The 72,089-nt window shown below is 41.0% G+C and overlaps 2 protein-coding genes across 2 annotated transcripts; both read left to right on the top strand.

Annotated features, from left to right (window-relative positions):
• Positions 1-34,102: 34,102 nt before the first annotated feature.
• On the top strand, positions 34,103-48,056 carry tfr1b (transferrin receptor 1b). Its single transcript, XM_080489907.1, has 19 exons — positions 34,103-34,136; positions 38,044-38,092; positions 38,491-38,686; positions 39,383-39,572; positions 40,774-40,911; positions 41,465-41,549; positions 42,420-42,542; positions 42,837-42,932; positions 43,017-43,156; positions 43,502-43,665; positions 43,744-43,863; positions 44,061-44,146; positions 44,248-44,311; positions 44,398-44,465; positions 44,575-44,639; positions 45,146-45,236; positions 45,372-45,599; positions 45,696-45,845; positions 46,117-48,056. Exons 2-19 carry the CDS (start codon positions 38,057-38,059, stop codon positions 46,327-46,329), a joined length of 2,253 nt encoding a protein of 750 aa, XP_080346033.1. The 5' UTR covers positions 34,103-34,136; positions 38,044-38,056; the 3' UTR covers positions 46,330-48,056.
• Positions 48,057-54,834: 6,778 nt separating this feature from the next.
• On the top strand, positions 54,835-68,313 carry tnk2a (tyrosine kinase, non-receptor, 2a; the record flags this gene model as incomplete). The annotated part of the gene is made up of 19 exons (XM_080489525.1): positions 54,835-54,936; positions 56,002-56,164; positions 56,312-56,382; positions 56,807-57,013; positions 57,708-57,857; positions 59,291-59,386; positions 59,501-59,682; positions 59,794-59,920; positions 60,063-60,209; positions 60,856-60,950; positions 61,673-61,867; positions 62,073-62,164; positions 62,316-62,360; positions 62,448-62,683; positions 64,731-64,934; positions 65,014-65,651; positions 66,166-66,304; positions 66,879-66,974; positions 68,182-68,313. The coding sequence occupies 19 exons, from the start codon at positions 54,835-54,837 to the stop codon at positions 68,311-68,313; spliced, it is 3,117 nt and encodes a 1,038-aa protein (XP_080345651.1).
• Positions 68,314-72,089: the final 3,776 nt, after the last annotated feature.

Raw genomic sequence — 72,089 nt, 5'->3', positions numbered from 1 at the left:
CTGTAACCTTCTATTTGCAAGAACTAGTTAAATGACTCTTCTACGTTTTCATTTTCTTGTCATTTATTTGACAATGTTTTACAATCTGAGGTATTTACAAGACAATAATGAGATGATTCCTCACTATAAAGACTTTTTTTTTCGCATTCCATGTCCGACTGCAATAGGCAAAATCTAGCTTTAATTCCAATTGTATTCTTTCTCCTCCTCCACCAACCCTCCTCCAAGCAGGGGAGGGCAGATGCACAGCCAACAGGACACAGCCACAGATTTGCCTGGAGCGCTGACCTCCTCCGATGACAACCATATGCTCCTTTATTAAATATGTATGGCTGTGGGAAGAACCAAGTGAAACTAAATCTGGTCCAAAACGCTGAAGAAGTCAGAGCAGCGAAGCCTTGTGCTCCCATGTGGTCGTACGTAAATGTCAGCACTTCCACATACCCATACAGGGTTGAAACACCCACAACTTATTGCACATTACAACAGGGTTATACCCTCTTTTGATTTGGTTGCTTCACAAGTCAGTTTTTCCTAAGTAGCTTTTTAAAAAAAAAAAAAAAAAAAAAAAAAAAGGCTGCTATATTCTAGTTACTTTTTTGAGGATGTTTTTCAGATTTTATTTTTCTTCCTTTCAGAAAAAAAGAAAAAAGAAACTGTCCAATGATTAAATTCTTTCAAGGTCGATGCAAAGTTTGAAGTGGTGAACGCACGGTGAAAAAAAGAGTCAAAGTCAAGACGTGGTTGAGATCTATGAGTGCAGGGAGGAAAGTTTGCCGACTGCAAAGCAACAAATTGTTCCCTCATGTAGAGACTTCAAGTGTTGATCTTGTCAGTGGGAACGTCAAGTCGCCACTGCTGCATAAAGACGTGGCTCTACAGATGCCGCAGTGTCATCGGCACAAGGTGAAAGACATTTCATATCAGGTTTTCTGTGTAATTAGTATAACCTTTGCATGCTCGTGATTTACAACTCACTGGATCAAAGAACGATGGCAGTCAGCCTGGTACACAATGCATTGTTACTATTTAGCGTTCAGTATTGGTTCTGGTATGTTATACAAGTATAGAGTGTCTGGCACCACCTCTACTACTCAGTTGGACCTAAATTCAACCAATATGAAGGTTGGAACTGGTGAAAAATAAAACACGAAAGACTTTTTTCATCGGGCCAATATTAAAACGTGATGACACTCGTGTCATTAATTGGGTCGTATCAAGCTCTTTATGGTACTTTAATGTCAACACTGTTTCGCATCTGCTGCTCAAAGTTTACTGAACCAGAAAGTATTTTTGGTTAGTAGTTGAATAAGTTCTAACACAAAAGTGGTTTGATGAAGGAATCCAAATAAATCCGCTCTCGTCTTCTACTCCGATATTGACATTCTTCTTGTCATGGCTCTTCTTTTCATTGCATTGTTTCTGTCGTAGTGCTTCGACCACCAAAAGGTTGTACGAAATCGTCCCCTCTGGCTCCAGTTGCTCTGTTGGGACTCTACTGCTCCATATCAGCACCATCAGATGTTGCATCAGATAATGTTCGGCTCTTTGTTTATAGGTTTCACTGGTGTACATGTTTAACTCACTGTGGCTGGGTCTGTTACTCGTTCAGAATTGTGGAAATGTAGTTTTTCTGGGAGATTCGGATTTTCAAGCAGTTTTATTTACCTGCAAAAAATACAACCCAACTTGATAAGAGAATGTACCTATGACGGTAAATTTTAAAAACTTAGATATGGCCAACGTTTTTTGTGGGGGAACTACCAGTTATGTTAGCCGTCTTCATAAATTGGTAATTGAAAGTGCACAGAATTGCTTAAAATGGTAGATTGAGTGTAAATTAGAGGGAGGCGATACACCATCGAAAAGAGAATTAAGCCCCATTTACTGGACGTTTAAAGTGAAAATGCATAATTTTTCCGTTTTTGTTTCCGAAAGATTTCACTTTTACACGGCAACATTTTGAAAAGGGAAACAGCAGAAACACTGAGGACAATGTAGTTTTTCATGTTGGGCCACTAGTGGGTGCTGTTGTTTGTTTTTTTGAATAAAACCACACACTTGCGCACAGAGACCAATACGCAACAAACTTTACAAATGGACGGTCATTCGTATGGACAGACGCAAGGCTAATTACGTTACACAAGGACACTTTGGCACCCGGGGAGACGAAGGTGAGTCAGACAATCACGAGGACAAACTACTTTAAGAGCTGAGTCGTAGCCGCCACATAACCTTTATAGATATTGAGCCTTCATGGAAGTCAAGATACATGTGCATTTGACAAGTTATATATTCAATAGAGTTTTAGCTTTATACATGTAAGAGACGGAAAGGCATGACAAGTTGAATGAGTTGCATCGATTTGATAACTGTTTCCCACCGCTGCTGCTCAGCAAAATGTGTGTTTGTGTCCGAAGGGTTGAAACTCTTCACTCCTAATGTTCGCACGGTGACTACACGGTCTGTGACGTCATGTTGCTGTAATGCACCTTCGGGGGTCTCGGGTTACGGCAATTTTCAGATCCAGTATCAGGTCATTAGTGCGCCCATCAGAGGTGTAATCATCCAATAGAAACCCACTCAGTGATATCACCCTGTCGGTACAGCACTCCGAGGACAGCACGGATCTATACAGTGTACTCGCAGAAACACGATCTCTCAGTGGGGAGGGGAGTTACAGTCAATTACACGTGTTTCATGAAGAAATCTCAAATGTCAAGTCCGTCACACCTTGTTTTTCTTTCTTGGGGAACACATGAGCAGCAGCTGATGACTGATCTTGTATATTACTGTGATAAATTATATGTAAGATTGAGTTAAGATTGCCAATTTATCATCAGAAGCCCAAAAATCCAGAGTGATGGGCCATCACTTGTTTTTTCCTTTGAATTTCCAATCTTTTGCTGACATTTTCAGCTGATTTCTTTCTCTTTGCCAGCTTTGAGGTTTTTTTTTTTTTCAAGTTAAAAGAGCAAAGACAAAGAAGAAAGAAAAAAAAAATCAATAACTTCAAAGAAAAGAAAAAAAACAAGCATTTTTCAGAACAAAATAATAGCAGTGGAAGAACGCATGCAATAATAATAATAGTGTTGTTTATGGGGCTATTATAGAACAAAACTAACTTGTGCAAGTGTGTGGAGAGTTGTGTGTATGCATAATGATATTTGTGTGTTTGTGAAGCGATTGACAAATGCATGCTTGGATTTGCTCTTACACAGCTACTTCCAAAAGATGTGTATGGGTACACAGATTTGCATTTATATAATCACAAAATGACTGAATTTGTAACGCAGAGCTTGGGCTGTGATTACAGTGTTGCTTCGCCCTCAGTGTAGTCTGGCAGATTGCATTTTCTCTCATTAGCTATTCCATCTCGTCAACACTAAGCGGCACTGTATAGTTTCCATCATAACACAGCAGCAGAAGGATCGGCTTTGGTCTGATGAAAGTGAATCTGCAAGTCAACACTGAGGGCAGAAAAAACCCACAGTGAGAGATGAACTGGGGCCTCATTTCTAAAACGTTGCATAGGATTCCTGCGTGCCCAAGAGCAGAAAAAGGCGCGCCAAAAAATTTGGATTTATAAAACAGTGCGTACGCATATCTGCACGCTCTTTCCTTTTATAGATCTCAGTCTACCTGGAAAGTTGCGCCGCTCATATCCCTCCTCAACACACCCACTTTCCGCCATAAATGGTCAAAGTGCCTCGTCAGTGGACTTTGTGTTTTATCCTCAGTCACCAGAAAGTTGGAGGCGGAGGGTGACGAGGAGGTCGTCTGTCTCCAGCAGCAGTGCTGCACGAGCGCGTGACCAAGAACAGCTTTTAACAGGATTTACAGCCATAACGTAAAAATACACCAAACTGTATTCCGTATAACGTATGTATGATGATAAATTAAGCAATATAAAATCTATAATTTCTTTATTTTCCATGTAACCCATTGGTATATCATCTCAATTGCAGTTTTATTTTGCATGAGACTTTCCCAGAGACTCACTTTAGTTGTTACCATGTACATACAGTTTAGTATATTTGTACTTTATAGCTGTAAATCCTAATAAAAGCAGCTGGAACAGACAGAACTGACGTCCCCATCGGCAGACAGTCAGTGTGCACCGACGCATCCACACTGCAGCTTTACTCACGGCTGTCACCTCGCCATTTATGTGTTTACTCTGAAATTAGACTGATTGTTACACACTTTGGCACAATTGATAATCAATCAGTTCTATCCACCGCTCTGTATCATTTGAAGATGAACGTTTGACATTGTGCTGCTGATTCAGTAGAAATGTTCCACTAAAGAAACATCTATACCACTGCAGCTTGGCTGTTTATGATTACATGGATCTATAAGTCCGATTTTTGAAGATAATAAACGTATGAGGTGAATCTGGCTATATTTCTGTTATATTTCTATATTTAGATTCCCCCTGTCTCCAAAATGTGCGTACGCATCTTTCAGGGCCTGTTTTGTGCGCAAGCAACCTTTACAAATGAGGCCCCTGGTGATGAAGAAGAGCTAAGGCAGAGGCTAAGACAGAAACATTTACAAGTCCTTGTACTGGACTAATCTCGGTATGCAAACACCGAAAATACACGTGCAAATTGTATTATGCACGCAGAAATATAATTACGCACACATTTTCTACAAATTTGTGCACACACAAATGTACGCATGCACTCCCAAATCTCATTAAAGACACACAAAGACCATTATTCAGACAAATATCTTTACACATACACACACATAGAAATGTTTGGCATTTACAGTGGCTGTGTGATTTGAGATGCACTTATTCTTGGTGGATTAAAAACAACAACACACACACACGGTGACGTCAGTACGAGCTGCATGGGGACAGGTGTTAAAAGAGCGTTGAGTAAAGAATCGAAGAAGAAAAAAAACAGGAAGAGTAGCTACTGTAGGAGGAGAGCGGCTGTGTTCCAGGGCGGGCTGTGACAAACACACACTCCGACACGCCGGACTCAACAGAAATGCACAGAGATGGTGGGAAACGCAAAGAAGCCACATTTCCGTCAAGCAATCAATAAAACACCTTAAAAATAAGAAACTTTACACAAGCCTGCAAATCTCCCGGGGCGTCGCTCGGGAAGTCCACAGCTTAATTCTTTCCTCCAGGAACAAATGGGAATGAAGGCGTCTTAAACTCTTTGCCTCCTGGAAAACACAATGTCTCGTTGCTCAGGCCACGACGGAGGATAATGGAGAGGTGAAGGTCAGAGTACCGGCACATATTAAAGCAGCGCCGCGATGAGTTTGACCCTTTCGCCACTTCGACCTCGTCCAAATACCAAAACACTTATGTTAACCACGGCGACACCTGGACTTCGCTGCCTTTCATTTACCTTAATAAAATGCATTAAAGCTGCTGCAGATGCGCGAACCGGTGTACAGTACAGGCAGACGGGATGTGCATTCAGATGTATCTGAACCAGAGATTGAATCTCTCTCTCTCACACTGTGGATTGGTAGATTGTAATGCTGTCAAACAAACCACAGGAATTTCATGTGACTGCTCTGAAATATATCTCAGTTATATTGGAAAATAAAGTGAACCGTATTCAGCTTTCATTGTGAAAGTGTGATAAAAATAAGGAAGCCATCTCTCCCGCTACGTCCATGAAATATATGACCCGAACAAATAGAACGAGAACAAATAATCTACTCACAGCTGAAGAGATTCTTGAAACAATAATCTCTGACGTGTGAGTGTTGGACTACAGTAGAACTAAAACGATCTGATTATCAGGTTATTTAACAGTCAGGATGAACCTTATTTACTTTAAAACTGCCACGAGAAGTAAAGATGAATGCAACGGCGAAGTTTATGCGATAGAATCTCAGTTTTTTTGCTTCACATTTCAGCGACTTTCAGGTTGTATTTTTACGTTCTGAGGCAAACGACTGGGCGCAATTAGTTATATAAGATGTGATCGGGCAGTTTCAAATGTTCTGATACCCTGGATTTAGCAACACCACCTGCCCAAATGATTAAGGAAAGGTTTTGATGTTACTGCTCCGGCTCCGTTTACCAAGTTCGGTTTAACTAAAGCTGACTTTTATGAAAATATGTGACACTCAGGATCCAAGTACAACATTGTTGTTCTAACATGTGTCATCTAACTACTTTCTCTAATTACTCTGCAGACCATCAAGTAAACTTATTGTTCCGAATCCTAATTATACAATTGAATTAACTTAGTGTTGGAGTATTTTGAGGCCAGGTGAGTATCCCGTTTTCTGCCGATTCATTGTTATATCACACTGGACATTAAAAAGTCTTAATTTCAATGTATCCAAAACTATTTCACAGTCAGGCCGGGTTAAACACATAATACAGCAGAGCTCCAAATTGTCACACCATTTAGAAAATCTCGGTTGATATCAGACTTCCAAAAAATATTCTAAAAAACATTAGGTTGGATTTAATATGAACTATTGGAGGTATGGAAGTTTGAAAATGAGTCAGGTGTGTATGTACAGGTGCAATTGTCAATACCTGTTGCACCTCTTGTATTGCAAAAAACAAAAAATGTTTTATAAAAAGAAAATAGTCAAATTTCACTAAGTTTTTTTCATGTTTACCTACAACAAAATAAAAAGACCTGAAATAAGACATGCTGAGAAAAGGAACATAACCACCCTTCATTAAATGGGAAAAAAACTAAAATGAAAATGAATTCTCCAGCTTACAAAGCTTTGTGAAGGTTAATTTGTATTTGAGGTGGTGGCCTTGACGGGAACGATTTCAACCAGAAGGCAGATCAGTTTCCAGGAATGCCACATATCTCACAATCATCACTCCTCCGTGACTAAACTCACCCCACACGGCCAGCGCAGTAAGAGTTATCCTGCCAGTCAGAGCAGCAGCGGGGTGTGCTGTTTGTGTTGCTTGTAGGATGCGAAAATGTGCAGTTGGGACCGTCGGTGTCGCCGTTTCGGGGATAACCACATAGATCAGGTCAACACGCTGGCTGTCCAGGAGCCTCCCCTATGTTTTTCTCAATGATGCTTGTAGCCGTTGAAGAGTAAACCTCACAGCCTACACCGAGATCCAGAGTACTCTGAAAACTGCTCTCCCTCGGGAACGCTCTCGACTTGTCTTCATCCGTCTTTCTGTGTGCGACTCGCCTCTCAGTACCTGCGGCGGAAAAACATCCCAACAGTAATAAATGTTTTTCAAGGACAATTGATAGCAGCAGGATGCCACCTTGGCTCCTGGTGAGCTCTGAAAGAATACCATAATTCACTGAGAAAAGATTCATTCTACCTGCTCGTTTTCAAGATCTTTAAGAGTGAGGACAGGCAAGCTGTTGTTGATGACGCTATTTAAAGTCTCTAATTTGATGAATCACAGTGTTTCGCAAGAGAAAATAGTTGCACATACGGACATATGTGCCCTATAACGAGGTAAGCATTGTTTCTTAAATCACAGCGGGACACATTATTCAGTCAAGAGAAGAGAGAGAGAAATAATCAACAACAACAATCCCCCTCCCATTTAAAGGCTTATTTTCCCGTCACTGCCCGTTGTTGTCTCAGTTGACGGGATGTGATATTTGGAGCGATCGGCGGTGATTGTCTGCTGAGTCACCACAACAGGAGCTCGGAAAGAGGCCCATGAGTCACCGGCAGGAAAAGGTCAGCTTGGATGGACATTTAGCGAGAGGAGAGGAGAGGAGAGGAGAGGAGAGGAGAGGAGAGGAGAGGAGAGGAGAGGATTGCGGGATCTTCACTTTAAAAACTCGCCCTGTTCAAATGGCGAGCTGCTCCCGTGTGATGATTCACTTGACTTGAAAAGAGAAGCAAAGCCACATGCTGGGAATGTCAGCTGATGAGCAGCATTGTCAAGATTCAACTCTGATGCAATAAATATTGGTTGGATTGACAAACGATAACATGAAAACAGCGATAACATGAATGCTCCACTGTGTGAAGGCCACCAAGCAGACTCGAACCGGGGTTACTCTTGATGTGAGGCGAAATGCCTGTTTGTGCAACAATATCTTCAAGTGAAAATTGAAAACTTTAAAATCTTGTGAACTCTGCTACTGCCTTATGCACATGCGCTAACAATAACAACAATGGCGGCCTCCAGAGAGTCATGACTCCAAGTCCGTATTCTCCGGGGATTTTCTTCTTTTTTTTTCCTTTTTTTTTTTGGAGTGACCTGAAATAGCAATGGAACTTTGTCCATATGAATGTCTGTGTACTTGCCATTGTTAACGTTTATAGTGCATCGTTCACTCTCCACCTGTGTGTGGTTTCATTACAAAAACAGCACCAACTTGTGGCCCAACATGAAAACCACGTGGTTTTCAGTGTCTCTCCCATCGTTTTCAAAACGTTGCCGTTTAAAGGTGAAACTTTCCTGATGCAAAAACGCTGCGCTTTCACCTGATGTGTTGTCGTGTAAACCGGGTCTGAAGCACGTATGAACTATTAAACCAACCGTGTCCTCTCCAAGTGAGAGTCGCAATATTCAAATGATGAATGTGAGATTAACGGAGTCGTCCACGGCGAAAGAGAAATTAAACTTCAAACACGCCACTTCTTGCTTTCATGGTAAACCCCACAGCAATTAGTTTGGTAATCTGCAGCGTTCATTCATTTTATGGCATTGTTTGTTTGGTGGATATGTTGATTTTATGATGGTGTTTACTTCGGTTAAGTGGATGTCCAACAGCTCACGACAAACACCACTTCAGTCCATATGGTAGAAACTGTCTCCTTTTTTTTTTTTTAAGAATAAATCCCCCTGGGTAGTGAAAGCTGTTTTGCTTCCCCGCAGTCTGTCTGTTATGTTTATCTGCAGCAGCAAATCTCTTTGGTTTTTATAGTCTTTGTTTCTCCTTAGGATGTGTTTATGCCTGGCTGGGCCCGGCACTTTTAAAATGATGAAGGGGAGCGCAAAGTGTCTGGGACGGCAATCTTTTATTTGTATGATGTGTTTATGGTTATTGTTTCCATTTGTTATCAGCTCTCAGCAGCCGGACACAGATGTGTGAGGAGAATTAGGAAGAGAGCGACAAGTAAGCGCGTGGTCTGACTGATTCGTTCGCCACATGCAGAGATATGTGCTATGTGACTGACATCAGGCGAATGCTGCACAGAGTCCTCCGATGAATGATAATGGATAAAAAGAGAGCAGGAGCTAAGTAAAAAAAAAAAAAAAAAAACAAGCAAAAAAAAATAAATCAATACATTAATATTAGAAAGTAAACTTAGAGATTGGCTTGTAAGCGGTTTAATGGCGTATATTGCTGAGAACATAATGTGAAAATTTTGAATTATGTCTGTTATTGAACGTGAGAATAATATAACCTTTATATTTCAAGCCTCTAGCGTGCAATACTTTTCATAACTACAACCCCTAGACCATTTATGACATCTACAAAACTGAAAAACTACTAAAAAGCGGAGGAATAGAGCTCAGGGCCCATATAATTCTAGTCGTCTTCAGAAAACTAATCACAGACAAGATTCACCAGCTCGCCGTACATTTGTAGCGTGAGCTTATCAGAAACATTCAGTAAAATTAAATTACTGCCAGGTTTTGAAAGTCGTAGTTATCATGGACAGAGGGGCAAAAAACACATTATTTTTTAACAGGATCCACTGGCAATAAAAAGTAATCTATTCCTCAATAGAGGCTTTCATTTTAGAAAATGGACGTTTTGTCGACAACTGTCTATAACTGTTACACTTATGGTTATGTAACTTAGCTTATTTGATCACACTAATAAAGAATTCCGTTCTGGAAATATATGTCTGAGGCGCTGTTTTCTGACTCCATTGCCATGGAAACAGAGGAAAATGCAACTTTATGAAAACGCTCCGTTTCCATGTACACAGGGAATGGCGCTACTTTTCTGAATCCCTGCTACTGCACATGCACACCACAGCCATACTAGATAGTTTTTCTGCAAACGCGCGAGCAGATGGACAATAACAACAATGTTTTGCTCCAGTGTCATGACTCCCAGTCCGTATTCTTCTTTTTAATGTTTACAGCATATTAATCTCGGCGTGTGTGTGTGTGTGGTTGTGTGTGTGTGTGTGTGTCTGTGTGTGTGTGTGTGTGTGTGTGTGTGTGTGTGTGTGTGTGTGTGTGTGTGTGTGTGTGTGTGTGTGTGTGTGTGTGTGTGTGATTTCATTACCAACCAACAGAGTTTACAGTATTTCCAAACACACGTATAAACACGAAACTTTTATGAAACGAAAACGCAGGATCGACGCAATCTCACTTGAATAGTTGGGGCCTTCATAAAAACAAGTATAGAATCACCCAAATTTCTTTTCAGTTATTTTTTTTTAAAAACATGCTGGGAAAAGGTGTCCCCCTTTCAAGGAAACTAAGTAGGCCAAGGGAAAATCAATTCATGGTATAAGTATGAAAAGTTCTTGATTTATTTTCCACTTTAACTTCAATCAATGTGGCGCCTACTGGCACCCATTTCTCCATGAGGTATCCATGGTTGGCACATTATTGAGGTATTAATTATATATACTGTATCTTTGCTTCTTCTTAAAGGGTCATTTATATAGTTTCTGATACCAATGATCAATACTGCACAGTCCACATTTTACATAATAATCTCTTCCACTTTGGCCTGTCATATCTTAACAACATAAAACTTCTCCTGTCCGCTCTTCTGGCGTGAACTCTGCCAGAGTGAGGGGAATTTAATCAGATGCTTCCCTGTAAATGAAACCTCTCATTACACCCACTCAGAGGAAGGTGGAGTATTGATACGGGCAGCAGTCAGTCGCTCCCCTCAAGTGCTGTTATAATTAAATTCACCTTTAATACCTTTTATCATCAGTTGTTGTCATGGCGTCCACGCTCTTCGCCAGCTTCACTCGAGGCGGTTACACCTCGGAAACCCTTTGTTACTGGAAATAGAAATAATCATGTTTGTATAATAGGAGCTTAAGTGATCCGCCGACGCTGAGAGACTTTATACTTCCAGCGAAAGCGGCATGTTTGTATTTGTGATTAGCACTTCATGTAGAAACCTTGTGGATTCACAGAGAAATCTAACTTTGTGTTTATGTTGTTTTCTCTTCCCTAGAAGGACGTTGTGCCAGTGAGCTGTTGTCGTCCTGACGTGTGTGGGCTTTGTGCTGATGACACAAGCTCACACCTCTTTTTTTATTCCAGATCAGCACTGACACACTTGGACACACTTAAAGACGTCTTTGTATGAGCAAACACGGGAAGACTGAGTCCTTTGTGTTAACCCAATTATCAACACCCCGCCACCCCCCCACCGAATAAAGTTATGTTAAATATTAAACTGTTGTTGTGCAAAAGCGAAAACTCACTTTTAACACCCTCATGTCGTGAGAGTGGCTCATTTTGGCTTTTCTTTTCTTTATTTAGTCTTTTGCACTTATTACACAATTGCATGGCTGAGCTGGCACAAATCATTTGGCATATATTTTCATTCATTCATCAGCCATTGTTTGAGGGTTGAGTTTGAGGGGAGAGGTTTTTTTTACCTTTCATAGAGCACTTATTGAAATATTTTGAGGTTTAAAGGCTTGAATTTATGAAGGGATAATTAGGTTGTTTAATCTATCTATCTATCTATCTATCTATCTATCTATCTATCTATCTATCTATCTATCTATCTATCTATCTATCTATCTATCTATCTATCTATCTATCTATCTATCTATCTATCTATCTATCTATCTATCTATCTATCTATCTATCTATCTATCTATCTATCTATCTATCTATCCATCTTTAGTAGCAAAACGTTGTGTTTTCCCCAGTTGAAACAGATATGGAGAAAGTTCCACCTTGGAGCCATTTTTCAAAAAGTTGCATTTTTGGTGGCTCGGAACACTTTTGTAAACGGACACCGAAAACACAACAAAAGTTCTGTGTTTTCTCTTGAAAACATTGTCGCTTCTGAAGTTGCTTGTTCTCTATCATCATTTGCTCAAACTTTAAAAATCATGTTCCTCTTTTGTTGTCACCTCTTTGTTAATTCATGTTCCTGCTTCACGTTACTGTCTAGATAGAGCTGCTCAGGCTGGTTAATCTAAGAAATCATTTTACTGTCTAGATAGAGCAGCTCAGGCTGGTTTAATCCAAAAACAGTTGGAAAATATTTGGATCAGTGTGATAACTGCAAATAATATATGTAGCACAACAAGGATATTGTATGTTATCCCCCTCCCCCCTCCTCCCTCAACCTTTTTCTCTCTTTTCTCTTCTCTCTCTCTTTGAGCGTTCCCCCCGGTCGTGTACGGCAGCCATGCCATCTTCTGACGGAGAAGGCAACAGGAGGAGACTCCAGGTCTCTCCCTGTTGCAAGACCAAAATCTGTTCTGACTCCGAAGGCTCTCAATCACATCATATTGTTGGCCCAAGCTGCCGAACAGGACAAGGGCAAGAAAAAAAAAAAAAGAAAACATTGTCATGTACACAACGCTTGTCATGTACACAACGCCTCCTGATAGACTAGTATAGTAAAAGCCTCTGATTTTACAGCTATCAACACATTTTTATTGAAATAAATGTATTAAAGAATCTGCTTTAAAAAAAAAAAAAAAACTACTCTCTGTGAGGTAAACAGTTAGGTTTACAAAAATATATACATTTGATATGATTTATCTGCGAGATACAGTTAAAAAGAAAAACAATTCAAATGTGCCCTGCCTGTGTGAAACATTCTTTCTGTCATTTCTTGATTTCTTTCCATGAAAATAACTGAACTGTGTTGCATTAAATGACAAGCTTTCTATTCACTGTAAAAGTTTCCAATTTGTTTTGTAAAACAGATCCTGCAATGGTAAAATCCTCTGATGGGACAATAGAGCTCAGTTCACCTCATCCTACGAACAAATATTCTTGATCCTTTTGTTTTGGGAAATATCTTAAAATAATGCAATGCAATGCAAAGTCTTATGAAAACATGTTTGTGTGCGTCCTCCCGTCATATGAGGCTTGTCAGACCTAAATTAAAGCAGGTTACTGGAGAGTATCTAAGCTGTCAAATCCATCTGAGTGTCCTAAAAAAAAAAAACCCTCCCTGGGCCAGAAAGAGCAAAGCAGGGCTTTATCGGCTGGCTGAGACCACGAATGAACTCTCCAAACAAGAGAAATGAAGAATATGACAATTCTGCATCTGGAGGATTATGCCTTAATGTCCAAAGTCAGGCAAAGGTTTCCGTGGACTTTAATCCCCGTCTGATCTGAAATCTGTTTATGTGAAGACTCTTGCTTTCTTTTCCCCTCACAGCTCCCAACCACCCCTATATTCCCCCCGGAGCTGCCCCTGATGGTGTTTTGAAGAGTGAGGACTAAAATCTCATCAAGTCTTCTGGGGGAGATTATGAGTAACACTTGGGGGTTGACAGCTGATCCCTGAACAGGCCGCAGGGTGGACGCCAGCGAATCTGCAATCTGTGTCATTAGGACAAACGCAGCCGCGTAGCCTGACTTCACCTCCGCATTTGAGCGGAAAACGCAGCGCATTTGCCCCCGTGGCACCACTTTGCCTCGCTGAATCTCACGTTTGACTTGATCTTATTTGGCTTCGCTGCTTATCAGAGAGGATATTTCACTTTTTTGTTGGGATTTTATTTTTTTTCCTCATTAAAAAGGGTCCACCAAATTGATTTCTGATAAAAGCGAGAACACAATCAACCCCTGAGATATAATTGGCCGTTCCAGGACTGAAAACTCATGCACAGATTAGCAATTGTCTAAGCAACAACAGCTGACACGGTGGTGAGTTCACCCGTTTTTAACAAGGTCTGCCGAACAAATACCCGCAGCAGGCTTACAGCACATTTCAGAGGAGTCAGAACAGCAGTTAGCACATGAAAACAAAGAACTTAAAACCCACAGACGACTCCTACACACAGTGAAGTATTTCTCCTCTGCCCTCCCTGCCTCTCTCTCTCTCTCTCTCTCTCTCTCTCTCTACACACACACACAAATACACACACACACACACACACACACACACACACACACACACACACACACACACACACACACACACGTGTTTGTTCAGCCCCGGGGAAGCATAAATCAAAGTCAGAGTCTAAATGCGCCATGCTAAGTGAGGAGAAGACTAATTTCAATCTTCTCAATGAGGCTAACCTGTAGCTTTGTTTTCTCTCTCTCTGCTTAATTCCCATGTGCAGCAGTTTGGGGGGGGGGGGGGGGGGGGGGGGTAAAAAAAGAAAATCACAAAAACGGTGAAAGGAAAGCTTAACAGCCAGAAACTTGGCTGCCGCTCACACGAGAGACTGACATCCGTTTGCAGCGCGGAGACAAGTGATGTGTCTTGTAATTGAATTGCTGTCAGATTTGCTTAATGTGCTGGCTGTCAGCTTGTCAAGACGTTGTCATCAGCGTATCCTCCAAAACTTTCATTCTGCCTGTTGGTGTGCCCACACACTTGTGCCCACATGGAGGGAAAAGACACAGTTGTGCACACATACATATGCACACCCACCAATCATGTAAAGCCCCCCCCCCCCAGTTTCTCTCCCAGTTGCAGTTTCAACCCCAAACCGTCCGTCTCCTGCCACGGTGGCCTTTATTGGAAACTGTGTTTGACGGCTGGTAGTTACAGTGTCATCCAACTTCCTGGTGAATCACTCCGGGACCACAGATGGACGCAGCCCCGGCTGGCTTTTTCACAATTTGCAAACTCCCTATACCGCCCAGAAGATTTAAGCGCCGCGTCCTCCTTATAAGGCAAAAGAAAGGCTCTGCAGAGGCGGTGAGGGGAGGGTAAGAAAGCAACAGGTTTTTTTTTTAATGTTGTTTTTTTTCTTTATTTTTTATTTTTTGTCTGCCGCCATCCTGTCAGTAGCCCCGGTGCCAAACAGAGAATGGGCCGACTGCAGTGTGCATCTGCAGGCGCTGGCACCTTTTGATGTGTGGCAAGCAGAGAGCGCGAGCACATTAAAGGAGACATTCTGGTTGGCGGGGGGTGGGGGGGGGAATCAAAAAGCCACACAAATTGCTATTTGGGACAAACAGAAAGGGATTTTATCCTCTCGTCCTTTCATGTGTGCTGTGATTTGGTTAAATTGGCCTGCCGTGGTGTTCATTTGCGTTCTGTCCCTTCTCCAAAACGCCCGCTCTCACCCCTGGCGTGCGGACTAATCGCATGTATAAATCAACAACGCCTGTGTGCCTCTTCAGGTGTCGGGAGACGAAACAAAATAAAACATAAAAAGGGAACTTTATGAGAGCTCTTTTGTGGAGTCACACATAAGCCCCCAAACGTGATCACGCGCTCGCGTTGTTAGCAAGCCGAGCATGGGCAGCGAGCGGGGAGAGTAATAAGAGCAGCACTGCAGCCTCTGTGGCCCGCCGACTGATGGGCCGGGGGAACTCACTGCATTAGGGAGAGGAGGACAGTGTAACAGTCACCGCACACACACACACACACACACACACACACACACACACACACACACACACACACCCGCGGAAAAGCATCCCACAAACACAAATTACCTGCCAGCATCAATACCGGCTCCTGTTTGTCACATTTATGTGAAAGGTTAAACAGAAACAAATGGCTGATTTGGCGTGGAGCTGAAGCTTGACAGGGGACAGACTCTAAGTCACCGGAGGATCCCGGGACAGGGGTGACCTCAGTCTGTTGGAGGGGGGGACACAACACTCAGCTTATGTTTGAGTGCTGATTTTCAGAACAAATGCATATCTGTGGCTGTCCTGCAGATGAGCGGAGTTGTGAAGTCATTTTGTTCAGTGTGACACAGCTGATGCGTCTTCATGCCGATTTTGAGGAGAGGCGCCTCCAGGGTGTTTGAAGAATGTTCATCATACAAGCAGGAACAAAAAAAAACAAAAAAACTTAACAAATCAATCTCACTTTGAGGAAACAATCATTATAGCTGTTTGGAAAAGAAATTTATTGGAACTCTTCAAGCACTCCCACCTGACGAGGAGGTTTGAGTCCGGATTCAGCCAAAGAACTTTTTGAGTGGAGTTTGAATCTATGCGAGGTTCTTTTGGATACTCGACTTGGCATCGAACCACAGTTCAAAAACAAGCAGTTCAGACTAATTACTGACTCTAAATTGCCCGTGAGAGGAAACATCTTTTGCCCAGCGATGGAATGGCGACCTGAGCTGGATGTGTCCTGCTTACTGTTGCTGGAGTTGCGTCTACTGGTACGAAAGAGTGATGGATTGATAGACGCTATAAAAAAAAATTGTGAAATTGACTCGGGAAACAGACTATTATTCCCTCTTTCAGGCCACTTTTGAAAAAAAAAAAAAAAAAAAGAAATATTTTTAATTTAGGGAACCTCAAAGGTACAGTAGATTTAAAGACTATTAGAAAAAGAACTTACTCACTTTGGTGTTTTAAAACCAGAGCACGAGATGTGAACAAAACCACAAGTTGGACAAGCTGAGTATATATATTCTCTAAAATGCCAGCACTTCTACAAGAAAGCTCTATGCTGGACAAAAGGATAGGAACTTACAAACATCTTATAAAGTACATAAAGGTGTTAAAACTGCATCTTGCAAATGCGAAAAAAAATACATCTGTATGAGATTTCAATGTGTGATAGCAAGTGATTTTCAGAAGTGAATTTAGATTATAATAATGATATAATAATATAATATAGAAACGTCATAAAACATGAAGACATTCTGAATAGAATTGAATACAATGAAGAACTACGCTTAATAAAATAACAAGGCAATCTGGTTCACTTCTTCAAAGTTTTGTCCAACTTCAGATTCAACTTTCCTCCCCCTCAAATAGGTCATCTCTATTGCGATCACGTTTCCATGTGGCTTTTCTATTCATGTTGTACTTTTTGCCTTTTGGTGGTTCTTCTGGATGACGTTGCTGAACACCTTTTGTTTCGTCTGTTTTGAGTCTAAACCGCTGACAGTTCGAGTAAATTCACAAGTTGATCAAAACCTCTTCCGATGAGTTTGGTGTACGCTTCAGGTTTGAGGTGGAAACATTCACACGCCTACACACTGACAACACTAAAGCAACAATCGTATTTGGGTTTATTGTTACTGGACCAAACGTGACAAGTGTGAACACACCCTTGTTTGGTCTTAAGGGTGTGTGTGTGTGTGTGTGTGTGTGTGTGTGTGTGTGTGTGTGTGTGTGTGTGTGTGTGTGTGTGTGTGTGTGTGTGTGTGTGTGTGTGTGTGTGTGTGTGTGTGTGTGTGTGTGTGTGTGTGTGTGTGTGTGTCACTCTGTGTTAGCCCTGTGATGGACTGCTGATCTGTACATGGTGTACTCTGCCTCTTCCCACAATAACAGCTTGGATTGGCTCCAGTCTCCGCAAAGCTCGCAAGGCTCGCCACAGGATAAATAAATAAATGTAGATACAAGTTTCTCCTCTTAAATCTGAAAGAATACAAGATTTGTAGAAGAATCTAAAAGTTTGATGGATACTGGAGTTGGTAGGGCGGTTCTTCCTCCCGTCTCCAGTCTCGTCCTGTCCGTACCTCAAAGTGTCCATGGGTGATGATCACGTGAGCCGATGGATGAATGTGACTGACTTGTGTGAAGCGAGTTCAGACCGCTGCAGCGTCATACAGTAACCGGAATAGTCCAATAGTCGGCCTCTGTTTGGATTGTGATTCCACACACTGAACCACTGCTGTTATTTATATAATTAGATTTGACATGCTGCATCATCTGTTATAATACGTTAAAAACAATTGTTTCTTGGACGCCTTTGTCTTTCAAAATTTCTTATGTCATCTTTGGCCATCAAATTCTGAGTCTATATTTTCCTTATTTACATTTTAAAAAGCATCCCTTTTTATTGGAGAAAACGGCTGTTTCACAAAGAGCTGGTCTTTTTTTTTTTTATGGCTTAAAAGAAAAAAAAAACTATTGTGTTGCTCACATTACACAGAAAATGAGAGGAGAGGGGTTTTAGCCTGGCATCAACACTAGAAACAGGACAGGAGCAGCTTTTGTTTTTGTGCAGAGGAAACAAACAAGCTGCTTACACTTTTAGATGTGTCGTCGGGCAGATTTCAGTCGGAGCGAGTCAGGTTCGCAGAGCATTTTGAACACTCTGTGACACAGGTCTGTAGGAGTTACATGCGTAATGCGCCCTATGGCAAGGAGGCTACGCATCGTGACCTCCGTGACTCCGCTGCACCTTCGAGCCCTTTTTGTTAAGATGCACTCATGCTTCACTGTTATTATGAACATTTGTTCCGAACGTTATTATGCACTTCTTATTCGCAAACGAACATGCTGGAGTTTTTATCCTCCTGGATTCTGCAGGCAAATGTGTTTTCAGCATATGTTGTCCCACGTGCCGATTCGACAGCACTTCTCTCGAAGGCTCAGCTGGTGCTGAAGTCTTGCAGCGGGGTTGGATGGACGTGGCGGCATAGAAATGGAAATGAATCCCCCTGAGAGGTCAGTGAGAGGATGAGTGGGCACTGCTGCTGGGTCTGTTCTACTTTATCCCTCTCAGACGCTGCGCCTCACCTCCTACGGCTTCTAGTGAAACAACTACTACTGGAGCTTCAGAAATGCCGACGTTACTGCTGTTCATACTGAAACTATAGCTGCCAATGTTAAAAGGCTTCCAAACGTCCCGGGGTTTGGTTCATATGTTTTAAGTAATGTAGGACACACGTTTTTGACTTTTTTCTAATATATTGATCTTGATCTGGACCTTCCAAATCCTAAAATATCTTTGAAAATAGAGATCAATCAACGAGCATTGTCCTTTCATGAACCGAAAATGGAATCGGCTCACATGACACATAAGTCAATTGAATTTCTGTCTTAAGGAATAAATATGCTTCCTTTGAGCACATAGATTGCGGCTTGCAGTTCAGACATTGTCATGCCTCGATGCCTTCATTCTCCCATGCATCTCTTATTCCTTGCCGGGGTTGTTAATCAATACATCCAGTAGAGGGACGTGCGCGTCGTTGGTTTCATGTGGGACATTCGTTCCTAAACGAAACATTGATGAAACAGGGTTAAGACTTCGAAATGAGAATGGACCTGAACGGCCATTTGAAACTAAATCTTTTAATTCAGTCCAACATCAACATTTTCTCTTTCAGATTACACTTGATCTTAGAGGTAATGGTGGGACTTTCGCATTCATTGTGTGATTCTTGGCAGCTCTCATTTACTTAGATGTTAGAAATGATTTAATTGGTTTGTGTGCTTCGCTTGAGAAATGGAAAAGAGAGAAAGAGGTAATGATTTTATCCCCATTGTGATCACAATAGACCCGAGCGATGGTGGATCCCATCACCCCTCTGTATGTGTGTCAATGGTGAACAAATTAATAGTTGTATGTACATTTTTTCCATCAGACTAAAATACAGCTAATACAGCTCATTCTAAATGCATGTTTTTAGTACTTCACTCTTTGACTGTTTTCAAAATGAACTGCAGGAATGTCCCTTGTCATTACTGTTGCCTTTTACTACCCCTTTTTTTTCCAGTTGTAAAAGTCCTGAATTCCATCAAGCAGTGATATCAGATATGGTTGTAGCCGTGTTTTTAAAGCCACTAACACAATACATCACTGGCGTGGAGCCTGTTTCCAGGGAAGGTGATTGATTGATTTCCCACCGAGAACCTGCAATAATCAAATCAGTCAGGCAAATTGAACTTTCTGCCTCCACAGATGCAGGAACAGGTTGGCAGTCCCAGTCCTGGCGCATTTCCTTCAGCTCTGCTTTTTCTTTTCCTTTTTTCATTTGCCAACTGAGCTATTGGACATGCTGATACACTGAGTCAAAGTCTTGTTAGTGACGTCTTTGATGATTAGACATAAAGGTCGTGGCAACCGAGGATATGATTCACTAAAGTGTACAGTAGGGGAGCTATAAACCTCCCTTCACAGACATGCTGTAACGTCATCACAGTGGCAGACTGTTCCCTGAATACATGTTGAGATTATTATTTTTTTCTTAAAGATAATTCACATGAGGTCAAATGATGTCAATACACAGCAGTTGAATTATTCAATTCTATTAGAATGTTTGCCAGGTTACACCGACAAACCATGATGAAATACCATGTGGGAGGTCCAACAAATTTATTTTCAGGCCCCACAGGAGGTCAGTAAGCACCATAATCAGTAATGTGTGGGTATGAGTTGCAATGTCTACATACGTGACATAGTTATTACAGCCCAAAGTATGACATCTTCATAAACATGAAAAAGAATATTCTGAGCCTGAAACGGATCATCCTCAGATTTAATTAGTATTTGCAATTTCCTGCACACAAATGCAATTCATCATGCTGCTGTTTTTAGGTTAGGTTTGGAGTATTTTAAGAATTTCACCACATTTTAGTATTTTCATGCTTGTTTAGGTTGTTTTTTTTGTTTGTTTTTTTTACACAATTTCACATCAGGGATCAATGAAGCATCGTTCTATCTAACACTGGTAGTTTATGATATTACATAACTGAAAATAAATATGATAGTTGAGGGAAATAAGAAGCTTTGATGTGAAAGGAAAACATATATCATAATAGATTATCTAACTTTCCAAGTGTTAAATATAACGTACATTAAATTAATTGACATTTTTCCGATGTTGTAGAAGGTTGGAGATTCCCGAACAGTCAACCAAATGAAAGTGTAGATTTAAACTATTCCAATGACTTTCTACACAATCTGTAGAACAGATAGAAACTATGAAGAGAAAGTTAAAAAGCAAAAAAAGCAAAACCCAGCCGAGCGCCTCGCTGTGTGGGCTGAAGTAAAAGTAGGTTAGGACAGCCTACGGGGCCTGAAGAGATGGCGAATTTTCGGGGGACTTCAGAGCAAGAACGCGATCAACTGCTCAACACCCACAGCTCGCCAAAGGGGGGCAAACAGAAAGCGTACCTGTGAGGAAGAAACAAGCGAAAATATGCAGTGAACAAAGAAAGAGACTGAATGCTGGAGACACGGGGCAGCACAAACAAATCTGGAATATGGGGCAAGGAAGCAGAAAAAAAGCATTGATTGAAACAAAAGGCACTAATCATTAAGTCCCGGCTGTGCATGCTGCACTGTGAGAGACACGATCAACAATTCACGGGAAGCTGATTAATTTCCTACGGAGTCCAGGGGCTGAGGAAACGTGATCGATGGCGACAGTCAAGCCGGCCTCAGCTGAACCCTCTTCAGCAAAGGCGAGTCACCTGCCAATCAGAGAGCCTGCGCTTTTATTTAATATCGAGAATTCCTTGGTTGTGATGGTTAAATCAGTTCCGTTTTTGGACGGTGGGAGGAAAACATGGAGAAAAAAACAAATGGGGAGAACAAACAAAACTCCACACAGAAAAGCTTCCGAAAAGCAATCAAACTAGTGAGATGAGTGCATTAGCCACAGCCGTTCCCAATATTCAGTATATTTCTAATATACAGCAGTCAGGATTGAAGTAACGTGAAAACTTAAACTCCAATAAAATGTTTGATGTGTCCTTATGTAACCACTCTTCCCCAGATGACGGTTCTGAAAGACATGCCTGGTCCAAGATATCATTAGACTGTTGTCAGCTCTCCCACATCTTTATGGCATTGTGATTAAAATTCCATATAAAGGTGGGCTTTTGGGGAATGTCTTTGTGTAGTGGCCTCATATTATTAGTGTGGCTTCTTGGTAGCATACCTGTCTGGTCTGGGGATTTCTTCCATTGAACTGACTCAGAACTGGCTGCCCACTGTCATTCTTTTTATCATCTAAGTCCTATTATTGGGTTGCTTTCACTCCATTTTAACATGGATTAATAGTGCATAAACAAAACGGGAAAGAGAAGGGCTCCAGAAGTGATTCAGAAGAAATGACAAAATTGAGAAATGTGTTATACTTACAAACGGTAAACATAAAGAGAACAGTGTTGTGAGAAGTAATTAGTCATTGAAGGGTTACCCTGGATTAATCCAGGAAAAGCATTCAGCAAAAATAATGCTTTTTCCGTTTTCACATGACTCTTTAACTCCTTCCTCTTTTTTATCTCCCATGCAGCTTTCATCATAAAAGCTAAACAACATTTTCAACAATTTACATTTCTCTTGGCAGTGGTCAGCTTTACCTTACAGAACACTCAGGTCAGAACACGTGTCATCGATGTGCACTCACTACGGAACATCAGTAATCTGACTCATTTACCACTCAATTAACTCAGATTTACATCTCAAAAACGCATTTAGTTACTTGACTCAATTATTGGCCTCCTATAGAGTTAACCCAGTGACATAAGCTGTCCAATCATACTGTTGACACTCTACTGAATCAAGTTCATTATTTGTGTGTGTGTGAAGTTGAATTTAAGGATTAAGAAACCTCAGTATTCATATTCAGTGAAAGGATATTTTTGGGGGGGATAATGACTTAAATGGGAAAATGAGTCATCACATGCTTACGCCTCAATTTAATCTGCATACATAGAAATGACACAAAAGTTCAAAAATCAGCTGAGTTTAAAAGAGGAGCTGATATTTTATCACTTATTATACTTTTAAGCACAAGTGGCGATTGTACTCTCATTATTTGCAAAAGTAGAAATACTTACATTATACGCTAGATTTGTTTAAACTGGGTTTGAAGATCTTGATGTGTCAGAAGTTATTTGCTCACTTATGTGAAGTTGTCATCAGCATACACTGCATCAAGTAACAATCACCTTTGGAGAATGTAAAGCATTAAAAGTGAATGTCATGATTACAAAAAAAAAACCGATAATGAAACCTCTTCCTAAGTAATCTAACAGAGTATTTGTATCTCAATACTTCCAGTCTCTGCGCCACTGTGACAAAATAAGCTTCTTCTTTTTTTTTTTTTTTTTAAAGTTTCTTATATGTAATACTTTTCTTTTTTTTTTTTTAAAGAAAACAGAACTACTAGAATGTTTGTGCAATTAAAATAGAAAAAAAAAAATTCATGGGCTTTCTAACAATCTATTCAGATCTGAACGAAGTTGCCTTGAATTTTAACACCCTCGGTATTCACAAAGCCTCCTCGAACTGCTTAAAGTCGCCAATATAACATAATAAATCAAGGACTGCCTTTGTGTTTCTACCCGAGAGCACCTTTTTTTTTTTTTTGCTCGTCGTGGCTCGATGCACTCGTGTGAGACGTGTCATCCAGAAAAGCAAAGTTTAAGTCAGACGTTTCTTCAAACATGTGCCGTGCCCCTGAGGAATCTCTCCTCCTGTCCTTGAGATGGATTGTTACTTAAAAGACGTTTGATTCCTCCCCTGCTCTCGCCCCTCCTCCTCGTCCTTCTCCTCGGTCGCTGCAGGGGGGCCTCGCCACGCTCTGATTGGTTTTACTGGCAGCGCTTCAGTTGTGGAGGATGCTGAGTGGCTCCCGATGTCGTGCTTGATAAAGATGGATCAGCACATAACACCAGACAACGCAGCTTTCGCCTCCATTTCATTAAGGAGACAACATTTGATGAGAAGAGGAGCATCCTCCAATGTCGGAGAGATTTATCTGATCTCTAAATGTGTTTTACATGAGGGGCGCGCGCATTAGTGCGGTCACGAATAAACGTGTATGTTTTACAAAGAGCACACCCCTTCCAGAGATCCACACCCCTGGAACAATAAAGTTGTCTTTAAAGGACCGCTAAATACAAACGATCTGCGATGATGTGACAGTAACAGTCAAATTTAGGAGAATTGCAGCCCTTATGAGGAGTTTCAGAGTCTTTCAATGTGTCACATTTTTCATTTTTACAAAAAACAATCACTGATTTGCATATTGTGTTTTGCACAGTAACTACAGAAGTGGTACATTGGAAATGCAGAATCTCTACAAACCAAATGCTTGTCCTCTGAACATACATCTGTTTCATGCATTTTAAGGAAAGAAACCTTCTTTTAATTTGTTCATAAGAAATACATTAAGGCATCTTGCATTTTCACAAGCTGTCAGTTCTATTAGTGTTCATCTTGCCTTTGAGAACTGATTGAATTCAGTAAAAGCTGTTCTACAAAGCTGTTGAGACTTTATAATTTTTATTGAGGATTCACAGCAATACATTTCTGCCATATTGGATTTATGGGCCAATTTATACAACAATGTCAGGAGTGAAAAATGCATTGTTTTTGCATTTTTGTTTGGGAAAAGTTTTGCACGGCAACATTTTGAAGAGGATGTCTGTTGACATAGAGACAGCCCAAACTCTGAAAAGGATGCACTTTTCCTATTGGGCCACTAGTTGGTGCTGTTGGTTGCTTTTGTGATGAAACCACACACACATGCACGCAGAGAACAATACGCTACAAACATTAACAATGACGAGCACATGGACATTCGTATGGACAGTCTTTCTCGTGTGGACGGCCCCTCAATTAGAAAACTACCAAGTCCCAGGAGACTATGGTCTGGGGGTCATGACCCCCTGGAGGCAGCCATTGTTGTTATTGTCCATCTATTCGATCATATGCAGAAGAACTATTGACTACGACAGTAGTACGTATGCACATTAGCAGGGTCTCAAAAATGTTGCGTTTTACCCCGTTGCCATTGAGCCGGAGCATTTTCAAATAGTTACACCTTCGTAGGCATTTTCAAAAAGTTGTGTTTTCATTGACTTTGAGCCCCATTGCCATGTAAACAAACCACGATAATGCAACAAAAACCTTCTATTTTCACTTGAAAATCCTGCCGCATAGAGCATGAGGGCCTCAAGACATTGTGGGAAGCGAGGCAAACTGAGGGACGCACAAAGCACTGGCATTTGGAGGTTACAGCAATCTTATCCTGCTCAAAAATACATGTATGGTACAAAAGAATCTTCTTCTGCCTCTTCTTCATTTCAGTTTAATTGCAGTTGGCATCCGTGAAGTTGCATTACCGCCATCTGCTGGCTCTAGCTCGTCTATACTATTCCCACCGTGCCTCCTATAAAAGAATAGAGCCACGCCATCGTCATTGTTCTCTCACTACTTGCTTTTCAGCCACCTTTTAAAGTCAACTGCATCAAATGGATTAATCACGACTTGGAAGGAATTGTCAAATATGGCTCTACTTGTCATTTTTCAACATCTGCAATGGCTGTATCTTCTTTTGAGTCTACAATGTCAAGATACTTTGGGTCGTCCTTCATTGCCACCCTTCACCAGGTGTGGCTGTCGCTTTTGTTCAGATGTCTGAAACCATTTTGATGCCATGATCAGACACTTAATCGCACACACTGTTCCTAAAATGCTAAAACTCCTCAAGTTAATTGACTTACTTCAGGAATAAAGTGATACCATAGACACTGCCTGAGGGAGCTACATGTCACAAGACCTAAATAACACATTATATTCAAGAGTGAAGATAAGAAATAATAGCTGTATGGGACTTTCATTCCTCTGGTCTCAAAAGCATGCTGCACAATGAAACAGCCTCTGTTGGGTTCGCTTTAGAAGTAAAATCAATTAGGTTTGGGAATGAATCTGTTTGTTTTAAAATTACATTGCTAGTGCCACGCTTGAAAAAAGAAAGTTCCCCATTTACATATTAGGCATGGATACTGGTCTGCTTGCTCAAAGTCTTGTGTTTGCACCATCTTGCTGACCCCACTTTCTTCCCCCAAAATTTCTTGCACATTTTCTTCTATCGCTTTAAAATCACTGAGGTCGCTGGAAACTGCAAGTTCGATACAAGTGGGTTACCTGTGAACCCGGAAGCACCAAAAGAAAAGTCAAACAAGCCCTCTAACTCCCTGCAGACATTCATTTTTAGCGCAGTTGTTAGTGTTGTGGTCAGTTATATGCTGTGTTCTTGGTTTGTGCTCAGTATTGACCTACTTATGAGCAGCTGTGTCTGACTTTAAACTAAAAAGGCTTGAGCAAGCTGAAAAGAAAGGGGGGGGGGGGGAAATGAAGATCACATTAAGACAAATAACATGAAGTTTTACCTCTCTCAGATATGTGGCCGAGGTGTTTTCAGTGGCAGCCAAACTGTTTGGAAGCCAAAGCGAGGCTGAGAAGGCGTTTGACACTTGATGGAGTGGGAGGGTGGCCTTGTCCTTTCATTACAAGATGTGGGATGCAGGTCCAAATGTGAACTGCGATTGTTGGAGAGACGTCCACCACCTGCTACGAAGCAGAGCTGAAGCGAGTGGGAGGATGAGTTTTACCACCCACAACAAATTGATGGTAAACAGTCAAATCTAACGGAGGTACGATGAGAAGTCGTCTGTCTTATCACCGAGCATTTACTCAGTGACCTGCGGTTTTTTTTTTTCCCCGCATTTTGACGGCTTTGATTTCTGAACAGCTGAAAACCAAAGTAGCCTTCTTTTTTCTTTTTTTTTTTCAACTCCCAATCGTCAAATTGCCTAAAAGAAGAGTGAAAAAAGCCTCCAGCCTTCCTGTAAGTGGGTGTTACTGAGGCGCAGACCGTCAATAAAAAAAAAACTGAGAGAGCCAGCGTGGAGAATAGCATCTACCACCCACCGAGGCTCCGCGGGAACACAGCTATTTGAGTGCAACAGCTCCAATCAACACCTATTTAAAGACCAGAGCATTCAGAATGTGGGTAAGTCTGTGACGACGCTCCGCATGGGAACTGAAGAACAAGAAAAAATAAATACATTTGGCTGCGGTTGACTATACTCGGGCCTTGTTGACGCGACGGCGTTATCAAGTGAAGACGGAAAACGTTTTGTGGTGTTTCGAGTGTTCCGTTTACACCACAACACAATGCGTCACGCAAATGTCCTGAACAAAATGATGCGTGAGTGAATATTACGGTGCATTTATAAGAAACTGGGAAGTTGGAATGTATCAAAGTGGGATCTTCCCACGTGGGGAGAAGCTAATACGACTCAAGACAAAAAGAAAATGTGCATCTACAAGAGATATACCCTTCCCTAATCAGGAAAGTAGCCAGATTTCAATGCCTTACCATTTGCCGTTTACACACAATTTCTGAAATAAATACATGTTTTACAGGTTTGATTCCTCATCTAGCTCCGTCAAAGCGTCCAGAAGCAAGACACTGAATCACTCCCAATGGAGCATTGCAGTGAGCCATTGGTGTGTGAATGTGGTGTCCAACCTGGAGACGTTCGAAGCTTCACTTCATGAATTTTTATATAGGCCATGATATTTGTCATTTTATCTGCTGTTTGTTTGTTGTTTCTTGTCACAGGGTCCCTCCCACTTTTCCCATCAGACACCTCTACAAGTATCCAGACCCATGTTTGCACCATTATCAACATGTAAGTTTTGAGGAATCTATAATTTGGACCATTCATGTCTCTCGCAGGGCCAAACACAGAGAAACAGCAAAAACCACGAACATCCACATTTATGGTCAGTCTTTGGACTGTGGGTGGAAATCTGTCGAACCCAGAGAAGATCCATGTTAAGTACAGGCAGATCAGACAAACGCTGTACAAAAAGCCTCAGGAGCCTGGAGTTGAACCGAGGATATTCTCCCTGTGAGGCGGGGGCATCTACCACAGAAGGTGGAGAGGTGGTCTACGACTTAAACATTTGAAAGCCCAAACAACAAAATCATCCAGCAAGAGGAACAAAGCCGTTAGACAAGAAATCTCGACTCCAGCTCATCGTTAGCAGTAATTAAGGCCAATCTCATTCTCGGCAGATAAAGGAAATCTGTGTCCATGGCAACCCACTCCCAAACGGTGAGTGTTGGAGAGGCCTGCGTCTCTCCGCCGGCCCTGCAGCAGTCGTTGTGTGATTTGCGGAGCAATTACCGCACCGCTACAGGAGACGGAGCACTTAAACCCCACAATTCGGTATCCCGCCTAATGCGTGACATCCTCGCTCATGATGACGAAGACCTGAGACCGTTATGTTTCCACCGAGGCAGCGAGCAGGTGGGGGAGTTTATTTTGCGTCGGGAAGATAATGCTTCAAGAGAAAGAGCAACGAGGAATGAAAGTCCCGCTGTGAGCGTGACGGTTTACCGCCTGGTATTTAAAACCGCACGGCGGCCGGGTGAGCAGCGGCCCGCAGCAACAGTTAAATCACAGTGGCGGTGTGTGAGAACTCTCTCAACAAGAAACTACCTCCAAACACCCAAACAAGCTTTATTTCTCCCCTCCGGGTTTCACCTAAAATCACTCCGGATAGAATTATCCTCTAAAATTATATGTGTTTCATTAAGCCTCTTCTTTCCTTAGCATTGGTTTTTCGCAGCGCAAATGTGATTGAAAGAGGTGGACGAGTTCACGTGAAAGTACAAATGTTCTCACATTGTCAATGACCACCCCGAAACTGACAAACCAGAGCAGGGGTGTCCAACGTAAGGCCCGTGGGGCGGGCCAACCACAAATTGTCAAAATTTCACAGAAAGCATGGAGTTGTTTTGATTTCTTTTTTTCTGCAACGCCATGCTGTGAGGGGATGTTTGTAAAAACATGAATAATGCAGCAGCTATATGTGATTTTTTTTGGACATTGCACTGCATTTTGCACCAGATGGTTTCATTAAAATTCGCTTCAAGTTGAGATTGTTGTCATTTTTAGTTGCAGTTGTTTGGTTTTGCGAAAGTACAGATATTTTCATCACGGATACTCTGTACCATACACAAAAATAAATACATTAAAAAAAACTTCAAAGTTTGAATTTAAAGGTTATTATGGTACTATTTTACTGGTCTGGTCCATTCAAGATGAAATTGGTCTGTATGTGGACCTTAAAATCTGTTTGACACCTCTGTTGTAGGGGGGGAGAATAAATTGAGAATAAATCCTAATTAAAAATCAAATACGGTGAGTTTATTTCGATGGAATGTGAAGTGAATGCAATGAAGGCAAAATACATTTTTTTAATTGTATTTCTTTTAATAGAATTAAATACAATAAATGTCCCTCTGCATTTAAAATGTTTTTTCTGTGCGACTTTACTCTGGAAATAAAAAGCTTTTCGACCAACAGATTAAGTTAATGTTCGGTTTGCCCTTAATATCCACATTAATGATGGTAAAACTCCTCCAATCATAGCTCCCCTGTATACATTCCCTTTATCGAGAAGTAAACGGGCGCTAACAGTTCTTGCATAAGCAGCTTCTCCTTGGTGTTAATGAATCAAGTGCACGTCCGTCAACACAGAAACACAGCACATTATTCACTGAGTGGAATCACCTCGGTTGACTCCTCTTGTTTCAAGCTCGCCCACATACTGAACTATTCCCAATTACTCAGTGAAAGTCTGTAAACTCTTCGTCAACACGCCGCACTCGTGCCCCTTTACAGTGCGTGAACCCGTCTGGTGGCAGCGACTCCTTTTCATGACGGCGTCTATTTTTAAATGTCATACAGGCGCCTGTCGTTGTGTGTGCTGTTTTCAAAATGCAAAGCTGGAGTGATGCACTCATTCGAACTCGGGCGTTTATGTGTGCTGCTGGGTAATTTCAGGCTCCGCGCTCCATTTTCCAGCCACATGATCTGTAATCACTTCATTACAGTTATATGCATCATCACTGGCCCAGTCGCCGGGGATTGGACATGCAGGTGCAAACAGATATAAAAGTGTGCAATATAGTTTCCCCTTAGCTGACCGTCCGGGGGTGGGGGTGGTGGTGGTGGGGGGGGGGGGGGGGCGGGGGGGGTCTTTGTTGTCTTTATGACACTTTATGAACCCTTAACAGTCTCACTGCTTTGTCTCGAGGATGAAAGTGTCCAGAGTGAAGCCTTCACCAGCAGTGTGTATCAGAAAGTGGGTTAGTACAAAAACTGAGGCTCGATGAGAGGAGTCATAGTGCCACCTTGTGGGTGATGAGTGAAAAAGACTGATACACGATGATGATCAGGATGGTTATTTGTTCATCAATCCAATTGTTTCTACAGCTTCATTCCATATTCAGTTGAATATGGGGCAAATTACACTTATTTCGATTTACTTTTCATCGAGGAAAATGCATCAAAAATGATTTACAACAGTGTTTCTCCCTTTAGGAACTCAGGAAACGTCTGACTTATGATCAAATTGAGCACCATTTAAATGTTGTGTTTACTTCGTGTGCGCGGTAGGAGATTATGCAAACTGCCATCATCATAATACAATAAAGAAAACACGGCACAACATAGATGACTTCTGAGAACAAGTTACTAACATTATGCAACCATCCCAGTTGTTCATCAACTGAGCACAAATATCCCCAAGCTCACAAATCTGTTTTAATCTTTAATATTGTTTACCTCAAAGCCAGAACCTCTACAGTCATATTTAGTCTCTAGCTCACAGGAACTGTACAGCCAACGTACAGCAGTGGCTGACTCACATGATGATATCAGTGTGTTATGATTTTCCTCCAAGGCTGTCTCCTGAATAACCACCGCCATCGCTTTAAAGCAGGAGTGGTTTGTGTTGTAAAACACTGAGCCAGTGTTTCCCAAAGGACTGAATCATATGAATATTTAATCGATAGATAGGTTTCACAAATCAACAACAAAAACATATCTCTGAGAGGGCGATGCGTCCCTACAGATATGCCATCACTTCAAATGTCCTACGATTATAGAATTGGCCATGAAAAAAACAGTTCACTCGACTCCGTCTTGCTATTAAGAATATAATTATGCACAATAGTGCTAAATAATTACATAATTAAGTACATTTTGTTCAAAATTGTTATTCAGATACTTGAACTATGTGAAACGAAGAATCCATTCACCAGGTCAGATCTGAATACATCATTAACTTCATCAATTACACAACAAAACATAGAGGAGAAAGAGTGGGCGGACTATTACCAATTAAAGAGGGTGGGATCCTACTTTTGTAGCAGATGCTGCTCTATAAAACAAACATAAAACATCCTCATAAGTGTTGCTTTAGAGTTGTAATGTTAAGTTAGTGTATATTTGAGGCTTTATAAAACACATTGTGCTTTCTGCTGCTCGGGACGGAATAACAGTGCATGTGGACGGGCGTCTCTATATACGTGTGACACGTATACACTCTGATCGCTATCAACCGCCACGTCACACAAATGCACGTGCATGTCGCAATTATGTTTTAAGAATCGCAATAATAATCTACACTGGGATGTTTTGTAGGTGTGCAAAATATAAATAAATCGTTTCATGGCGAGCGCTTACGTTTTAAAAGCATCTACTTCCGGAGCGTGACGTTGCTGTCCCAGAATGCAGTGTGCAAAGCGTTAAAATTTAATCGAAATAAATCACGAAAATCACCAAACAAATCGTTAGTTTGTTACAGCAAACGTTGTTGATTCATTTACGTAATCAACACAGGTGTCACGAATGTTGTATCAAGAATTGTCGCACCATGTTTCACTTACGTATATTGAGGTAGGGCTTTATTTACTTGTGTGCAACTTTTTCCTAACCGGTTGGTCCGATGGCAGTGAGATTTCAATTGATTGCTACAGTGAGTTACAGAACCTCTACGTTTCTTCTCTCCCCTCCCTCACCGCCGACCTTGACTAGCCTTTTGGTCTTTATACATTTGTTGTATCAATTCATGCATTTTACCGCTTAATTGTAAAGATTATATTTCCATTTCAGTTCCAACCATGAAGGCATTTCTTTAGCCATTGAGATTAATGCTGAAATATTTTTTTTTTCTTTTAGGCAATACTTTAATTGCCATTTATTCTTTGTCACCACTGAGCTGAGTATATAGTATATTGATCTTTAGTATAAACAGGACGGCATTTTATTGACAAGTCTTAAAAACCGGACTTTGGAGAACAAACACCATTTAACATGTGTAATGTTATGACTGTGAGGTTTACAGGTTAGAAGTGGCAATTATTGAAAGAAAAATATAAAACAGTGCTCTATATTTCAGTTTTCCACTCATGAATATATCTCAGTGAAGCAAAACATAGCATATAAAGATAATCTAGTTTTATTAGGTGCACACCGGAGTGACTTTTTGTCATTACCTGCAGGTACAGCAGTGTCCTCTGTTGGCTACCATAATGTGTTTTTTTGGCCATGCAAAATTATAGTTTTATCATGAAATGTCTCAATTAAGTACATTTATTAATGCAAACACGACACAACTGCAGTTTACTCAGGTTGAAATAAGGTTTTGCGTCTGTTTTTACTATTTTCAGCAGCATTTTACCAATCCAATATGGCGACGGCGTTGACGTCCTGCGACCGCAGTCTTCCGGGTTCCAATTCATACATCGTGCGTGAACGTAGGACGCCCAATACGTACGGATCAGTTTATGCCGTTTCTGCTCATAAATAAGGAAACCTGAACTATGATAGAAATGGCATGTGGCGTGTATCCATACACACAATATATAGTCACTGTAGGGTTAAAGATATCAAACAAAGAAACTACAAGCGCCACCGTAGCTGATCAGATGTTTTGAAAAAGACCAGATTGTACGAGTTGACCGACAGGGGGTATAGCTCAGTGGTAGAGCATTTGACTGCAGATCAAGAGGTCCCCGGTTCAAATCCGGGTGCCCCCTCTTTTCCTACATCCACCTTTCCTCGATTCTTTTGATAATCCTTATAGCCAGACTCGAAATCTAACTTTAACGGTAAATAGCCAGTTAGTGTCACGAGAGTCTCACACATAAATTCATGAAGAACCACTTATATTTTTATTCCACACATTCCGCAAATACTTCTTCATTAAAACCATATTGCAAAAATCAAAACTAGTTTATTTCAAAATGTAATTGTGTTTTATAATTTCTCACATTGTGATAAGAAGGGTGACGGTCCTATTATATAAAGCTAAAACCTTGTAGATTTATATTTACTGGAGTACTGTGTACACCTTTGCCTTGTATACTCAAATATTATATATTTATAATATTTACTGTTTTTGGGGTTAATTATTTAAGTCAAGCATAAACTGGCTTTACTTGTGAAAGGGTAATGTATGGTGCATTTCTCTCTACAGGGTTCACAAGGGCATATCCAAATGAGAACAAGCAGGGCCTGTTAGGTTTTGTTTTTTGTGAAAATATACTCAGTGGAGGCTTTTCAACCACTTTTCCACAGTGTACTTGCACAACAGGTTCAGGGCCAAGTCAGGAATAGGAACAGAAAATTGGGCCCTGCACCAACTCTAGTCACACTCCTCAGCTCTCTACAGTTAGCCAGAGGGTCAAAATACATCTGGACACATGAGATGTAATTTCCTGGGAAATTTGGACGTTGAAGTTAACCTTGAATGCGAATATAAATCAGCTAGTCATGCAAGATCATGGTATATTATTCAATATGTTCTTCACCCACATAACTTATAGAAGTCTGTCTTTTTAACTGAGCCCACAGCTATCATACACTTGTCATATTTTCATTGATGGGCCATGGGATGATCGTGCATGACGGACTGTACGACATCAAACCCAGTTAAATTTATCAAATGTAAATAACAGTTGTAGTAGTAATATTTGAACAGGTGATATTACAGGGAGTGACATAAATAATGTGTCCTATAAACACTTTGCTTTACTTTTTTTCTAAGATTATTACAAATTAGTTCCTTTTTCGTATTCAAAGTATTCAAAGATGAAGATTAAATAAACAGTTTTAGCACCTGGTGGGACATTAATGTGTAAAAACAAAAGTGGCCAGTGGGTTAAAGGTTAAACTTCAACACCCCCACCTTGACTCCATGTCACTCAGGGCATCAAATCAGGCCAGACATCTGGATGTAATTGTAAACTCAGACCTGAAATTCAGCAACCACATTAAAACAACAACAAAATCAGCTAACTACCGTCTGAAAATTATTGCAAGAATTATATGATCTCTGCTCAAACAAGATTCAGAGAAACTTGTTCATGCATTTACTATCACCAGGCTGAATTATTGTAACAATGTGTTTATAGGTTTCAGTTAAAAAAAATCTATTAGATTTACTCTATTTGATTCACCTTGATAAAGTTTGACTTTATTTATTACGCCTTTCTTAACCGCCTCGTTTTAATGTATTTCCCCATAACGCACTGTGGACGGCTTTGTGTCTGAATGATGCTATAAATAAATTTGCCTTGCCTTACAAGTGAGGAATCTGCCGCCAAATATCTAACTCCGCCCCCCTGACGTATCTAGACGACTGTGATGACGCGCTGTACGTGGGGAGGAAGTCCTAATAAGGCGCAGCGTGCTTCCGCACTGGGGGAGGTTGAAGGGTTGTCTCGTGAAGGTGAGCCACTATTTCAATAAATTGTACACATAAAAATAAGGAATATATACGTATCTCTATATTTATTGGCGTCAATTGACTTCGGTTTGTGGCGTTGCGGCACGTTTTACGCAATTCCAGTGTTCAATCCTCGACGCTTTGCTGTCTAGCTCGCTACATTCATTAAACACCGCCGACATAAACCACTTTAGCTCAATATTGACATGCTAATGTTTACGTTAACGTCCTTATTTTCTCGCCTGGTGTCCTTGTTTGCGCCCATGAGTGGCTATAAGCCGTGTTCTTGCCGCAAAGCAGTCATATCGCCCGTCTAAAATGAAGTAAATGCATTAATATTAATTATAATGATCATAAAATGACCCGCGTGCAGGTTCCCTGTCGAGGAAGCACGTGGAGTCACTTCCTGTTTCACCTGCAAGACATGTCCTATATACTAAAGTTTTAACACAGCAAATGTGCCATGAACATCATATTTTGTATCGTATGCAAATGAAACACAAATGGAACATGACTTGATGTTTGAGACCAATACCTGAAATCTAATATTTCATATAACCACTAGATACCTTTAGTCATTCAAGCATGCATTTCTCTTTTTAGACTACCAGTTTAACATATGGCTGTTTTTTGCTTTTAAAAATTGATGTTGCGGAGGATGTGTGTGCTGTTTATTGAGTTAATTGAAGTTTACTATCTCGTGAGTGGTTCAATAACGAAGTTTAATTGTTGACAAACTGCCACATTTGGTTGACTGTTTTCCTGATTATGTTTTCAGTATATTTCTCATTAAGATGGACGTATGTGATAACCCATCAAGGTCACTATATAATCTAGGAACAAATTGATTCAGCTACACCATTCTTTTTTTATTCAAAGTCTATATTCTACAGCAGCAGTTGAGACATGAAATGTGAGGAAAGCAGGTTTGGTAATGCATGTTGACATAGTCTCCTCCCATGTGGTATTCAAGCTTAGTTCCCATCACTGCTTTTTCTTTATTTGGAATAATATTCACAAGGCGTATCAAGACTGATAGTGTCTGTTGGCTGTGCACAAAGAAACGGCATAAAATACTCGACACACCTATTTATGATCGTGCAGACTGTTGTGTGTACCTGTCGGGCTATTATTAGTAAAAACAGACCAAAGTAAAACAAGACTGTGCAGACAGATGGAAACTCTCTTGAAAGATGTGAGATCTCACACTCTGGTGTAAAATAAGCTTTTAAATTTTTTTATTTTTTTTATTTCAGTAGGAGAGCAAACGCTTATATTAATTCTGCTTCCATGCAGAATGAGGCCGTTTCCTCCTCCTGCTCAATTCAACGTGTCATGTTGCACGAGTAACCGCTGAGGCAGCCCATCACTTAGCAGGCTGACTGACCTGAGAGCTTTCTCAATGGGTTTACAGTAAATGCTTCCTCCTCCTCGATGTCTCAGTGATATGGTTTCAAATTGAACAAAAGCTGAAAACAATGTGCGCGTATGTGTTGTGGAAATACAAGGTGAAGGTCGTCCCGTTTTCCTCGTTGAACCTGTCTGTGTGTGTTTAGTGCGAGAGGTGACGGTCACGGCAGGTACCGGGTGTCCTCTGGGGACAGTTAATCTCTTTGTGAGGGAACATAGGAGGTTTTAAGAAAGGTGAAAGAAAGTATTACTGAATTAAGAAGTAAATGAGGACTGATGGAGGCTGTGCAGCATAGAATTATTTACTACTACTAGTAATACTTCTGCCCCTTTTTCTAAAATAACTTCTACTTTTTTATATGCTCAATATTCCTGTTTTTGAAGGTACTGAGAAGTTCAGGATGCAAATGTTTGTCGCAGTTCTCGTCTGATTGGAGAATTGTATTGCTGAAGTCCTGAGAAGAACCATAATGAAACCCGTGTTGCCTCAAAGCCCCATTTCACTGCATACTGGTAGTTTTTATATTTTTATAGACCTGATAAAGTGTCTTATCCTTATCCTAGTAGTGACATTAAGGAGTGAAGCCATAAACCATCAAAACAACCTTTTCTACTTTAGTGGTGTAGTTTATGAATCTAAAAACATGTATGACTATAGTTGAGTTAAAAACCTAAGCATAATCCTTAAAAGAAGAATTATGAAGTTCTTCTTTCTGTGTTGCACGATATGCCAACCCTGGTTGAACTAAAGGTTGTTGCAGTCAATGTGATACTTAACATTCCTCGTGGTTAATCCTGAGTTCGTTATGAGTCACTTTCCTTTCTGTGAAATGTCAGTGTTGCACAATAAATTGATCAATTGTTTCAGCTTCAACATCAAAGTGTGCTTGCTCTGGTTTTATGCTACAGATCAGTCAAACGATTATGGCTGCCTCTCCAATGTTGAATAAGTCATCTTTTTTTACTGTAAACGTGGCCTGATCTGCCCAGCGATGGACCCTGCTTCACCCCTGAAGGTCGGCTGTTATATCTGGCACCAAGATCTCGGCAGCAGATCCTGCATGTGCCGGAAGTTGAGCGATTGGGTCCGCGGGGCATCAATACGACTCTCTTTCCTTCCTGGCACGACTTAAAATAAATACCGATTAACCCTGCTCCATGCCAGGGGAACATGTGGGCTGCATTGTCGTAATGGTGTGATTTCAGTTTAGACAATTTTATTTATCCCACATGGGGCAATTCATTTGTAGTTTCCCAGTGAGTACATACATGTATGCATTTGGTCAATAAATGACTAGTAATTGAATCCTCAATCTGTCAAGGTATTAAGCATGGGACATGGGGAAATGTCAGAGCGGCAAATAAAAATCAGACAAGATAAAGAATAAAAGATAAAAAAAAAAAAAAAAGGCAGTATAAAATCGGTAATAAACAAATCTAAGTAAAATTTGTTTAAGGACATTAGTGACAAATTGAGCATTAAAGTATATGATAACTTCATGCTTCGAGATTTGCTCTCCTGAATTATCTTTCTTTGGCATCTTATTTATGCCAGCTGCAGCTGGGTGGTGGTGGAGGTTTTTTTTTTTTGTTTTTTTTAATGCACTCCTCTACCTAGTGGCTGGACATCTACGAGCAATATGTGAACTGGGAAACCCCCTAAAGAGCTGCACTATTGCTGTAACCAGTCACCAACTGTATTAAGTAGTGAAACTAAGTAAACATTAAGATTCCATCCACTGATAACCCCACATAGTGTTGTTCACTTTGCCTGTGCGTGTGTGTGTGTGTGTTATTTATTAACATTACTGTGGCCTGTAATCTTTTTAAAAGATGATCAATGACTTCTTGTTTTAATACAGATACACTCATTTCTGGTCCCTGAACATAAAAGTAATCCAGGGTTCGATTTTTATTTCCTGCCACGCAGATTTCACGGAAGAATTAGAACACGTTCACACCTGGAGGAATTATCTGGGTCACAATGGGGAAAGTACCAAACACGGCTGATGCAGGAAATGGCATCGCTGTGCAGTAAATGCTTGTTGCTTGTTTTCTAGAGTCAGTAGTGGCATGCAGATCTTCTGGTTTGCCCTGAATATCTACTGCAAAGCTTTATTTTGGGGTTTTATGGACATATACTTTCTGAAAGCTGCTGTTAACTGTGAGAAATATGATTAACTTGTGTTTTTAATTTATCAACCAGCCTTCTGATATAACTGCTTAACAATGACGAAGTCACATGAACAATCATGTGTGTGAAACCATTACTTCTTATACTCCTCGTGTTCTTCTGGTGCCTGCTTGAGGAAATGAAAACGTGTTTCACTTATTATGAAAGTCTTATTTTTGAAATTGCGGTTCACCACACACCCCTCCTCCCCCGTGCTTCCCTCATTTCGTTGCTCCTCGTGGGTGTGTGGGTGTGTGGGTGTGTGGGTGTGTGTGTGTGTGTGTGTTTTCACATCATCATTGCCCGTTTGTCTCATTGTGTCTTCAGCACAGCAGCAGTGATGATGGAGCGAATCAGGTCGGGATTCAACAACATGGTAGGAATAATTAAAATGCTTTTTTTTTTCTTTTTTTTTTTAAATATATATATATTTGACGGAGGTATTGATCCCGTTTTGATTTTGCACTATATCAGGTGCAACTCCAAAAATTTGAATACATGGGTCAGCATAACTCAAACAGTAAAACTTTGTATTTCTGACTAATTGCACATAAGCTGAAGTATTTCGTACTTTGTTTTTTGTTTAACATTTAGATGTTTCCTCAGATTTTATTAAAAAGTTTCAAGTATTTTGTCACACGTGTAGAAATCGCTATAACATGTAGTTTTTCCGTGAGTTTCTGTTGAGGTCCGTCTGTCGGCTCTCGGTGAACCTCTCCTGCACCTGTTGAATCAGCAGCACATTGCTCTCATACTTTGTCTTATCTTGTCCAGATTAAAAGCGAGCGGTACAGCAGATTCACCCTGCAGCCGACGGAGGACGGAGAGAGACACGCCGAGGTTAAACTGTCCGACGATGTCACGGAGGCCGAGGCGGGGGGCTCGCCGACCTTCAGGCCGGCGCCGGCGCGTCACAGTCGGCGCACTGTTCTTTATACGGTGCTCGGGGTCCTGCTCATCTTTCTTATTGGTGGGTTGCACTCGGGGAATCTCAACACGCAAACCTCAATTTGTCTCATTTATTCTTTGTTTTAAGGACAACTTATTATAATCTTAAATGTAATTGGCTGTTTGCATGTGATTGTTTTGGAAAACACAAAAACCCGCTTGTTAATTTTGTTGTATTTTTAAAAATGTTGATCCATTAAAGACGTTTCCTTGTTGCTGTCCTTTACTGGACTGTCAGCCTGAAGTGACTTCAGCACTTAAAAACACAACTCTGGTCAAAACCGGTTTACAAATGTATGAATAATGACATTGATGTAGAAAAGGAACAATTGGAAGAAGTGGGCAAAGTATTTAGGAGACTGAATAACAGACGTAAAACGGAAAGTCCAAACTCGGAGAGGCTTCAATTAGTATGTTCATGCTAAATATTTAAAATGGCTTGAGCAGAACAATGTTTTATTAAGCGTTTTTGTCTCTGTAACACATGTATTTCTGGTCTGAACACGACTAGTAATAATAATAATAATAATGCATTGCTTTTATATGGGGCTTTTCTTGACACTCAAAAATGCTTTACAATGCATTATTCATTCCCTCCATACTCGATGGTGGTAAGCTACGTATGTCGCCACAGCTGCCCTGGGGCAGACTGACGGAGTGCCATGAAATGTCTTTGCGAAGACACGCCAGCATACCTTTTCTGTCTTTTCTCCTCCAGGCTTCCTGGTTGGTTTAATCAGCCACAGTAAACCTCGGGTGGAGTCTGTGAACTGTGTAACACCACAGCAGCCACCCGCGCCACCCGCGCCACAAGCTCCCATCGCACCCGAGCCTCCGATGGACTGGAGCACCGTCACCCGAATCCTCACGGAGAGACTGAGCAGCACGGCCTTCGACAAGACGCTGAAGTACGCAGATAATTCACACGCTTGTCCGCAAGGCTGCTGATCCCCTTTAGCTCTGTCGTACTTTTGTGACTCGTTAATTTGCAGATACTCTGACAAAAGCTGAGTGGAGGAAAGGAAGAAATGGTTTCCTGTCAGGTTTTTGTTGTCATAATAATGTCACAGGGTCCCCTCTTGTATCTTGTCCCTAACCCTATTTCAGGTTACATCCAAAATAGAAATCCTGCAAGCAGTAGGTCAGTATAATAACTTGGAACTGACATCTGTGTAAAGACGGATGCATTATTTCACTAAATATCTTTTCACAAACTTCAACAACTTATCTTGTTTTTATAAGTGGAAAGTACAGCATATAATAATAGTATTTATGTTTTTACAAAACACTGACAAAAACAACCTGAGGGATGCAAAGTTGTGTATGCAAACCAAACACAATAAATCGTAAGTAAAATGAGCAGCTCACACATTAATATCAGCATCTTTCATCGTGTTAAAATCCAGAAGAAGAGGTGGGTTTTAAGATTTAATTCAAAACGGGATAAAGGTGTTTGTCTGAGTCATTTCTAAACTAAGGAAGCATAAACCAACGCACAAACGGCTCGATCCGCTCGGTTGTATAAAAACAACTTCTTTTTTTTTTTTGTGAGAAATCTGAGGACAGATCTGATCTTAAATCTTACCTGCAGCAACTTTTCCCTTCAGACTGTTCTCACCATTAGGTTTTTATTTTAATGCCACTTTAGCCTTGGGGGAGAAATTAAAGTTATTGATTTAACTTCTTGGAGGGTCGTACTGCATGGTTGACCAGCCTGACAAAGGTGGAAGAATTTCTGTCTTGTGCTACATATCTCTAACAAGTATTTTCAGGGATCATTGCTTATGAATGACTTCATTGTGGAGTATGGTTGTCATCCAGGTGTCGCCTCAAACAAGGAAAGATGTGCTTTTTAACTAATCCCTCCATAATCGTAGATTACAATCAGCTTGGTTTCTTTCAGACAAGGAAACGACTGCTGTCGTGTTTTGTTTTTTTTAACTCGACCCAGAAACATTTGAAACCATTTCCTCCAGAAGCAACACATTTACTACAAAGTATTTTAGAAAGCCTTTTCTCGTTAAAGTTGCACAACTAAATCTTAGCTTGCACTGGGATTTCTTTGTTTTTTTATTTTATTTATATGTATATATATATGCATCTCTACAGGCTCTTTGATGTGCCCAGCCATGCAGCAGGAAGTGTGGAAGATATGCGCCTTGGAGACCAGATCTTTAAAACCTTCAATGACCTGAACATGGATCCATGGACGGACATCCACTACGTTCAGCTGCCAACACCAAGCAGGTCCATACAATCTTCACACTTCTTCCAGACCGCTGAACATTGAGGACATTCCCGACACTGACGTAACGAGAAATAAAGCACTTCCAGCTTCTCTAAACCACATCGACCAACAGTAGAAGCATTTCAATGAAGGCTGAATACGAGAGAATGACGCTCTCAATGAGTTAAGGTCAAGAAAGAGTTAAATTATCTTCGCAATTGGCAAAAAAATTTTTAAAACTTGTTTGATATTTTTATCACGTCAGTCTCAGGTCTGTTCCTGTTCAGCCGTTTCCGATTGCTTTAATATATTAATAAGCAGTGCATTGATTGAGAAAGATATATATATACATATACACACACATATATATATATATATATATTATACAGCCAATAATCTCAGGAAAATGTGTAATTGTATAGGTACATTGTCTCGAGGTGACTTTTAAAAGTGAAAGACAGTTTGCTCAGTTACTAGTTGCATCCATTTTGTCTATCAAGCCTTTACAGACCTGTTTTGTGACGCCACACTACAGAAAATAATCTTGACAAAGGTTTTCCCTCTGCTCTGCAGCCAACGCTCGAACTTCATTGAATTTGGTTCGGAGGTCTTTAACCAGACGGGGTATCTGGCCTACAGCGCCCCCAACAGGACTCGGGTGAGTCACAGCTTTGAAGACATGTCTTCACAATAAAGTGTATTCACGTGACCTTAAAGTAGAACCTGGAATGTGTCTTTTCATGGAAATATTGATATGATCGTTATCGGACTGAAGCCTGACTTTTAATGTTAAAAACCTTTTCAGTCCCACGGCAGGAGGTCTCAGTACTACGAACATGGAGCTTTATGTTCTAGTCATCTCGACCATATTTACCTTATCAGGCATTTAATCCTTTCATGGACAAATTGAAGCGAATCAGTCTAAGTGTAGGGAGACTTGTCTTCACTATTTGTTGGAATGTAACCACATCCTCAGCATTTTTCTTATACTATGTATGATTTGAAGCTGTAGATTATTAGTCTATTATAAACAGTGGCTATTGAGGACTCGACTATTGAAATGTGATTGAGATGGGGGCTGAGGGAAACTGCACTAACTGTTTTCAAAGTTGCACTATTTATCAAATGTATGAAGTAAGGATTTATTTTTTATTACATTAGTGAGATTGTGGAGGATTTCTTGGTGTTTGCAGGCTTTATGGGATGGAGGCAGCCTCGCCAATGTATAAGTTTTTTTTATCTTATTGAACTATATGTTGCACAAATGGTACATATGTTGTATAAAAACGTTTATTTGTAACCTGGACACAAAATGAGTAGATGTGGGAGTTTGTAGTTCCTTGCATGCTTCCAATGGGTGTGTATGAGTAATTTATAACCGTTATATCCTTCTTTTATTGTTTATTAGAACAATAAGATAATATTTTGTGCATGTTGAAGATATGGTTCCAAAAATCCAGGCTCTGATGATCGTTCGTGATCTGTGAGGTTTTATTGGTCTGACTCCTGCTCGTGTTTGTGTCTGCAGGGGAAGCTCGTTTACGGTAACTACGGCCGAGAAGAGGACCTGAACGCGGTGCAGAGCAAAAACGTGGCGCTCAAAGGCTCTGTGCTGCTGCTTCGTGCCGGGAAGATCAGCTTCGCAGAGCAGGCATGTCCACTCCAGTCATAAATACTGCTGTGCGATCAAGTTCAGAAACGGCATTAGGAAGTCGTACAACGAAATGAAAAAACAGTGGGAGGTTACAAACAAATTCAAGTTTTCACGTTAAATTTCTCATACAAGTTTCAAATCGAAAACGGCGATGTTCCCGGCTGTTTAGACTGTGACTTTATTTTGGAAAACCAAATCTTTAAAGTTTGTTTCAAAATAAATCCTTTAGTTAGAGTAATCTACATTTACTTTCAATTTTCCAATTGTATTATTCATTTTTCCTTCCCCCAGGTGGATAATGCTGCATCAATGGGTGCCGTCGCTGTCTTAATCTACCCTGATAGTCAAGATTTCGACTACCGCAGCGACACACCACTCTATGGACATGTGAGTTTAGAGAACCAGACTAACATTGCTGTGGATGTCAATTGTTTTCCCTCTAATTTCTTCTCATTCATTTCCACCCCTCAGGTTCATCTGGGTTCAGGTGACCCCTACACCCCTGGATTCCCCTCCTTCAACCATACCCAGTTTTCACCGAAGCAGTCAATGGGTCTTCCCACGATCCCAGCGCAGACCATCACTGCCAACATGGCCACAACTCTCTTTCGGTACAGTCGATAGCCCACAAAAATGCCATAAACACACACTATGTGGAAATGACTGATACACAAAAAGGAGCTTCACCCAGAGGGTGACTGCTGGTAGGAAATGTGCACAAGATGGGTAATATGGAGGTAAATGTCCAAATGATTTCACAAAGTTTACCACACATGAACTCTCTTAGCTGAACACACACTTTCAAGGGTCTGGTTGAAATTATTCAACTTTATTTCAAACAAGTGAATCTTTTCACAAGCTTGAGATGAAAACTTCTGTTGGTGTTGAGATTTAGTGACGAAATTCCGTAATCCTCTATTGCTTCGATGCCTGAAACTGTGTCTGACCTTTTGTAGGAAAATCGGTGGTCCTGGAAGCGACGCCGGCTTTATAGGTAACCTCGTCTCTGTGCCGTACACACTGGGGGGCGTGGAGGACGTCGTAGTGGAGGTGAACAACGTGCTGGTCAACAAGGAGATCCACAACGTGTTCGGAGTGGTCAAAGGCTTCACCGACCCCGGTAGGTCTCCTTTCATTGACGCCGTTACATCCATCTACCATGCGGAGTGCTGAGACCTGTTTTCACATCGAACCGCAGATCAGTACATTGTGCTGGGAGCTCAGAGGGACGCCTGGGGCCCGGGTTACGCCAAAGCCACTGTTGGCTCGTCAGTCCTGATGGAGCTTGCTAAGGCCTTCCACGCCATGGTGACAGAAGGTAAGAGACATTAAGTATTTGACTGCATCAGTAAGAAGGGATACGGATTACTTGGCGCCTCTGGAAGTTTAAAAGCCTTGTTATCTTAAGTTTGGTTTGATACTTAAAGATGGCACCTTCTCACAGGCTTCAATCAGACCTGTATTGCAGCATTCAGAGTGGAGGCATGAGTCTTTCTATCTGTTTTCTTTCTTTAGAAGGCTTCAGGCCCAGGAGGAGTGTGGTGTTTGCCAGCTTTAGTGCTGGAGAGTTTGGAAGTGTTGGTGCCACCGAGTGGTTGGAGGTAAGAACTGCATGCTTGTTGTGATAAGGAAGCAAAAACTAAATATGCACCTGATTGAAAGAAACAAATTTTTAATTGTTTTATTTACGTGCATTTGTTAGGCACATATGGCGTCTATTGGCAAAAACGTCTTTGCTTACATAAGTCTGGACGCGCTTGTCTTGGGTATGTACATATCGCACACACACACACACACACACACGCATCTTTTTTGTACTGCAATTGTTTAACCGAGTCTCTTTTGGCACAAGGCCGTGGGGACTTCACTGCCTCTGCGAGCCCTTTGCTGTACAGCCTCCTGGAGAGCACAATGAAGGAGGTAAATCAATCAATAAACTTTAAAAAAAACGCACTTGAGGATGATTCAGCTTTGTTCAAACCAGATATGCGTTTACTGACACTGGTATCTGCTTGTTGTCTGCCTGCAGGTGAAGAGCCCTCTTGGTCCCGGCACAGTGTACGACATGGTGGGAGAACAACGGGCGGCTACCATGTAAGTAGAAACCTGCATATGAATTCACTTTACAATATGACAGAGTGTCAGTAATGAAGACCTCCAGTTGAGTAAAAACACTTGAGGTGGTTGTAACCTGTAACGTAATTTCTGACCTATTCTTCATGAAGGACACTTTTTCTTAAACGAGTGTGTTTCTGGACCTTTTGATGTTGTTTGCTCTCTGCTGAATAATCTGTATATTGCAAATGTGCCAATTGACATGCTTTTGATGTGTGACCTCCCAGATAATGACACGATTGCTGCATTTTACAGTAATTTACTATAGTGTTATCGAATGTTCACTTTGTTTTCGTCAACTTAGATTATCAAGTTATTGACTTTAAAATTAGAGTTTTGTGACACTTTTTATTGCCGTCTGTGCTTATGGACACATTTAAAGTCATTATGAGTAAAACAGAACTGCATCTGTTTTTATAAAAACAGGCTTGTTTAGTTGCTTGAACCTGCACAGTACAACCTTTCTAAATCTCTCCCGTGTGCAGAATGAGGCCGATGACGATGGACGACCCTGCGTATCCCTTCCTGGCCTTTTCTGGAATTCCCTCCATCTCCTTCCACTTCATCTCTCCCAAAGTGAGTCCAAATCCTCACCGTTGATTCATTTAAAAGGGAATAAGAAAAGGACTTTTGTCATTAACCATAAATGTCTAAATTGAAACCTTATATTTTGGCCGGGTATTTTTTACACGTGTGTGTTGGCATTTAAAGGTGGAGTACTACACCTACTTCGGCACCAACCTGGACAACATGGATCACCTCAGATACCAAACCAGCCACAGCATCGGCGAGATGACCGCGGCGGCCGCGCAGCTCGCCGGCCGCATGGCCCTGCGTCTCGTCCACGACCACCTGCTGAGTTTTGACGTGAGCCGATACGGCGGCGTCCTCATGAAGTCTGTGTCCCGAGTCTACAAACGGGTCGGCCAGCTCACAGCGGTCAGCGTCTCCTCTTCTTGTTTCATTTCATGTTCCAATTGTAACTTTTACATTTAAGGTACAATATTGAAAGATGACTGCTTCTCTGTTTTGTAGTCTGGTCGTCTGACGGGTGTTAGTCCCCAGTGGCTGAGCCGAGCACGGGGCTCCTTCATGCGAGCTGCCAGCAGCATTCAAACCTCCATCACCAACACCGACATGAATGACAAGGAGGCCTGTCGAGCCATCAACGAGAGACTCATGATGGTAATGCGCTCACGTCCACAGCTCAGCTGTGTGTTTTGTTTTCACTCCCTCTGAAAAGATTATGTGCATTACTGAGGCTGAATTACACATGGGCTCTTTGTACCAGTTTTTAACTCTCCTGGAGAGTAAATGCACATCAGATTTCAACCAATCCGAATGATAATCAGTGCAATATCCTTGGGCAGGCCATCGGCTTGGAGCTTAAGCTGAGAGGTAGGGGGGCGATGATTAGATAGATTAGAATTTCAGGTTTTTCTGTGCTTCATTTCAGATTGAGGAGGGGCTGCTCTCTCCGTATGTGTCCGCCGCCGAGACTCCTTTCCGTCACCTCCTGTTCGGCCACGGCCCTCACACTTTGGAGTCCATCGCTGCGACAGACGACATGACGGAGCTGCGCACCCAGCTGGCCCTGGCCACCTGGAACCTGCAGGGCTGCGCCAACGCCATGATGGGAAACATCTGGGAGCTCGACAACCAGATCTGAAGCGGGTCTCGGGCCTTGTGGGCGTGTGTGTCTGTGTGTTTGATTGCGTTTTGAAAAGTAAATTTAGTGGAGCTCCAGTATCGGTGTTGAAACACAAGCTGTCAATCAGAGGTCGTCCCTTCCATTAAACTCAGGCTCATTGTCGGTTTTTTAATGCCAGAAAAATCCAGGAGGAGACGGAAACTGTGACTTGGCTTTAAATACTTGAAGAAACGAAATGCTACTGACAAATCGGCCTCCTCTCCTCCTGTGCCGCCCCGACACGCCGAACCAGTCCAAGCAGTTGCTGTGACCTTTCGCCATTGAATCACTGAGAAACCTTATTTATGTTTTTTTTGTTTTTGTTTTTTCTTTGTCGGTGGCAGTGCCCGCTACAAAGCTAATGTTTGTTTTATACATTATCGGAAGCAGTGCCTTCCATAATTATGACGGTTATACTGTCGAATCCTAGGGCAGCATCTGCTACACAAACGACTCCTCAACTGTTGCTGATAAAATGGAGCTTCTAAAGTTAAGTTTTTAATCTCCCCGGCCTCTCGTCCCTCCTCCTCCTGCCTGGAGATTGACTTTAGGCAGTGACTTGCATGGCTGTCAAACTATAAAGGCCAATTAAAAGTTTTATTTAATGCATGAGTAGTAGAGCAAAATAGAAGTAGTTTCAATATTGTAGCTCAGCCAGGAGACGGTGTTCTCAGTTACCTCACAAATACAGAACAATTGGATCTACTACAGAGATTGTAGAATGACAAAAGTGGAAAACCCAACAATAAAAACTGAGTTTGATTGATCAATCACAGGAAAGCCATTTATGTTGCGCAGTCTGCTTTGGAGCAGTTACTATATTATCGGAAGCAGTGCCTTCCATAATTATAAACCCATTATCGGGAGCAGTGCCTTCCATAATGATGATATGACGGTAGTTTTTGCCTACCATTGTGTGTTTTTTGGGATTTTTTTCTACGTTTGTATTTATCGAGGGCAGTGTCTCTCATATTTCGCTTCAGAGTGGAACAACTTATCGGGGACAGTGTTTCCCAGAGTTTTATACTTGACATATTTATTTGTCTTTTTTTTTTTTGTCCGAATGGCGTGTGTTTCTGTAGGCAGTATGCCGTTCTTGATGACCTCCGGTGTGTGTGTTGCGATCTGCTCATGAGGCAATGAAACCATCATCGCTTCCAGGTTGCTTGTTTTATTGTGACTTTCACCCTGGAAGCAGGATTTATTTTTTATTTTTCTGCTTGTGTTCCCTGAACACCGCGTAGTACACATGAATTCACTCCACAAGCCACCGTGATCTCTGCATGCGTTTCCTCCTTCCAGCGTCTTACTGAGGCGTAGCTTTGATTCAAATAATGTTGTTTTGGGGGTTTTGTTTTTTGCTACTGAACTAAATCATTTCTTCCACCTTTCTTTCCCAGAATTACATTAAATTCTCTGTGAAACGAAATTATAAGAAACATGTCTAGTGTAAAATCATTAATTAACCAGAACTTAATTGTTAAAAGATTGAAATGGATGGTATTTCTGTTGTTTCCTGGTGCCCCCCCCCCCCCCCCCCCCCCCCAACATTTCTCTGAATCCTGTCTAGAAAACTCCCTGGTTACTTCGGGAAATGCGTTTCCATTCACTGTTATATTCAATATTAGTGCAGCATACTTTCTGTGCTTAAAGTTGTGAGATTTTAGATTGTTTTTTGTGTAATAAACCCTTTGGCTTAGCATCTGACATGTATCTGCTCTTTATTGGTTTTTTTACCACGTCTGTATGAATATGGAATTTTTATCCAGACGTTTTTTTTTTTTTTTGTTCTGTTTGTTTTTTTACATTTGCTAAATTGAAGGATAAATCAAGTCGTCGTTTCGGAAGTGTTGAACAAATATGGGGGTTTAGAGAAAATGGTTCAGTTTTACACGATATTAGTTTGGTTTCATTCCCCATTGTAATCTCATCTTTTAAATGCAACTGTGGTTAAATTTAATACGTGAAAATAGTTGCCCCCATTTTATTTTTATGCTTAAGGTCACTTTCTTTTGGTAAACGTACTTCTAAAGGTTTAATCTGTTCTAATAGAGTGCAATATAGGTGTCGACAGCAGAGGGCGCTCGGTGAGCCTCGGTGGCTTGACCACCGTTGAAGTCGGTACGCGATGCACTCAGTTCACGTTGAGTGAGCTCCTGTTGACCAGTTTTTACAGGTTAACACGGTTGTAAACTATATTAAAGTAATAATCAACAGTAGAAAGTTATAAGTGACTTAGAGTGTGACCCATGTCAAGTCGAAGGGTGAATTTATAAGGTTTGAGTACAAAAGTAAATCTCCCGGTTGAAAATCGAAGATGGCGGACAAATAGTCCGTCGCGGTCACGGTAATGAACCGGAGGTCCGTTTTATTTCTGAAGTTCATGATAAGACAATTTAAGTCCTGAGAGATGCATATAACTTTATTTTTTTATTTGCTAAATTGAAGGATAAATCAAGTCATTTTCGAAGTGTTTAATAAATGTAAATACATGTAGGGGTTGAGGGAAAAGGTTCAGTTATATTATACATGATATTAGTTTGGTTTCATTATTGTAATCTCGCCTTTAAATGCAACATTTAACAAAAGAACATAATTAAATTAGGAGGTGATGGAGGGCCATTGGATCCATGGGTGCTCCTGCAGCTCCTGGCTTTTCCGAGAAATCTCGACAGTCTGAAGGGGAAAAAAAAGTCCAAAATATATTCAAGAAATGAAATTGAATTCATTTAAATAAAGATTTTGTGAGAATTTAAAACTAAAGTTAGCATGTGGGTATGTACAAATACATGCATTCAATTGTTTTTAAGATCCACAGAGAGGCGCCCTGCTGATGATCTGCTTCTCGGCGAGGTACTGGGGGGTGTTGAACCGCATGTTTCAGTGGAGGATCTCTGACACAAGCAGCCCAAGATAAGTTTCCAAGAGGATGTTTCCTTTTATCAAACACAGTAAAGTTGTAACTTTACTGGTTACACAGTAAAGTTGTAACCACTTGTTGGAAAATTGCTCTAATAGATTTATTTTCATTTGGGGGGCATATATTCCCTGCAGGTGTTTCTGTTGGAATAAAACAGGTTAGTTTGTGTAGCTCAAGTCTTTTTCAGCATTTAAAAAAACACAGCGATCAAAAAGTCTGATCCACCCATATAATGTTGTGAAACCAGTTAACCATGAAAAGAGATTTGTGTTTATTCCAAATGAGGTATTTATGTGGTGAAACATTGTGCCTGTAGATGAGAGACCTGTACATTTATTTTTCTTCCAAGAGCTTTATTGCACAAAGAGGGAACGTCCAATCACTGCGCAACAAAAACAAACAACTCTTAACAGTGCTCACAAATAATACAATCGTATAATCCTAAACTCTATGACAGGCAATTATAACGTTTTAACTAAAACAAATGCATATAAGAATGACTAATATTTTTAATGACAACAGTTTCATTAAAATACAAAAGGTACCAGGGGAGCAAATGGTGTCTTTATTCTTTTTTGGAATAGTTCTTTCAGCATCTCAACAGTTGTATTGCTTTTGTTGGTGTGTTTGTTATGTTGTGTTTTAATGTGATCTTTAAATTCACTATAGAACTTAACAAAATTTGGGTTTACCTTTGACAGTCAGCATTTGTGAATGTAAATTTCCAATTAGAATTGTTAAATTAACTGAATTCTGTGTGTTTATTTTTGTAATCATAGAATGCAATTAAACTTTTACAATCAATTTTAACATTTTTATTTTACACAGTATATAATTCACAATTTCAGTCCATAGTGTAGCTGAATAAAAACAGTAAAGAAATAAATGACATAAGGATTAATTTTCGTTGTAACATAATGTACATTTATTTTTTAATTCCTAATAATTTAGAAAAGTATACATTTGTTATATGTATGTTGTGCAAAACATTCATATGTACTTGTTTCTGCACAACTATTGTTATTTTGTTGTGTCGTCGCTTCGTGACGCACGCCGACGTACGCTGACGCTGTGAAATCCCGGCACGCGCACTACGGCAGGGGGGAGGATGGGGGGGGGGTCAATCCCGGAATTAACGGCAGGATGAGAACGAGTGAGCGGCTCCGGTGAATTCAACCGACTCGCATTCACCGGAGGAGGAGGAAGAGGGGGAGGAGCCGGGAACCGTTACTCCCGCTCACGAAGCCCGGGGTGAGGTTAGTCTTGCCGGAGGTCGTTGTTGTGACAGAGGGTAAACACGGCGGATGAATCAAAGTAAACAGTAACAAACAGGCCGCACGGTGGCGCAGTGGTTTAACGGGAGCTGGACGGACTAATCAGCTTTACGCCGGATCACTGTGGACATCAGCTAAACTCTTCTTCAGAGAGAAGACGCTTTTGCCTCTCAGCCACAGTTTGTGTCTCAGTTCTTCAGCTCAGTGTGACTCGGGTTTCTTCTGTCACTCACTTAAATCTCTGCTTGTGATTCACGTTTTTAGTTTATTGTCCTTTTAATTGTTAATTATGAGACCGAGTCAGCTGCGGTCCTGTGACGTCAGGTGTGCCTCTTCAGCACGCGCACAGTTACTGCTGGCGAACTGCATCGTGGGAAATGTATCATCACGACTCCTAATATAGTTAAAAATGTTTTTATTAGTATTATTATAGCCTCGACATTGTGACTTTATTAATGTTATCAAATATAATTACAATTTGTTTGACTTCTTCCATTTTAACTTCATTTGAAGAGGTACTTAAAAAAAAAAGCATTGTATGTTTTTCCTGAAAGACTTCACTTTTGACAATTTCAGCTTTTTTTTGCTAATTTTCTTCAGTAAGATAAGGTGTTGTCTTATTTATTCCTCCCACCATGGCCAAATTTGCCAAAGTGGCCTACAAAGCACATAAATTGTATGTTTGTTTAGAAAAATAGCAATTGGATTAAAAAAAATAAAAAGGTGAAAGGTTTTTCTCTCAACAAAAACTACCTGTAATGTAACAGTTGTAAACATTGCAAGTAACACAATTCAAAAACCATGCATCATTGCCTTTTCGCTTCAAGTATGCAGCATGTTGTATTGGTCCATCACATGAAATCACAATTAAATGTATTTTTACTTTTGTGGTTGTAACGTGACAAAATGTGGAAAAGTTAAAGGGGCATGAATACTTTTGCACGCCATCACATGGTTAATGAAAGCAATTATGTTTGCTCATAGCTTCTAAATGTGCAACTTCACATAGCGTTTGCGTTATGTTGAATTTGAATCCCACAAACCTCGACTCAGTTCTGGTAACATCAGCAACATCAACAATAACATTTATTTCATCATCAATGTATCATCCAAAGAGGTAGCTAATTGTTGCACTAATTGTTCACATCTAGTGTTTCTCGCCTAATAATTTAGTGTGAAAGTTAAGTTTTCAAATGTCCATCCAGTGTGACCAGCTACAGCCTCCTAACAGCCTGCTGCGAGTAAACGCTTGGTGCATGTGCTTCAGGCAACATGTGTAAACAGTGGCCATAAATTGTTGCCACTGCCAGATCTATGGCAGCTCAGACTCACAACATGGGAAACTAAATATGTGATAAATATATGTGATGTGGGGGTGTCAAACATGTGGTCCAGAGTCCAAAACAGGCCTGTAACAGGTTCAAACCTGGTCTGCTGGATGACCTGCAAAGTGTAACAATAAAAAAGACAAAATCAGCTTTAAATAAATGTAATGATGTTTCTTGATTTGTCCAAAATCGCATTAAATGTAAATTATCTAGATGGAAATGAGGTTGTTGTCAGGATATAATACAATAATCTCTCTGGTCCTGGGTGATATGTGGCCCCTGAATTAAACTGACTCGGACTTCCCTGATTTAATACTTTATCTGGAGACATTTCGCTAAACACCTTTTGAGATCTTCTAGATGTTTATGCCAAAAACCACAGTTTGATCTATGTTATAGCAATTATATGAGTTAATTAAACCCAGACTTAATATTGCTTAATATGTAGTCTGTATTTTTGAGATAAAATTTCACTCGTGAAGTGGACATTGTTAATGAAGTAAAATTTCTATTTCTATGGTGTCAATGACAGTGATAGTTGTGATAGTTTGTATTTTTCCGGGAAATAACTATGATAATCTCTAAATCATTTTCAAAACTCAATTTTCCTTTTGTGTATATTTATTTCAGTGTTGATTTGTGTGACTAATGTGAAACGACAGAACTGTGAGGCGCATCTGAAGAAATTCCTCCACCGCCCGTGTTAAATGTTCTCTCTTCACTTTACACTTCACCACTTTACTCTGATTCATCTCTAAATATAATTAGTCTGCACTCGCGGCAGCGAGTAAGATACAGGATGATTGCTCCTAAAAACCCAAAGTACCTGATGCTGAGATGAAAGTGACGCGGTCCGGTTCACGCCACTTCTCTCTCTATGTTGCTGAATGCACGATAAATTTAGCTTTCCTATTTTTAGAGCTTCGCCCTTGATGCAGCACGTGCAGCGCAGAGATGAAAGGTCTGAATTTTCTTCCCATTTAGGCCACAGATGTGCAGGTTTTCATGCTTGTTCATACATGAACACACACACACACACACACACACACACACACACACGTACGTACAGACACAATGATAAGCAGTTCATGCACCAATTAGCCTGTATTTGCTGTCACATGTTGCTAATGGTGACAGCCCGGTTTCTACAGTCAGTTCTTCACATTCATCCAATGACTGAGAAAGCTAAGTACACTGTACTATTAAAAGACTTTATATGTTTCAATGAATGAATGTTACAGAAAGTGAACAAGCGATTTAGTATACAGGAGCAGCAGGAAAACATCAAGTGATGCCTTTCAGGTATAATGAAGGCGAATTACTCAAAACGAAATACTAAAATAAACATGAGTGCAAAACTATAATAGTTCTGACTGTTGCAGACCACCTATAAATAGTTACTGTATATTTCAAATGAAAAGCATGTAACAAGCATGAAACGCGTCGTGTTTTATGTCCTCTGGATCCCATGCACAACATCATATGTTTAATATGAAAAATGTGGAATTCTACATCACATCTACTCTAATCTTTTTAAATATTTTCAAAACAAGAAATTAAATCCTTAATTTAAGGTCTTGAAGGTGTAGAGTAATAAGGAAGTTTGTGAATGGGTTATATACTCAATCATTTTATCTGGATTTAGCCTCTATTGGTTGTTTTATTTATTATTCATTTATTTTGGTGGCTGCTAAAACGGCCTGCAGCAGCTTCGTATCACTCCTCTGATTCAGAATCACATGACCCAAATACAGAGTCTTCCAGTTCAGAGGCAAAATATACTTTTATCTTCTTTTAGGCTTGATCGAAGATATGAAAGCTGGAAAGACTAAAAGACCTGTTTTAATAAACTGATGTCTTGATGTCCCAAATCTTCTAAATAAGTGCTTTTTAACTACAACAGAAAGAGGCAGGCGAAATTAAAATAGGTTAATGAAGGAGTGCCGATCAAACAGCAGAAATTAACCTGAAATACTATTAGAAATATTCAATTGTTTTGAATAATAGGAGGACAGAATGGACATTAACCTGCTTTCATCCCTGACTCGAAATTCAGACTTTTATGAGGTGGAGGACTTTAAATATTCATTTTCAAGTCATCAGAAAATTAGCAATGCAGCCCTAACAGCTATTGCAAGAGGTGTTTTGTGTATGATATAGAACAAAGAAAAATAGCAAATCCTCCAAACTGAGATGCAAAAATAACACTTTTGCTTGATAAATGATTTTAGATAAACTGTTAGAATGATTTATTGATGCTTTGTTTGGTAGGAGGCAGGTACCGTACCTCTTGAAAATAAGATTCGCCTTAAGACACATCCAACAGTTAGATAATGTGTGCTTGGTTGGGTTGAGCCGTCTGCATGTCTTTCAGATGCCTGCTGGGAATGGTCTCTGAATGTTTTCTTCTTTGGCCTGGTCATCCATCCATTTGCTCATCCCATCTGTTCACCTATTTGTATCTCTGTTCTCTCTCCCTCTGTCCGTCCGTCCTCCCAAGATCTCTCCGCTCCCTCCTGTCCTCTGCTGAGAGCTGCTGAATTATTTAAGCACCAGGCAGCGGAGCCACAAAGAGATGGAGAGGAGAAGACGCTGGGAGGATAACGGGAAGCTCGGAGGTGTCCGCCGCTGCGTGAAGCCATGAGTCAGCAGGGAGGGAGAGCAGCAGTGGGAGGGAAGACGGAGCCCATTTATAGATAGACAGCTTTAGGTGATACGGCAGGAGAGGAGCAGGAGCGGCGTTGGATGCCTCCTGGTGTGCTGGCGCCCCTGTGTGTGTGTGTGTGTGTGTGTGTGTGTGTGCATGCGCGCATCGATTGAGCAGAGAAGGTCATGGAGCCGAGGGGAGATTAGCGAACTAGAACCGGAGCCGGCAGAGCTGACGCCTCCTCTGAATAGCACAGAGAGAGAAAGAGCAGCAAAGCACCGCAACAACAAAAAGGAGGAGAGGAGCGGCTCCAGCATGGGGGAGAGCTACATGTATCAGCGGCTGCCCTACGCCAGAGGAGAGGAGGGGGAGGGGGAGGACGAGGAGGAGAGAGACAGGAGCAGTGGACGACAAATGGTAAATTCTCAAGTTGTGGCTCACGCATTTGCTGCATATGTTCTCGCTGTGATTTGCGATGTGTGCACGGCTGTGTTGAGTGTTTTCCTGTGATTCCAGGTGCCTGTTATTGCACCGCTGGGGTGAGATGTACGCATCATATTTCACCCGATCTGAATCAAACTGTCTCTCTAGTTCTTTGGTCTATCTCCCTTAAATTATTAACGTGTCTAGTAAATCCATCTGAAAAGAGCAAATCACAGGGAAAAAAACAAAACCCTGGTCTAATCAATAATGTTAATTTAATTCATTTTAATTATTTTTTAAGTGATCAATGTGAACAAATCTTAAAATTTCTTGGGCATTTCAGGTCGATACCTGGCCCGACGGCAGACCATCGTATACTTCTGTGATCAAATAGCAATTAGTGTCAGAGCACAAACTTAAGTGACAGTGCAAAGTCATCTGCATATACAGTAATGCTAACTATGAATAATAAACCATTCCACAAAATGTTTATTGAAAATGGTTTTGTCTTTACAGATCTCAGTTGCACTTAAAACAAGGTTTAACATTTTAAATGTATCATCATCATGTCTGGAAAGAGCGCCAAATTTAAATTAAGTTTATGAATGATGATGTTTGTATTGCACTCCTCAATAAACGGGTTCCACATATTGTTATTGGTGATAAAAGCTCAAAAAATTATAATTTATTCAAGTATTTGACTAAATGCTGAATTAGCAAGGTCGGCCGTTACATTTTGGGTCTCATACATAGAAAACAGCTTAATATTACATATTGAAGCAGTGACAAATAATCTATTCACAGTTTTCAATGCAAATTGAAACATAAGACATAATAGTTCACAGCCGATTTGACCTCAGATTTAGTGTTTCGCCTATTTTCACACTTAATCACAGAGGTTTTTCAGGATTTTTTTCAAAATTCAAACACAAAGCAGAAATAAGCTCGACTGTCTTTTTCCAGCGTTGAACAATGTGAGCAATAGCATACATTAAGGTTTCAGCAAGTATCTGAACTGTGGCCGTGACATCCCAGGTAAAACTGTGTGACGGTGTGCAGATGCAGTGTGAGGAGGGAACGGAGTGGCTGCTGGAACTACTGACAGAAGTGCAGCTGCAGCAGTACTTCCTGCGGATCCGCGATGACCTCAACGTCACCCGCCTCTCCCACTTTGACTATGTCAAGAATGAGGACCTGGAGAAGATCGGCATGGGGCGCCCTGGTGGGTGTTTTGTGTTTTCAGTGTTTCCGTTTCATGAATTTATTCAGATTGAACTTTATATATGCTAGAGCGCAAGAATCGGCTTGTACGTCAATATACACAAAGCAAAAGAAAAAGTTGATTGAAAGTGTGATTGTGTTGGTTCAGGCCAGAGGAGACTTTGGGAGGCAGTCAAAAGAAGAAGAGCGCTCTGTAAACGCAAGTCCTGGATGAGCAAGGTACAGCAAACCCTCCTTTCTTCGACAGCATAACACAGGTGTTGTGCACAGTCCTTACTTTTTAATTAAAAACATAAACAAGCCTTTCTCTCATCTGAACTCACTCTATTGCTGAGCTATTTCTTATCCTTTTATGGTTCAAGATGTCTTTTGCAAACATTACAAAACTATTATAATATCATCTTAAACCAAACAATATATTAAATTCATATGCACCCTTGTCTAAATTCTGCCTATTTCATATTCTTCCTTGGAGGTTGACTCCTCGGAATTGGGAAAGCAAGTCCTCTGTGTGGTACTGCTCTCTGAATTCTGTAACATTGATCTTAACTTCCTCTGTAATACATTCTTCATCATCCTGGAGTCCAGTGAAGTCCTTACAGCTTCTCTGCAGAAAGAAAACGGTGTTCCCTGTTACCTGCAGGTGTTTCCAGTGAAACGGCCCGACGCTGACAACCAGCAGCCCCTCCCACATGGGGCCTCATCCGGCGCCACATCAGCCAACAGCGAGTCTCCAGCTTCACTCACCTGCCTGATCAGAGAGTCGGAGCTGCAGCTGTTCGAGCGACTCGGAGACGGCACGTTCGGCGTGGTGCGGCGAGGCGAGTGGACCGGACCCAACGACAGAGTGGTGAGACGAGAACAGACCGTAGATTTAGGCAGGAGAACCTCGGGTAGCAGTTCCTCCTGCTAGGAGGTTATATTGATATGTATTTCTTATACACAAAAGTAGAATTGAAAATGGCCGGCCAACCAATTTGAACTCGGCGTAACGGAGTTGGAAGTGTGTTAGCTGTTAATGTGTTAACATTCATTCAAGCAGAAATTAATTCATCCCTTTAAAACAAGTCTATTATTTGAAAATTTGGCATTTTTATCTGTCAGTTAGGAGTCGGTGCTTTTATTTGTCATGCAGTTTGCATGTGTGTGTGCAATAAAGTGGGCAAGTGGCCGTGACTGTCATGTTTTTTAGTATTTAACAGTTATTGTGTTTCAAGCATGTAAAATGGCTTATATATTATTGTATCTGTAAAGTTACTCTTATGTTTACATTGTTTTGTTTTATGCTGTTTGTTTATGAGATTTCTGCCAGCCCTTCAATTAGGAAGCCCTCTTTTTTGGAAGGATAATAGCAAATGTTTAAGATTTCAACAATCACGTTTTTTAGCAGCCGTGAACAAAATTGCAGCTCTAGTTTTGTTTTTATACAGTCGCAGTGATTAAGTGATGGTGCTCCAGGCAGGATATCGGTCTGATGGCTGTTCTGATATAGGTTACTGTGTAATTATTAGCTGCTCTAATCTCTCCCTTATATGTGTGTCTAGCTGTCGGTGGCAGTAAAGTGCCTGAAGGCAGGTGTGCTGGACTCAGACGGTCTTGATGATTTTATCAGAGAAGTCAACGCGATGCATTCGCTGAGCCACCAGAACCTCCTCCGGCTGCATGGTATCGTCCTCACACAGCCAATGAAGATGGTAATTGACAGATGGACACTCTCAGTTTAAACATCATACAAGCTGTACACTTTGTCTGGAAATAAAGAGACGCTGTCTTATATCTGTAGACTGTTTCCAACATTGGATGGTAGTTAAATTTACATTTATAGCTTCAACAAAGAAATGTTTGATTTATGCCAAAGCAAATGTTTGGATCACATAATCTTCTGTATTTACTCTAGAAGAGAACACGCATAATGCTCTCTGTCACAAGAGTATTTTCTAGGGATGTCCCGATCACACTTTTTTGCCCCCGATACGGATCCGATTTTTCAGAATTGAATATCGGCCGATACCCCGATACCCGATCCGATACTTACATTGCTATTGCAAATATACTCAACAGTCTATTTTTGGAGCAAGTAAGATGCCTGAAGCTAAAAGCACTATTGGCAGAAGCTTTGTTTAGCAAGAAATTATTGTAAAACTCACTTATTGAATCAAAATTCTTCTCAGAATGACTTAAGAACTTATTTAAACTTTATTCAGTCATAACAACAACAAAAAAAACAATTACACTCTGCAGTCTTGTATCTCTTATTTATGTTAACCTAAACAACTTCACCTGGATTTTGTGGCAAATTAAAAAAAATAAAAAATGAAACCCAGTGAATCAGTTTGACCAACATATAAACTATAAAAAACTGCTACATAAACAGTATTCAGTAAAACCAATCAGAAGAACCCAATTCCCAATTGCCTTTAGGGGCGCTGTGACTCACCAAACACAACAAAAATGCAGAAGAAGACAGACCACATAGAAATTTAGAAGTAGACTTCTGCACACAAACACATAAACCACTATATGTATAACTCTAGTTTTATAGGTCTATGGCCCTGCTCCGCTACATCTGGCTTCTGCAGCTTGACCAGAGCTTGTAGTCCGTGATTGTTGTGGTTATTAGGTGACGTTGTGGACTGTGGTGGGGAGAGGAGGGGGGCGACATTAAACATTAAAATACCTCCAGACTGCTGACATTTTATCCACTCAATGGCTTTAGGCTGCTAACCTCAGTTTACGGCAGGTCGCAAACGGGGCTCGCTTTACGGCAGCTGACGTGAAAAAGTTTTTTTTGTTTTTGTTTTTTTTTTTTAGATCGGCGGGGTGATCGGCTGGATTTGCCGATTCCCAATCACTCACAAATCACCAATATCGGCCCCGATCCGATATCTACCGATCAGATCGGGACATCCCTAGTATTTTCTATATAAAGAAAAAGATGGCCTGAAATATATAAACTAAAAAAATGTTTCAGGATTTCCTCTGATGATTGTGTCAGGAGAACTTTTACAGTCTCATTGTTTGGGTTATTTTGAATCTATAATAAAGGCAATAATTTAGCACATTACATTTAGAGCTCACACACTAAAATGTCCTGAGCTGCATGTGTCTTGTTGGTGTTTGCATGTAGGTGACTGAACTGGCTCCTTTGGGTTCCCTGTTGGATCGTCTCAGAAAGCGCCAGGGTCACATCCTCATCTCTTCACTGTGCAACTACACTGTGCAGGTCAATAAAAAGAGGAGAAGATGAAATAATGCTTAAAAATTATTAGCGATGTTCATACTTATCCCGCGAGCCACTTTCCATGGATACCATACTGTCCGTGTTGTGTTTGTGCAGGTGGCGTGTGGCATGTCTTACCTGGAACAGAAACGTTTCCTCCACAGAGACTTGGCAGCCCGCAATGTTCTGTTGTCCAGCAATGATCAGGTGAAGATTGGAGACTTTGGCCTGATGAGGGCGCTGCCTACACACACTGACCAATACATTATGGAGGAGGGCCACAAAATCCCTTTCCCATGGTGAGGACAATGTAGTCTCTTTAAATTCTATTTAATTTTTTTATTTTTTTTATGTTTACTGATTTGCAGTTCATTTTTATGTGCTTCTGTTTACGTCTTTTTTCTCTGTAGGTGTGCTCCGGAGTCTCTCAAGTCTCGGACTTTCTCTCACGCATCTGACACCTGGATGTTTGGTGTCACTCTGTGGGAGATGTTCTCTCACGGACAGGAGCCATGGCTGGGCCTCAATGGAAGCCAGGTGCAACTTTCGAAAATAACTTTCAATAACTTTCAAAATAAGAAGGAAAAAAAAGAAAAAGATTTGCGCACGAGCATTTTCTGAAAGACCTTGTGTTTCGAAGCAGCTGCGAGGCTTAACATTATTATTCTTGTCTCTGCAGATCCTCCACAAGGTGGACGTGGAAGGCCAGAGGCTTTGCAAACCAGATGACTGTCCTCAGGATATTTACAACGTCATGCTGCAGTGCTGGAGCCCCAAACCTGAAGACAGACCAACCTTCGTCGCTCTCCGAGACTTTTTGCTTGAGGTAGCACAATCAATTTAGTACAAACTAAACCTCTAGGTGTAGTTAAAGAAGTTCTGTTATCTTCATTTATGGGGTTGTGTTTTTATTTATTTATTTTTTCAAAGCGCCACGAGAGTGTGTTTCATTATCACTCAGGTTTAGCCTTTGTGTCTTTAAATCTTTCCTTTCCTCTGATTGGCCGGCTGTCACAAGGCTTGCTTCAATAGTGCTGACCTACATGTAGCATTTAATGCTTCAACTGTAAATATTTGACAGAAAATAAGGGAAAGTAAATAAAACTTCATGTTAAAAATGTTTGAAGCATTAAGATGAAAAAAAGGGTCACTCTTTTTATTATGCCAGGAAATGCTACAATATCAGAGCATAAACCATTCCTTAGGCAAAATCAATCGAATAGAACTTCTAAAAACTATATTTTTCACCACAGTAATTTTACATTTCTTTTCTTCTAAACCCAGTGTCCATCGTACCAAAAACCGCACATTCAGCAGCTGTGCACAAATAAGAAAAAACATCTCATCTTTTTTCTCTGTTGTGGTTATAAAACAAACACACTTGAATGAAAGAGAATTGAAATAATGTGTTCTATGACTGAAAACTGCCTCTGATCCTGCCTGTGTGTGATGATAGTGTGTGTGCTCTGCAGGCCATGCCAACAGACATGAGAGCTTTACAGGACTTTGAGGAGGACGACAAGCTCCAGATCAAGATGAATGATGTCATCACCATTATCGAGGGAAGGTCAGTGTGTGACGGTTTGCTTCCTTCTCCAAAACACCTGACTCAGTGAATCAATAAACATTTCAGAGACCTGAAAATAGCATGCTCCTCATTCAGATTCTACAGTACTCAAAGTGATTTTGTTGTTCATCACATTCACCCAGTAACACACACAGTCACACACTCATGGATGAGGCAGCCATGGACAGTGCTTAATCTATCTGTTTTGATTATAATTTAGAGTTCAGTGTCTTGCTCAAGGGCACTTTGACATGCGTACGGCCCGCTCTGCCTGCTGAACCACATCCGCTCCAATGTTAGCGGTTCATAGTTTGGTTTTGGTTTATAAACTTCAGGGTGAGACGGATCGTAATTACAGCTGAGTTTAGAGTAGCGTGGTGTGTGTTTCAGAATGGAGATCAATGGTTCAATACAAAACAAGTGTGTCTCATTTGGATGTTCTTTGCTTTGTGGGAAATTAATTTAATTGTAAAAATTGTTTCTTGCTGATGCTTATTGTACAAGTATGACCTGATTATACTTTGTGTTTCGTGTGTCTTTGATAAATATTGTGTGTGTACCCAAATTAAAGCCCAGTTTAAAGTTTACCACTTTTGATTTCCCTAACTCATTTCAAAACGTGTTTTATATCCCACAATGTGATACAAGTTCCTTTCTGCAAACAGAATACAGGACTAATAGTTCAACGCTGATTTCTTTGGTGTTCATTGGTGTACCCACAGGGCGGAGCACTATTGGTGGCGAGGTCAGAACAAACGTACTCTGCGTGTTGGCCAGTTCCCTCGTCATGTGGTGACATCAGTTGCTGGCCTCTCCGCCCACGACATCAGCCGACCACTTAAACATTCTTTCATCCACACGGGACACGGGGACACCGACCCCCACCGGAGCTGGGGACATGCAGACCGCATAGACAGGTTGATATCACACCTCTGTGACCAGCGTGAAGGAAGGATGCTTTGTGTGATTGTCTTTTTCGCAGCTCTCCACCAGAGGGCAGCAGAGTACCTTGTGTTGTTCAACATATTCCTCATTGTGTTGTGCAAGAATAAGACAATTGTGGAAGGATTTAAAATGTTTTCAACTTACATCTACATAGAATGATTTCTTATCTTTCTTCAGTCTATATTTGGGGAATCCCATGGACCCTCCGGATCTCATGGGAATTGATTCAGGGACCGCAAGACCGACCAAGCTTCCCAATCGAGCCAAAAGTATAGTCATCCATCCATCTTGATATATTTTGTACATATGAATGCATTATTTAGGCTTTGTTTGAACTTTCTAACATCTAAATAATTGCATTTTTCTTCTGATGGTCGCATACAGTAAATCTTAAGTTAACTTCTCAAATCTGTCTATTAGAACAGCCACCTCCTCGTCCACCTCAGCCTGCTGTTCTACTCAAGAGTAAGTTTCTCCTTCTTCTGTGCTAATTGGGATTCAAACACTTCCTGAAGTTTTGTACTAACGTGTACTTGTTAAACATGTGTTCAGAGCCGTTCTACGATTCAGTGATGGACGATTACGACGACGAGGATGACACGAGTACCTCGTTGGGTCTGAAGAGGCTCGGAGTGTCCCTGGGCCTGAAGCTCCGACCATGGGAAGGGTCTGGCGTACGCTCAGCCAAAAGTGAGGTGTCACTTATCGACTTCACCGACGACAGTTTCAGCTCGACCACCCCGTCTCCACTCACTGAGACGCACCAGCCAGATGAGGACACACTCAAGGTAGACAATTATCTCATTATCACTAGATATCCTATCATCCATATAATAGATTAAGTCATTGGAAAATTAATCTGGAGGTCTTTTTTCTTAAACTGGTAATTCATCACGATGCCCTGAGAGCAATAGTTTATCCTGGGATAGTAATATTTTGTTTTGGTGCGTCTTTTCTTTTTCTGAATACTTGCCCTACAAATCACTTGGGATGCTCTTGAGTGACATTAAAGGGTGAAATCATTCAATTGTTGAGATTTTGTGGATACCATTGTTAAATAGAGTGTTTTTAGTGCAGAAAGCCATACAATCAGTGTGACGTGTAGAAGGCGTATCGATCACTCAAACCTGTAGAGAAGCTCTGAAGTGGTAGCCGTGGCTCCACCACCTCTTTCAGGTTGCGTGACTGGATAGTACTGCAGGTAATACTGGCCCAGAGCTGTGTTGTAATCACTTTCACAGCAGTTGCTTCACATTCTTTATGGTGAATAACATGTTTAAATTGCATTCATCAAGTTGAGGCCATTGAGATTTTGGAGTGGTTTGACTAGCCCGCTGTCACAGAAGAGACGTTCATCGTCAGCTATTTAAAGGTTTTTGACCTTATGGCCTTTTAATTTCAATATATTAACAGTGAAGATGTAGCAGTTCAAAGGTTTTAAAGAACAGACTCTCCAAGCGTTCTCCTACTGATGTTCACAATAGACGATGTAAAAAAGAAGGAACTCTATCGACCCCGTATTCTCTGCAGGCTTTGGAGAAGAAATTCCACAAATAACCCATTTCTTCTTGAATGCTCCTCAAGTGGGTGCAGTGTGATGGATGATTGGTGCTCATTGATCGATCATGTACACATTCATGCCTTAGTGGTCCACTGTGGGGGTTTCAGAGTAATCCCACCTCATAGCCTCAGCCTGCATTCAACAAGCTGTGACTAAAAGCTTTGAAGTTTGGGCTACGTCTTAGGAACACAGCTGTTTACACCGGTGCTTTACAGAACGCAACACAATGTTATTATCTTTTTCTGTTTGTGTGTTTGTTCTTTGTATGATTTTACTTTTCAGTGTAAAGTCATCCTGGGGGCAGTATTAAAAAAAAATCAATTCAAAGTAGTGTTATGAATATACCTGATGATCAATATTACAGTATAAATATTTATAATTTACTAGTTAATAATCTAGCAATGGGATGTTGTTGCATTTATAATACACAAAACTATCAAGGTGCACTAAAGTTAAAATTTTTTATATTTATATTTTAGTTGTATTGAAAGAAAGCCTACGCTGTGGAGGCATCATCTAAACTCTTCCTTTTCACAAACTCACTGTTTCCTGGACAAAACACAATTAAAAGTGAAACTCCAGAGACAAATCATCACTTCAGCCACGTGGGTGTAATCAAGGATTATAATAGCTTCAAGTAAAAAAAGCTCTGCCATAAACTCGTTCTGTGAAGTGTAAAAATGTGCCTTTTTATTTGCCTCAATCCATTTAATGTCAATGCAATCTACAGCCACTCATAAATAAATAAAAACCTCAATCTAAAAAGTGAATATTGTAAGAGGGACAAATTTTTCCAGGTTTTTTTTTCTTATTTAAATAAGTTACATTTACAACATCAGGTTAGGTTTTATGCTGACATGAAGAAATAACAGACGTTATGGTGTGAGTTGCAATACAAATGCATCTAAGCTCGTAAGAATGTGTGAATAAACACCAAGTTCATGTAAAATACAATTCCTGTTTTCATCATTTTTTTCTATTTTCAAATGCTAACAAATCCATGACTTGTAGCTTCTAAAAGGACAATAGCTTTGCTTCTTTCAGTTTGCTGAAGTCACGTCTTTAAGACAGCTATATGAATTTGTAAGCCATATAATATAACCAGAGAATCTGTAAGGTGGGCTTTGCTCGTAATTCTTACCCTAAGCTCCCCTTTGAAAAACAATGACATGATAAGACCAGGGATTGGTAGAACAAATCATGCAGCCGGCATATTGGAGGTGCCATTATGTTTTTGGTGGCGTTCACTGTGGCTCTTGTGCTGTCCTCCCCAGGACACGCCCTCCATCCTGGACTGGCCTTTACCCCAGCCGGCGTACGACGAGGTCACCACAGAGCTGGAGGACCAGTCAGAGGATCAGGAGGTGCAGTCTATCAACAAAGGGGCGACTGAGGAAGACTCAGCAGCCCAAGGCAGCGGCATGTCGAGCCGTAGCGAGTCCCAGTCAGCGGACCTCTTCCAGGAGCTGCAGAGGGAGGTAGAGTCAAGTGAACTGAACATGATAAGTGGCACCAACATACATTTATTTGTACAATAATGTTTCTTTGCGCACATAGGTGATGGTGAAGCTGCAGGTTCCCATGGCAACCGGCCGCTCCCTCCCCTCCTCTCCACTGCCCTTGCCTCTTGCTCCTTTGGGCCCCCACCGACAGATCTACCTGCCTCCCCCTTCACCCTCTTCCACCACCTCCTCCATCGTGTCCTGTTTCGAGGACCGGCCGGTGCTGCCTCCTCGCAGCCCCGTCCCGCCCCTGCGCCCCTCCAAACACAACCTCAGCGCTCGGCCCGGTCACCCACAGGCCCGCTCCAGCTCCATCTCGCTGGGCAATGAGGATGACGTGCCCCCTCAGATCCCCCCCAGAGATCACGCCTTCTCCCAGCCAGGCTCGCGCTCCTCCTCCCCCCTCCCGCTGGTGCCACCACTCTCCTCCTCCCCCATGGCCCTGCCACCTCCTCCTCTCTCCGTCTCCCCACGCCGGTCCTGTGGGCTCCTGGGTCCCCTCCTGTCTTCCAGCGGCACGTCCTCCTCTGCTCCCTACTCCTCCCGGCTTTCAGCACCAAGCTCCTCCTACTCATCCACCTCCTTACTGGAGCCGCTGTCCTTTCGTGAAGGCCGTACCCTGTCCTCTCTGATCGACAGCTCTCAGAGCTCTGCTCCAACCCCGCTGCCAGAGAGACCTGCTTTTCTGGAAAGGTGAGACTTTTCAACTCTCACACTAAAAGACCCTGCTGGTATTTGAACCTACGAAGCCGTGCAGCCTCACCTGCAATAGAAAATCACAAAGTAATGTTGTTGGACTGTTCAGAAATCTGGACCGAGACCAGAGACTTTCTTGTGCTAACCACGACACCAATGTGCGACCAGATATCGAACTTGTCACTTGACTGACTGATTATTCAGCCAATTGCTTTACACCACAAGCTTTGTTTTAGCACTTCTGTGCAAGAATTTGTGAGATCAGAGTTGGATTTTAATCTCATGTCAGTCAAATTCCTCATCTGTCATAGCATAGCATTCAGCATGTGAACGTTTTATGGCAACTTCTTTTAAGGATGAGTTTCAAAATGTAGTTGACTGTTTTCATCTCATACCAAGATTTATTCAGTGCATCTGTATAATTTGTAGTTTTTTTTCGCACACGAGCGTCAATGTCTGTTCCTGAGGACTTTATTTTGTATTAGTCATCATATTTTGATTCCATGTCCAGATACGGAGCAGCTAACATGGCAGCAGTCAAACCCATGATCCAGCAGCAGCATAGCGGCGTCAAACCAAACACTTCCTACAACAACAACAATGGGCGGGCTGCAGCTCCCAGCATGCAACAGGGGCAGAACATCACACAGGTAAAAGAGAGCAGAGGGAGATGAAGTGTGTCTGTAATAGGGATTATAGTTGAATGCCACATTCACTCATCATTAAACATCATTGCATGAGCGTTTTATTATCAGTAAAGCTTTAATTTGCTCCAAAAGCAATTTCTATTGCTTGTTTGTATGTTTTGTTGGTCTTTAAGCCAACACAAGACTCAATAAATTATTATCATGATGTTAGATTTGGCCCTGATGTGACTAAAATAGAAGTAAAGAAAATGTGTGAAGTTGGTTTCGGTTTGAGTTATTATTCTCCTTCCTTTGTCAAACCCCGTCCACATACAGGACACTGGTTATCTTGTATGTGGTCATTGTTGGAGGTAATCAGGTCTTGCATATACATGTGCGGAATTCTAATGTGTGAAGAGATCAAAGGCAAATCAGTTCTCACCAGCAGGCCTGTCTTTTTATGTTTACATTTCATTTGCATGTGCAGACATTATTCTGTCTCTTTGCAAACACAAGACACGTCGTACCTTTTATTCCACTTTATCTCCATGCGGCAAACAGTGCAAACAGTCCGTATGTCCATGTATTTGGTTTACAGGTGCAGGGAGCGGTACACGGTGTGACGACGGAGGAGTGCCAGGCCGCTCTGCAGCGCCACCACTGGAACGTCCCTCAGGCTGTGAACCATTTAAAGGTAACAGAGAGGGCTGGACAAAGTGCTGGAAAGTTGGCAGAGCATTCTTGTGACATTCCACAGCATCATTTTCCCACAATAAATCACTTATTTTCCAGAAATAAACTTTGATTCCACTTAGTAACTGAAACTTGACATTTATTACGAAACTAATGAATAGTGGTTAAATTGCGCAACACAGAATCACAAGTACACAAACAGCTCCTGGAGGGCTTTTCTTGAGAAAAGGGAGCATTTGGGGGGTATATTGACTTCTCTGAATGAACAAAATTTTCCTTGTTACAGAATTCCCTGTAATTTTTACAAAACTCCACAAATCATTCTTCTTATTCCTTTCAAACAGTCTCTATCATTATAAAAGGAGAGTCTAGTGATTTCTCTTGATGGCAAAACCTTGTTCGTACAGGATGAAACTTATTCTTATATTTAAACCCTGTTTTTATTTGTGTTAAAATTCAGGACATATAAACTATTAAATGATTGATATGCTTTTGTAAATGATGGCATCCTGTTAAAAGATAAGAAAAACAATTGATCATATAAAATTTCAGTATTTTTAGGAGTTATAAACTTTATTGAAGGGTTAATAAAGGCTTGAAGTTCTTCAGTTTTGTGTGGTTCATGTGGAATATTTAGAAGCCTATTAAGGAATCAAACCTATTTGGTAGTTCGTCACATTTCTTCCCAAGTTAACTCACATTAGGAAAATAATAATTACTGATTACGGTACATGATTAAACTGCTGCACTAGATATTGATATAGGTATGATTTGGGTTTTGCATATGTATGAATATATGATAACTTCTGATTTAAAGATCTCATAATCAGTTTTGTTTTGCGCCTTTGCGTTGATGAAACTAATGCATATTTGTTCAACAGTCTGTTATCACACAACGTTTGATCAGGTGAACAGTGATGCTACAAAGTCTAGTGGGCCATATAATGTTTTTTTCCCCAAAATTTATCAAGAAATTATCGAATTAGTGTGATCTTTTACACTATTAAAGTCATTTCATTCAATGAGGCTGTTGAGGCCATATAAATATAAGCAATTTCTACTACCTCTAAGAAGTGAACGAAGGTACAGGTAATTCTAAGGTCTTCATTGACTGCACATACAAAATATTACATGTAAACAAGATCGAACGATAATGAGACAAGGTGAATTTGTTGACATGCCTGAAAGACTTTCCTTATCTGTGGCAGGTGGAGCAGCTGTTTCGACTTGGGCTGCGTTCAAAAGAGGAGTGCGAGGAGCTTCTGCAGCGCTGCCACTGGGACCTGGAGCAGGCCAGCACCATCATGCTGGACACGTATGGACAACATCGCAATAGGTAGTCAACAGTACCTCAAGCAGATCAAACTGAGGAGAGCAGGAAAAAAGATAATGAAGCAGCTGCTCTTTGTCTGTTTCACACCTAAATTTCTTCAACAGTGACAGATTTGAGTTTCTCCTTTATTATATCCCGTTTGTTAAATATTGCTTTTTGTCCTCTCTGTCTGGACCATCATAATATTACTAGCACCAGTGAATTTAAGATTTTATTTCATGTAATGTGAGATTCTATTGCTGATTTTAATAGTCTGGGTATTAGTTTTTTGATCAGTCCACATCTGGTTGATATCAAAGAAATCACTTTTATTTGCTTGGAGATCATTTAGATGAGACATGCTGTGCTGTTGCAAGTAACATTTTGTCGTGTGGTATTAAAAAGTGAATTATGTTAATATATTTTATTGCTTTCAAAAGAGCAAGAGAACTCCACATGATGGACGGTTTGTTGCCAGTGACTATTACCCACTTATGTTTTATTCCAAAAGAGAAGTGTATTACCCACATTTATAGTGTTAGGATTTGTAATCGACACACAAGATTGGTATGACATCGTACTTTTTCACTAAAAGCATCTTGTGCAATTTTCTTCAAATTGACCAAAATGTGAGTGAAACAGACCTCCGATCTCCATCCAAGTGTTTTGTGTCAACAGAAAGTCATTGGTGCCATTTAGTGGCGGCAGCACGTTTCTGACGGCCAGCAGAAGGTCTGTGAGGCGTTCAAGGACAGTTCAAAGCGTTGGTCATCTGAGGTTTCACTCCAGCTGTGATCCAAGTCTAGAACCGGAGAAACACAGACTCCAAAAGAACTAAACAATGAGTGTTTTTTCATATTTAGCCTTTGTCATGGGGCAGCCATGCACATTTGTCCGAAACTGAACTCCCTGACTGTTAATGATTCAAAGACAACCATGAAGCAGAGACATGGAGCTGAACTCCAGCACTTCCACAGCACAACCACAGGAAAGATTCCCAGATATGTCACACATACATTAGTGACATGAAGCTGAAGTTATCTTGGAAAGACAGAAGAACTCACTGCCCATTTTAACTATTCTACAGCCACAAATTAAAAATATATCCACTCAATCGAGCTGTCAAAATGTAATAAGATTTGATCTGATTCATGGACAGACGTTAAGCATTAAAATACACTATTCAGAAATGAATCAAAAACTAGCCATAAGACTCCAGAGGAGTAGTTCATAATCCATCAGTTTGGATACGTGAAGCAACATTATTCAACAGTTTTTACTAGATGAATGGAAGATTAAATGGGGTTTATTCGTTTTTTGAACCTCCGATGTCTGGAAAACAAGCGTGTGTTGTTCATTTTAAACACCTGGAGTCGCTTTAATGTGAGCTCAGCCGTCTCTACTTGCAGCTACATGTCAGAAAAGATATCCAAGACTTTGCTGCATCTGTTTTGTCCTGAGCTGTGCCGTTATCCACACTCTCATATCCAACAGTCTTTTTTGAAAGATTTCAGATTTCTTTGTCCCATCCGAAGCGTCTCAGTTTTGTTGGGGGTGGGGGGGCGTCTGCTTCATTGACAGGTTTGTTTTCTGAAGTCTCTGACTCGCTGCATTGTTGTTGTGTGTCTCAGGAAGTGACAGCGGGTGAATGCTAATCTGCAAGCAGCTCCTGACGAGTTCCTGAACTCATGTGGATCGACCCGTCGACTCTGAATCACCCGATGAGCCGCTGCTCCTTCCACTCCAGAGAAACCAGGGACAGCGTGTGTGCCAGGTTCCTCTGCTGCTTTCCTACCTGTGTCTCACCCACATGCAGCTCCATTATAAACTAACAGAACAGTTTGATCAATGACCCACAGTATTTACTTGAACTCTTGTTATTTATACATATATATATATATATATTTTTTATGGTTACATGTTACTTTTCTGTTCCCGCCAGGTGCTGCTGCAGACTTTTACTAGACAGGATGTGAATGTGTTCAGGTGTGTTTGTGTTTGTGTGTGTGCATGTGTAAGCTTTAAGTGTGTGTTTAAATAGAGGCCCATGCCTTTGTTGACGTCCGTGGAGCGATATAAAATCAGGGAAGTGTGAACTAACGTACAGTTTGTGAAAATGTACGGATTTTATTGTATATAACGTGCTGGACAGAAGAACTTAACAGGATGGTGAAGCGAAAAATCCTGTTTGCCCTTATTTGTAATCGTCAGTCCCATTGATAAGAGGTAGCAGGGCGACAACTGGACCTCCCAGTTCATTTTTATTGAAGAACGTAGCTGAACCTTGGTGGACCTGGTGTTTAGTAAGTTCCGGAACCAAACTGACCTGGTTAGGCTGGAAATAAAGTGTGTTGTTGACGTACTTTTACTATAATGGCAATAATGATCACATCAGTAATATCATGTGTAAGCCTGAAACTGACTGGTGACACACATGACGAACTTGCCCCCAACACAGACTTTCTCTATTAATGCTTCATTGCTGCTGTTGTATTCACTCCAGCCACTAGAGGTCACCGTGACTTTTAACTTTGGGCCTCAGTCGGTGCTTTTGGTCCCCACAGACCCATATGTATAGTACAGATTTAATTTATAAATCTATTCAATTGGGTTGACTTGAATCTGCTGAAGTGTTTTCTGATATAATTGATCATATATAAACTGTCACTAGGTGGGGTTTTGTGCATGTTAAAAATTCCCCGTGGAGTTTTTTTTTTTTAAACAAACATCTGAAACCCTGAATCCTGCCTTCATTACATTGTGGTTTACCTGCGGGCTGTAATCGCTCTTGCTTTCGCTGGCACATCGCAGCAGTTCCTGGCATGATATCACCACCCACTGAGCTGTTAGAGGTCAGAAGCTCCTCAGGTTGCCTTTAAGCAAGGCACGCGAGCTTGTGTAACAGTGGCACGTCTGAGATGTTTACTTTTTTGTGTTTTCAAATGGGCGAAATCTTCCCATCGTGAATACAGGGTATGAGTTAAAACTCCTCACTGTATATGTAATGCAGCCCATGACCTACAGCATCTTCTGTACTCCTCTCCATGAAACTGCTGCATGATAATCATAAACGCCTGCTGAAGAGCTCGCCTGTCACTCACTTGATTAAGCAGGCCTGCCGCTGCTGGCGCATGCAGGCAGCCGGCTTCAGACTTTGTGTGTGAGCAGATATTGATCTCAAGTGCACTCTTTTCTTGGGAAACTACCAGCATCTACACAGAAAAGGATATTAATAACTAATTGCCCATCGCTGCAGAAACATTGACTCTTTTTCTCCACACGGTGAAATGAGAAAACTCGACAGATTTCAGATAACACGCGGCTGCAAGTGAGTGAAAATGTTTGTTCCGGGCATCCATTAGTCTTACGCTCTGCTGTAAGCTTTTGTCCTCACACTGTTTTATGCTGCAAAGACTGCATTATGCTGAGTAATTAGAGTTGCTTCTAAATGTTAAACGCTAACATGGCCTTTGTTGTTTTATAATAAAGTGAAATTCTCATTCCAGAAGCTCTTGAATTGTGTCCTGTCATTTTGAGTTTATGTGAAGCTATGGAAGTCCATAGTTCAGTCATAGGTATAAAGAGCGTACACACTTATCGGCCAGTTCAACTATTTGTTATCAAGAATGGCTAAACAGCCAATCATGTTGCAGAAACTCAATGTATTTAGTGGAGTTCACATGGCGAAGATGAGCTGCTGAAGTTCAAAACTGAAAGGTGATTTAATTGACTTTGAATGTGGCCTGGTTGTTTGTACCAGATGGGCCCGGTCTGAATGTTTCAGAAACTGCTGATCTGTGGGGA

Source organism: Lipophrys pholis, assembly GCF_963383615.2.
Source record: "Lipophrys pholis genome assembly, chromosome: 20".
Classification (NCBI taxonomy): Eukaryota; Metazoa; Chordata; class Actinopteri; order Blenniiformes; family Blenniidae; genus Lipophrys; species Lipophrys pholis.
The sequence above is the reverse complement of the archived record's forward strand: the minus strand, read 5'-3'. Positions and strand labels throughout refer to the sequence as shown.

Bases quoted from the DNA above. Each gene is read 5' to 3' on its own strand.
- tfr1b (XM_080489907.1), top strand. From the start codon at position 38,057: ATGATGGAGCGAATCAGGTCGGGATTCAACAACATG. The intron at 43,666-43,743 runs GTAGGTCTCCTT...ATCGAACCGCAG, and splicing joins CAAAGGCTTCACCGACCCCG to ATCAGTACATTGTGCTGGGA. The intron at 44,312-44,397 runs GTATGTACATAT...TTTTGGCACAAG, and splicing joins TCTGGACGCGCTTGTCTTGG to GCCGTGGGGACTTCACTGCC.